Below are 72,089 nucleotides of genomic sequence, written 5' to 3' on the forward strand. Positions count from 1 at the left end.
TAGAAATGTAAATTCAGATTAGGTTTCTAAATTATGATCAGTCCCAAGGTATAGATCTGTGATCCCAGGGAGAGTTAGCCTTAAAGAGCTCTTATACAGAGCCCAGTTCTGCATCTTTGTGGATGATTCCTGTCTTTTTCTTCCATTCACTAGCCTTGATTAGACAGTGACGTTTCTTAGCCAGCAACGTCGTTTCCTACTTTTCCAAAAGGAGAACATACGATATTCCTGTCTAGTGGTAACTTTTCTTGTTTTTACTTGTTATTTTATTATAGGGTTCCGAAAATGATAACTGTGAAAATAGCCCAAGATGTTACCAATGAAGAATTTTTGTTTCTGATTTAAAAATTGGAATAGGAAATGATGAGATGTTAAGGAAAAGGTAAACATTTCCCCTCTTCTCCTCAGCAAACCAAATGCCCAGTTATCAAAGAACACAAGAAAATATTGCCTATATGAGCAGAACTGTTGCTAAAAATGTCTGGCATGTAAATGCTGCATCAGTTCCTAATTAAGCATTCTGTAAATAAAGCTTTGCTCTTCATCTCTTGTTTTCATCGGAAACTTCCATCAGAGATAATGAATGGTGTGAAACAGTGGAGACACCCAGTGGCTAATGTGGTTAACCGCAGCAACAGTGCATCTCATGCTGCATTTTGTCTGTTTCCTGTTTTACATGTGTTTATTTCCTCTTGAAAATATGACACTAAGTACCTCTAAATAGAAATATAATAATGTAATAGTAACTATGAAATTCATGGCTTGAATATTACTCGCAAATTAGACCTTAATCTAAAATATGGAAGGATTTGTGAATAACATTTTAAAATGTAATAGAAGAAAAATATTATTCAATCTTGCCTATTTTTTAAAAAAATTATAGCTTTTTTTTTTTTAAACATGAAGGTAGGTCCCTTTCTTAAGTACAAATTTTGAGTTAGGAAAGGATTTTATATGGAAATTAACACTTAAAACTTAAAATTTGAAAATGTCTCTCTGATTCTACCCAAATTTTTTTTGTCAACAAATAAAATACATTAACATTTCAAAATGTAAGGGCTGTTAAGAGAATTGGCTGCTATTGTGAAATGTATATTTTATTGTTTTTTAAAAAGTCTCAAACTGAGAAATGATGCCAAGACTTGCTGCTGAGTGAAGCATTAAATGACCTTAAAATTTTTTTAAATAGCTTTTTCCTTATCAAAATAGTAAAACAAGTTCATATAGAAAAATTACAAAATGTAAACAAAAAGAATTAAAATTCCCACCACAATTTCCCTCTTCATACTTTGGTTTATATATTTCCAGAAATTTTTCTTTATATATAGGTTATATAATTTTTTTAAGTAAAAGGGGATTTTACCGAATATAGTTTTTGCAATTTGTTTTTGCCCTGTGTATGAACAACCTCTATCTCAGTATATATTTATCTGTACATAATTTTTAAAAAGATGTACAGTATTCCATTTTATGGATATGCTATAATTTAACCAAACCCCCACTATTAGATTTTTTGTTTTCAAATTTTGCTATCATAATCAATGCTCTAAAATCATTGCTTACATCCTTTTTAAATGTAGGAAGAACTGTTTAAAGTGAATAGTAGCATGTACTTTTAAAAATAATTTTCTTTTTTGAGACAGAATTTTGCTTTGTCGCCCAGACTAGAGTGCTGTGACATCAGCCTAGCTCACAGCAATCTCAAACTCCTGGGCTCAAGTGATCCTCCTGCCTCAGCCTCCCCAGTAGCTGGGACTAACACAACCACAACTGACTAATTTTTTTCTCTTTTTAGTAGAGATAGGGTCTCACTCTTGCTTAGGCTGGTCTCCAACTCCTGACCTCAAGTGATCCTCCTGCCTTGGCCTCCCAGAGTGCTAGGATTACAGGTGTGAGCCACTGTGCCAGGCCTAAAAATAATTTTTAAATTATGAAATATAACATAACAGAGAAAAGAACATAAAACTTGCATATACAATTTAACAGTTATAAAGTAAACAACAGTGTATCCATCACCCAGGTCAAGAAATAGAACATTATTGGTCCCCCAGAATACACCCCATCCCTTCTTGATTACAGTCCTCTTTTAAGAGTTTGATATGCATTGTCAAATTGCCCTCCAGAAACATGGTATTCCTTTACGTTCCTACAAGCACTACATCTGTTGTCCATCTTAGAGAATGATCGTAAAGTAACTGTAATCCATGGCAACCAATAGTGAAAACCCAGATTGAGTTATATTGAATGTCACATTGACAATGCTAAAATTGTACCTTTACTCCTAAACAGTATTTGAAAATATAATTTAGTTTTGAATTTCAGTTCACTGTGCCTGTGATATTTAGCACAGTATTAGGCATTTATGGCCTATACTGATCAATAAGGGAAGCTCCACTCACCCAAGTTAAGAGTCTAACACAAATGGGTCAAGCCTAATAACAACATTTGGGTCTCATTAGTAAATGAATGCGATATTATATAGTTCCCAAAGTGTTTTCCTAGTTGCTTGTCCTTTTCCTTGGGTTGGTCACCTCTCAGTGTCAGATTGATGCAACACTGAACTTTGATGTGGGTTTAAGAGGAAAGATGCCCAAGAGTCAAAGAGCAGAAATTTTATTGGTATGAGAAATGGATCTCCAAACTATATGTATGTCTATAGATATTAATATGATGTATAAGTATGTACATGTATATATATGATGTATATACATATATGTCTTATGAACTTGATCATTTCCTTTCATCAACTCATATATATATATAAATTAAAAGGGAAGTTAGTCATTGCCTATAGAAAAAAACAGTTTGATTTCTCTGATTAGCTTGATAAGCAAGGATAATCAGAATCCTTAAATGAGATCTGATATATGGAAGCCATAAGTCTTAAAAATGTAGGCTTACAGTCACCAGTGGCCATTTTTCCTACTATGGAGAAACCTGCCAAGGAATGGTATCAATATATCGTAGAAGAAGATAAGGAAACAGAACTCTTGGATCCAGCCATACTTTTTTGATAGCTTACTATTACTTACAATGAAATGAACTAAATGGCATATTTTCAGCAAATTTCAAACTTTTTTTTTTTTTTTTTTTTTTTTTGAGACAGCTCTGTAGCCCAGGGCTAGAGTGCAGTGGTGTCATCATAGCTCACTGTAACCTCAAACTCCTGGGCTCAAGCAATCCTCCTGCGTTGGCCTCCCAAAGTGCTAGGGAAACTGTGAATATATGTATCTAATATCTCAGAAATGATTAAATATAATTATGGCATATTGATGTAATATTATATTTTGAAACACTAGCACTAATAAATATTACTATATAGAAATATAAAAAATCAAGTAGAAATAAAAAGAATTTACAAAAACACTTTTAAGTGAAAAAGGAATTTCTAAAATTGTGTATGCCTACTATTATAACTTTATAAAACTTTATACATATATACATGAATTCATTATAGATATATGTACATATATAATAAAAATTGGAAAACATTATGAATAAATAAGCATAGTTGCTGCCTTAGGGTTGTGAGATTATACAAATTAGACCAAAATTTTTAATAAATTTAAAAAAGGTTTTTAAACAAAAGAAAATCCTATGAAATAGCAATCTAAAAATGGTTTCTATTAAAAATAATAATAATGATAAGTCAAAATAAGACCATGTATCCAAAATGGAAGTTTCTAAAGGAATTTTTTAATTTTTAAAATTTAATTTTTATTATTTTTCTCCCCCTCTCTCTCCCTTCTCTAAAGGAATTTTGAAAAAACCAGAGAACTAATATATAAATGGTGGGGACCCAAGAATATCATCTTTCACATGAATCTGAGAAAAAGTATCAATTTAAGCTGAGATTTCTTGTCTTTCTTTAGCTTAGTTACTGCCACAGATTCCTTGGTATCATCACAAATGTAGGAGGTTTATAAGGAGGATGCCCCAAATTTTCCCTTCCTAAAGTATTTCGCTATAAGCTGCAATTTTGGGTGAGAGTAAATAAAAGATGATTATGTTAATCAAAGAATGACTTTCATAGACACAAGAGAAAAGCTACAAACATATAATAATTGTGGGAGAGTCCAGTAATATGTGCAATAACAATTCATAGATTAAAATGCTGAGTTTGGCAGAGAAGGAGTTAGCAGGAGAATGGCCTGTGGTATAGCCAATCATTAAATGAGAGACGAAAGTGTTTAAGAGATAAGACTTGGGTACAATGCTGAAATTCCTGTGGTCGCTTTTCTCTGTTTTGCTGAGTAGATAACAAGCAAGTTTATAGTTAATGAGGGATGCTGCTTTCAGCTGCATGAGATTCCGAGCAGATGTCTGAAGAATGATGTCCTCCCATTGCTTCTGAACTTTGTCCCTATGATGCTTCTGTGGTCTTTTTGCTTAAAACCTTTTTTTGGTAAATCTCCATATGGCCCAGATTCTCCCAGACACTCTACTGTCTACTGTCACACACAAGATAGAGAACATGAAATGGTTGCACAAAAATCCTACAAAACTGCAGCTAGAAATGATGTTAAAGAGAAACACCTTGAAGAAAATTCCAGGGCTCTTGTAGCAACAACTCTGTCAATTACTAACTGCGTGACCTCAGCCAAATTACTTCTCTACAGCTCATTTCCCTCCTTGTAAAATAACTATTATCATTTAGTCCATAATATTTATTATAACTATGCAAAAAGGATTGTGCTGGACAGCAATGATATAAAAATGGTTAAGGCATAATATCTAGCCTCAGGGAGCTCACAGTGTAGTGAGGAAGACAGACTTAGAAGTAATTATTATGTAGTAAATGCTATATTACATTTCACATGGAAGCATAGGAAGCAGCTAGGGATACGGCAGGATAAGTTTGAAAGTGGGGGCTCAGGGTTTATCTTGAAGGGATTCAAAGAGATCATTATATAACAACACCTAGCACTCTCCACAGTTGTAACAGGTACTCCACTAATGTTAAGTTTCTTCGTCTTCATTCTGGAGTGATTTTATTTACACATTCTTGCAACAGAACTGAGCATTTTTGCAGTGGGCAATATCAAAGCTGTGAAACATAAATCCCTTCGGGAAGATAAACTCCTGCATGCTTTAAAAATGAATGTTATAAAGACTATACTCAAGAAGCTGTCCTGTTACTCTCTAAGGCTTGAAATTTAGCAAGTTTTCTTAGTCAAAAACTAGCTTGCTTTTTCAAAGACTCAACCTAGTTTCAAAGACTCAACCCTAGGGAGTCACAAAGGGAAATACACAAAGAAATTAAGATGGGAAAAAGAATGTGACCTCAGCCAAGATTTTTCTCAAGAACTTTGGCCTTTTCTCTTGATCAGTTATATAACTATTTAAAAATTGTTATGCATGTTTTTGGAAATCTTTTCAAGACAAGACAAGAACTATAAAAATCTGTAACTTTGGAGTGCTAACTCCTTAGAATGAATGACTGAAATGGGTTTCTGGCATGGAGCATTTGAACCACTTGACTTAGCTGTCATTCCCCCACTCCTCACACCCTTGTCAGTCAAACTAATCAGTTATTCTGCTCATCCTAAATCTGGCCTTGGAATTTTAACACAATTAATTAGGAAGCCTCCACCGATATAAATTGTTGTAGATACTGACAGTCACATGGGAGGAGATGGTGGAGAGTGTGCAGAAAAAGATGAAGTTGTCCTCAAGAACGGCACAGTGGGGAAGCGGGCATTAATAAAGGTGAAGTAGACATGTATGCCTAGTCGTGCAGGTCCATCTTATTTCCTGTAGCACAGCTGGGTGTCTTTCCCTAGTGGCCAAACTGAAGAATCTCAGCTAGGCCTGAGGAAAAGCAATGGATGGAATTTTAATGAAGGTACAATCTGGGGGAAACGTGAGGAAAAATTGGAAAAGACTGAGGAAAGGAAGAATCATGTAACATTTCTGTTTGCATTTTGCAAATGGCCCTGGCCCACTTTGATATAGTAGATCACATCCTTCCCTTACTTTGTTCTGCTTTTGGCTGAGACATACGGTGGTTGAGGGTACCGAAGGGCCTAGGGCACCTCCCTCACTTTGTTTTTTATAGTGACTTGTGTGCTTGCCTTATTTTCTCCTACTAGATTGCAAACTCCTCGTAGGCAAGTATATCTTACTGTTCTTTGTGTCCTCTATAATAGTGACTGCCACAAATATTAATGGAAATGGTGGCTATTAAATATCCTTGAAGTTGAGCTTAGAATCCACATACCTCTCTGCATATAATGGTCTTCAATTCAAAGCATATACTTCATCCCATAAAATATATCCACATTCTTCCAGGGTGCTGTCTCCCAAGTGGCACCATAAGTAGGAAGTTCTTCTCAATGGCAGCAACCCCTGAAGATACACCTGGTCTACAATGAAGAGCCACCACAGAGCTTTACAAGGATGCAGGTGCTCCCCTCACGAATGTACCTCTCAATGCTTTAGTGAAGAGAGTGTTTTAAGGACCTTTTCATGGAACATAGAGGGGGTGGGCATGCTGGTAACACATGATACAGTTTAACATTCCTATCTCCCTACACCCTTGGATTGATTTTTCCATATCATACCAGAAAAGCTCTGGCATTTCAGCTGTATTAAAATGTAGGTTGCCACTGAGTCCAAGTTTCAGTCAACAAACCAATAAATTTTAAGAGCTACCTTCAGCTGCATGAGCTAACGTGAAATCTGGAATCTCTAACAAGTATATAAATTAATTGGCCCTATATTTTACTCTCTTTGGTCTAACACCCTTAGGATACACTCCCATACATATTCCCCAGACTTCTACTGATACGTTATGTATTAGCAAAGACTTGAAATTCTTTTAATGTGTAAGCTAGCCCTTCCTGGGTCACAGTATGTTCCCCTGTCCCTTTGGAGCACACTGAGATTTAACCATAGTTATAGGTCCAGTGGCAGGCAATAGGGGGTGGTTATGATGGCTCTTGAGGAGAAGGAAGAACTCCTTTTAAGGAATCTGCCCCAGGTGAGGTTATCATAAAGTTTTCAAACAAAGGAAGGCTAGTCTCCAGAGGGATTGCTACTTTCACCAACAGGCAAAACTTAGAGTAACTTGGAGTTTCAAGATTGTCAGCATTATCTGGGTTCCAGCAGAAGTGCCCGTTGCAATTTTTAGGATCCCATTTTTCAGCAATCAATGCTCTTTAACATAAAAAATGGGATGTCACCGTGAATTCAACTATTACTATAATTCGGCAACCCTTACAATGAATTTAGTGCTTGATTTTCAACAATATCATCCCTATGTCTGCAAGAATGAAAAGGTTCTTTTACAGTTGTCATGGAAGCATTCTGGTCATAGACTGTGACTTCAGCTGAGAGTTGAAAGACATGACCTTGTCATTTCCTTTCTATAAATGCTTAAAGACATTCAGAAGAATCTATCCCATATCACTGTCTTTATAGTCATCTTCACTGCCATAATTGGCAAATGCATCAACCACTGGGTCAGCCACTTGCTTCAGTTGGCATGTCATCACAACTAACCACAGAAGATAGTTTGATCACTTGTTATGCCCTGGTATGCCATGGATTTCTAGCATTTCATTTCCCACTGGGGAAGAGCTCAGCCAAAGGGTATAACCAAAACCAATTATCAGATTTTATCTTTGTGTGTCCATCTCATGGGACCACTCCTGCTACCAATTCTGTATCAGTCAGGGTCCAATCAAGAGACAGAAACCACACAATATTTTTAACATGGAAGGTTAAATATAAAGAATTATTACTTATAACAGGGAATTAAAGTAATAACGGGATGTCTAGTAAAGTGCAAAGAGAATTCTAAAGAATATACGAATAGCAGATAGATATAGGGATCAGCCACTGTCGTTAGGGCTGAGACAGACTCTCATTGAAGACGTCCCATGACTGGTTCATTGGATGTCAGAGAAATGTGCTGAGGGTGCAAACCTATCCAAAGGGTGTGGAGGGAAGCCATTCATGGAGGGTGTTGTACTGGTGGTACTCCACTGCAAAGCCACTTGAGGAGTTCCAGGGAAAGCTCTTCATTGGAGTTGCCTGCAAAGTTACCTCAGAGGGTTCCTGGAGAAGATGTTCATGGGAGGTGCTTCACACTGCTGGCCATTAGGCACTGCTGGGACTGAGTGCTACAGAAGCCACAAACATTGTAAGAACCAGCCTAAAGGAGCACACTATATAGATAGAGAAATTTCTCCTTTCTCCAGTGTTCCTCCAATGCCCTCTGTGGACAAAGCTTAATTTCATGCCAGCGGGAAAAGGAGACATATTTACAGGATTTATCTCTATTATCACAAAGCAGGCAATGAAAGGTATATTTGGAGCCCTGAGACAATAATTGGCTCAGTAGTACATTTCCTTTAACTGGAAAAGCTTCACAGTGAGGATCGAATTTCACTGGGGCTCTGAAAGGCATTACAAAATATGCCTCTTTGAGGAGCTGATAAAAGTCATGGACTCTCCCTTCAGACAAATGCCCATGTGTACAAATGCACACAGTCCTATAGACAATTCACGGGTATATGCATCTCAGATGTCTAGCCCTGAACCTAAATTAAGAACATCTGGGTTAGGCCAATGACTCTTCTCCAGCTTTGTTTCAACTTAGTGACATATTCTTAACTTTATTTGAATGTAGAGTAGCAAATGTAATTTCCCCCTACTAAACTATATTTGCTTTTTAGTGACAAAGACAAATGTTTGCAAAATAGAGCCAATGGTGTTAGATAGTTCTAAATTTGGGAAGGGGGTGGGGGAGGAAATTGGCAAAAGACCTTTGGGAAGAGAGAGGCTGATTGCCAGCAGAGGGAAAAGCAATTGTAAAATAACTGCAATACTGGTATTGGGATTTGGACTTGGACAGTAGCATGCAGAAGGAAAGGGGTATCTATCATGACCTGCTATGCTCTGGTAAGGTACATTATGGTGGCTGGCCTCCAATATGAGACCAGTGGTCCTTACCTTCTGGTATTCATACCTGTATTTCCTCTCCACTCACATTGACTCAGTGCAGCTCTACGTAACCAAGAAGCAATGATGTAGGTGACAGTATGTGATTTCTAAGATTAAGTCTTAAAAAGCACTGCAGCTTCTTGGATCTCTCATTCTGGGGAATCCAGCTGCCATGTTGTCAGGACACTCAAGCAGTTCTGTAGAGAGGCACACATGGCGAGGTACTGAGATTTCCCACCAGTAACCAGCACCAACTTGCCAGCCTTATAAGTGAGCCAACTGGAAAGTAGATCCTCCAGTCCCAATCAAGTCTTCAGATGACTGAATGCCAGCTGAAATCTGAACTGCAATGTCATGAGAGTCTCAAACCAGAACCGCCAGCTAAGCTGCTTCCAAATTTCTGACCCACAGTTTTGAAGGTAATGTGTTTTGCAGCAATAGACAACTAATACATACATTCAAAATTCTCAAAGGGTGAACAATATAAGGGATCCTCCTCCCCAGCCCCCCCCCCCCCACCTGCCCAGGTCACCTAGAGGAGCATCAGTGAGATGCTACGTAGCTATAATATTTTCCAAGCATTATCCTAAATAAGTCATTAGATTGAATCATCAGAAAAATTAGAGGTTTCTGTTTTAGCCAAATGGTCATTCTAAATACTTACTGGACACATGGCTCCTGAAAAGCAGGCAATTCAACTGCTAAACCAGTTTAGGTGGATTTCTATTAATATAGAAACTAATAAATACAGATTTGTCTTTATGAAGACTATTCTAAGAAAATCACATGTCTGAACTACTGTGCTTGTGGTGTTCACCATTAATTTATGAGGGCTATTACAAACTAGCCCAAAAGTGAGCCACTGTTCTGAGAGATCTGGAAACTATTCCTAAGGATGGTTGAAAAATCTAAGGCTGTTTAGTCTGGAGAAAACATAAAGAGCATTTTCTAGTTGTCTATTTGAAGGCCTGGCATGTGGAATAAGAGTGAACACATCCTGGACTAATCAAGAGGGGAAGAGTAGGCCTAATGACAAATTATAGGAATGTAAATTTCACTTCACTTATAACAACCATGGCTGTTTAACAACAGGATATGCTGTAGTGAAAACTATGGCATTCCCTCTCCTTGGAAAGGTTTAAGCCAAGTTGGCTGATCTCACTTCAGAGATGTGGTAAGAATGATTCATTCTGGCAGTACTTGGAAGACTGATCTATAATAGATGACCTCTAAGATGTTGTTCCTGAAAGCCTTTTCCTCCTGAAAGTTTCTTGTTACCAATGGTTATCTCTAAATAAGACATATCAATATAGTGGAAACAGTGTGCATTCTAGTGGAATCAGAACTTTATTTGGAACTTACTAGCTGTGTGTCTTTGGGCAAGACATTTACCCTCTCTGAGCTTCAGTGTCCTCACTACCTCTCAGGGCTGTTATGAGAATTCATTAGATGACACAATAGTCAAAACACCCATTTGATGACATTTAATGCATGTGTGGTTTTCTTTGTTCCATTTTCTATAAGATGATTTATGATCAAACATCTGGGACCAATTAAGATTTTTAAAGTACAGTACTGAAATGAGCTAATTTTCCTAGGCTTCCAGTGTAGGTTTTCATTTTTTTTAAAAACAATAAACTTGATTAAGATTTGATTACATACTTTGTGACACAGCATCTTTAAAAAACTGACTAAGATGGTGAAAGTGGAAATGGAAGGAATCAGAAGCCAGATGGCCAGTATCATCTTTGAAGTCTGCAACTGCAAGATCATCACTAATGTCTTTCCTTCCAAGAGAGCTATCAAACAAACAAACAAACAAACTATACTATTCAACATGATAAAAATATTTTAGCTGCCTGGAAGATATTCCAAATTTCTCTATGAAAAACTCAGTGACAAGCACTTTATTTTCTTTGAATTTTTAAAAGAAACTGGAATCTCACTGAATGAATCAATACCTATTTCCTAGCTGACCTTTTTACCTCCAAGATTAAAAGAAGTGGAAGTAAATAAACATCCCACAAATACTGGAAATCAATTTTTATTTACAAATAATTTTCTTTAAATTTCTATTTTCTTTGTTAACAAAAACAGCTACCCCACCGGCAGAAATCATCCTGAATTACTAAACTACCTTACATGTGCTGAAGAGTTAATATTGTTAAAGTAAGGAAGTATTTATTATTAACAATCACAAATCTTTTATTATCTATTACCATTGCATTCTTAAGATTCTCAGCCGGGCCCGGTTGGCTCACGCCTGTAATCCTAGCACTCTGGGAGGCCTAGGTGGGTGGATCGTTTGAGCTCATGAGTTCGAGACCAGCCTGACCAAGAGCAAGACCCCATCTCTACTAAAAATAGAGAGAAATTAGCTGGACAACTAAAAATATACAGAAAAAATTAGCTGGGCATGGTTGTGCATACCTGTAGTCCCAGCTACTCAGGAGGCTGAGGCAGAAGGATTGCCTAAGCCCAGGAGTTTGAGGTTGCTGTGAGCTAGGCTGATGCCACAGCACTTACTCTAGCCTGGGCAACAGAGTGAGACTCTGTCTCAGACACAAACAAAAACAAACAAACAAACAAACAAAAAAACGGAGTTCTCATTAGGGGCCGTCTTTAGTAACAAATGGTAACTGAGATGTGCAATTATTCTTTCACGTTTCCAATTCTTATCTGCAACATGTACAGTTGCAGATGTACAGTGATTTAAATAGGCAGCTCAATGCTCATGGCCACCTCTTACCAACTGCTGTGATCTTGTATCCCCTCAATGGTAATTATTTTGCCTACCACAAATTCCAAGTCAAACACTATCAATATTATGGGGACCACCCTTTCATACATTGTTCTATACACATACCTGTTTATACATATTTTAACAAAAATAGGATATTTACATACTGTTGTAATTCTGGCCAAGTTCAACATCATCAAAAGCATTTTTGGGTACTTATTTAATTCAAGTGGCTATAAGGTTTTAAGAAAAACCACCATTTTTGTCTGGCACTGTATCATCTTTATGCCTATGTATTTTGATTTGTTTAATGTTCATTGTAATTTTAAATGTTTTTGTTCATGCCAGTGAACCTTTGATGGACTGTTTTAAATAGTGCTTATCACTGTGAAATGCACAATCTATTTTAATATTGATAATTATTAAGGTACACTTCATTAATAATATACCTTTCAGAGTGCCACACGAGATGGCCACGTCACCTCTAAAGGATTCCTGGAAGTCTGAGTCACAAACATAAGTGACAAGAGCTGCAGGGTCATGTGGTAGTTAAGACTTCCTAGCTTAAACAGGAATTTGACAAAAAACAAGAAGTCTTAGGGCAGACAGCCTAGGCTCTCTATAGTGGCACAATGATGCCATGAAAGTCCCCAGCCTCTTTCAATTTTTCTGCTCTGCCCTCCTTGGTATGTAGGCCTTTGTTCTCCTGTTTGTTGTTTCATGAGCGAACTGTGGGTGCTGTTCTCCAGGAAGGAAGACAGGTGTAGGGCAAGGATGAGCTCTAGTTGGCAGAGCTGGACCATTTCTAAATGCTTTCTTAGTAGCCCTGGTAGCAACTTTCATCTCATTGGCTAGAACTGTGTCAAATGGCTGCCCCTAACTGCAAGGGAGTCTGGAACAGTATTTTTAGCTAGAATTAAGGTTCCATTAGAGTGACTGGGTAGCACAGCCAACCTACATCATAGCAAGTTGTCGTCATTCCACGACTGGAAATAAAGGGACTTCACTCATTTCAGATGCGCAGTTAACTGAGTACAGCTAAGACATGGCAGGTGTTCTACCATAAAGAGCAAGGGGAGTGAGGGGAAGGTGTAAGGGATCCTACTTCATTAGCTGTTGAGGGGAAAAATTTCCCGTTGGTTACTAGTCCAGTGGTAGGTAGCTCGGAGTCCTTTCTGATGCCAAGAAGGAAAGAGACCGGCTCCCAAAGCTCCCTGTATTATCTGTACGCCGAAGTCTGGAGCTGTGAAAACGAACTTCTAACAACATGTAACTTAACTATACTGACAGCTAAACCAGTGCAGAAAATGAAGAGTAAGGCAACTTTGGGCAGTAGACTTAACCTTACGTTCCAACGTCTAAGCTGTGAAACAGAAAAATAATACTGCTATCCCAGTTCATCACACGCAGCAGGTGCTCAGTGAACACTTGTCAACTTCTGCAAAGATTAAGAGGAACAAGACGTAATCATTTACTCATCAGCGGGCAGTCACGTAGGCATTTACAGAAGTAAACGCAGGCCCAGAAAGGTTAGCCAGGGTCCCACAAGAAGTAGAGGTGGACTTCAGGTTAACTTAAAGCCTGTAATCCTTACATAGTGCACCCTACGACCTCTTCTCCGCCAAAGGTCCTGGCACCGTGCTTTGCAGACAGACGACTTAAAATTTTCCAAGTGTGATTCAGCATCAGGCAGGACGCTAAATTTTGCAGACAACTTTTGGGACGGTGAAACGCTTCCTAAATCTTCAGGGTGTGGTCAAGACAGGGTAAGCTAGCGCCAGCTAAGCTAGTGGCTAGGCCTCCGTGTGGCTGGGGGCCCAGGCCGAGCGAACCAGCCGGCCCGGGAAGCTCCAAACAGCCCGACCAGCTTCTGGCTAACGCGGAACTCGGCAGCCGCTAACTGGGCCACAGAGGCCAGCAGGCCACGCCCAGGGGCGGGCCGCGCGTGACGCACTTCCGCCCTGCGCCTTCCGGCTTAAAGGGGACCCAGACCTTCCTTACAACAACAACAAAACCACCGCGCTTGCGGCCGGCGCTGCTGCTCCTGTCCCCGCCCTTCTGCCACCTGCCGACGCTTCGGCCGCGCCCGGCTGGTGCCTGCTGTGCGCTACCCAGCCAGTGGGGTCAGGCGGAGAGCCCGGCCGCGCCCTTCGGCCAACTTCTCTCACTGCCACCGGCGCCGCCTCGCGAGACCCGGGGCTGGGCCGTGCTCGTGGCCGCCGCGCAGCAGGAAGGGAGCGGCTGCCGGGGAGAACGCCCGGCCGGACTGTGCGGCCGGCGGCCCTGCCTGGGCGCGGAGGGCGGCGGTGGCGGGCCCAACTGCCTTCTTTCAGGTACCCGCCCCCGGCTGTCAGTCCTGAGCCACACAACTCTTTCCGTGGCCCGCGCCGCGGGGCGGTCGCGTAGGGGCCTTGTTGCGTTTCAGCTTGGGGGTCGCGGCGGGGGCGGGGCGGTGACCGCGGCGGTCGTGTCCTTACCCTTCCCACTTTCCCTTCTTATCGCTTACTCTCTCCCGCCCCCCACCTCCTTCTACAGTCCGGAGCCCGGCGGAGCCCGGACCTGGCGGGGAGAGCTGCATCCTCGGCCCGGCACCCAGACCCCGCCGCCACCGCCGCCGCCGTCGCTGCCACCACCTCTGTCCATCTTGGTACTGGCAATGGCCTTCATATCGCCCGATGCTCTTGTGATTGATTTGGACACGGAATACTAAGAACTCACTGCCGTCCTCATCCCATTCGCGCCGGCGGTAACCACCTCGATTCATTTGGGCTTAACTGCTGCTCCTCTTGACTCCGTCCAACTTTGGGGGCACCATGGACCAAAGTGGGATGGAGATTCCTGTGACCCTCATCATTAAAGCACCGAATCAGAAATACAGTGACCAGACTATTAGCTGCTTCTTGAACTGGACCGTGGGGAAACTAAAAATGCATCTGTCTAACGTATACCCTAGCAAACCCGTAAGTGTGTAAAAAAGCTGGGTGCAACTGCTCTGACGAGCTTTTCGTGCCATAATACCTTACTTCTCCCTGTTTCTCCCCTCCCCTCTTGAATCAAATAGGTCTCTCTTGGTAGACTATGAAGTAATTTGAGTTCTGAGGTTGTGGGTGTCTCCTGAGTGTCCAAACCATCATTAATATCTTCCTGATGAGGTTAAGTTAATTAGGAAGAGTATGCAGAAATATCAAGAGACATAAGAATTGGCAGGCACGGAAAGGACACCATTTTCCTTGGACTTAAAGTCATCAACTTAATATGGGAATGACAGATGCGTCCCTTTAAAAAAAAAAAAAGATAAGCACTACAACCCATATTAGAGCTTTTATTGCATAATAGACTAAAATCCCATTTTACTTTCAACAGTTGGTGCAGAAGTTTGAATAGAAATTGAAAATAAATTTTTTTTCTTGTAAATTTAAGTATGTGACCCCTATAAAAATTATACTTTCAAGACTACTATATAGGCCATGCGCGGAGGCTCATGCCTGTAATCCTAGCACTCTGGGAGGCAGAGGCGGGAGGATTGCTTGAAGTCAAAAGTTCGAGACCAGCCTGAGCAAGAGCGAGACCCTGTCTCTACTAAAAATAGAAAGAATTTAAAAATACATATATATATATATATCTCCCCCCACCAACTACTATATATGTTTCCAGAAGCAAAGAGTTAAAGATGTGGGTTCACTTTCTTCTGACATTACTCCTTTCACATTTTTCACCTGTAGAGGATACATGGACATTTCTTTAGAAGAGAACAGTCCTTCCATTCCCCACCATTTGGTACATCTTTTTATTCCTTTTATATGGCCATATATAGATCATTGTGTCAGTGTTTTCCATTCTGAATCATATCTGGATATTGCAAAGAAAATAAATAAAATACAGACGGACAGTGCAGCTCCATTTGTCCCCAAAGTCATATTTGAAAGGACATGGGTGGTAATTAAGAAGTCTTGGAATAGTTTAGAAGAGAAGAGTAATGTCTTATAAAGTACTGTGTACAAAAGTGAGGCTTTCACATTCTCCATTGCATACATTTTTTATTCTTTTTTTCTTTTTTTGAGACAGTATCTCTCTCTCTTGCCCAGGCTGGAGTGCAGTGGCATCATTATAACTCACTGCAACCTCAAACTCCTAGGCTCAAGCAGTCCTCCTGCTTCAGCCTCCCAAGTATTATAGTTGGGGCTACAGGTGCATGCCACCACACCTGGCTAATTTTTCTATTTTTTATGGAGCAGTAGGGTCTCGCTATGTTGCTCAGGCTGGTCTTGGACTGTTGGCCTCAAGTCTCCTAAAGTGCTAGCCACCACACCTGGCTAAATTTTTCTTCTTGAATAAGTATTATTCAATTAGTAAACCTTTTGTTTAAATAATGAAGAGACTTGGATTTTAGGGTGATAAATATTTTTGGCATCAGGCAAACTTAACCATGGATCCTTTGGAAGGCAACTGTGCTTTTTAGGCTTAACACTTGTTTTATGCACCTAAGTAAGGAAGACATTTGATCTGTATCGAGATATTTGTGAATTAGGACTGTTTTAGTGTTGCAATATTAAGTTTAGTTAGGTTTTTAGTCTTCTAGAATAACTACAGAAATAGGGCAGTTATTGCAAAAATGGGAGGTTTAGAAAAACAACTTAGGTGACATTAGCTGTGTTTGTCTGTACTTTGTGATAAATATTTTTAGTCGGGGGAAAAAAAAGCCCTGAGTATTTAAGTACTTGGAACAAACTAGTTGGAGCTCTCATTTATTGAGACATTTTGTTTGAAAGTTAAAATTTATGGAGAGAGTAACAATTTGAAAATTTCTCCTTTACAAAGGATTTCCTGTTGCATATGATTAGTTTTACACATTTTTGAAGTGGAAAATAGCTTTTCAAAGTGGTCAAAATTGAAAGTCATAAACTTCCATGATATCACCCAAATACCATTTGTAACTACTTTTTTGAGCATATATACTTATATGAGATCTTTGTTTATATTATTAAACCATAAGGGACCTGGGGTCTGCAGTATGTAGACCAAGAGTCACCACTTTTCTAAAACTTTTTTTTTTTTTTTTAAGTTGCCTTATCTGCCCCAGGAGAAGCCTGCTTTTGGCAGGAGTTCTGCCTATGCAGTGCTAATCACTAGTGGAAGACTGTCAGTGCCCTTGTGTATTAGTGAGCTACTTGAGGACAAGATCAGTTGCAGAACTTCTCTCCTCCTTGCCAGCCACGCCTATCTCTTGTAGACACACTGCAGACACTTTTGGAGACTATACCAAATACTATACAGTCTATTAATGACCTAACCTTGTGGCAAACTTTTTCTCTCCTCTGGCAAGTTTTCTTCAAGTGAATTGTAAGGTCTGAAGTTCTTTTCTAGGTTAAAGAGAGTGGGTGGAGCCTAGGCCTGGGGAGTTCATGTATTTATTGTCATAGAATTTTGCTGAAAACTTTGTATAGTTATGAGATTTTTCATGTTTACATTCTGATTTATTTATCCCATAAGAATTGATTTGAAGCATCACAGTTGCTGAGCAGCTGTTTAACGGTACCCCACAGCCATAGGTAGTCCACAACATAGGAATTTGAGTCCTAAAAGTTTACTTTGTGAGGTTGTTATTTAAAATTCAGAGCAGTTTGCTTTTAGCAATATTACAAAGGAAGAAGTTTAGGTTCTTATGATCACCCGTATTGATTACTTAACGTTGATACTGTGTGTGTGTTTCAAGTGCTATTTGGTGTTTAATGGGGATCATTTCTTGTGCCGCTTTCTTGCACATCTGCCTGATGAAGGTGGGTGGGCTTGGAAGCAGAGGAGGGCCCCAGTGCCTTGTAGGAGCAGGAGTCCCCCAGTATGAAGTAGAAAAGCTGATGGCTCTGGTCAACACTGCTCTAATTGAATCTGATAGGTCAGGGGTAGGTGGAGGGCCTTGGTCCCTGTGGGCAGTGGCTCCTAGGAAAATAAATGGGAGCTTCTGGAGGAGGGAAAATGGAGATTTGAGGTTGTCCTTTTAGGATCCTTGCAAGGGTAGGTCACATGTCTACATGCTGTTAATGGAGTTTTAGCTAAACTCTGCAGTCTTAAAATCTTAAGATCCTAGCTTTATGGTCAGATATGGATTTGACTTAATCACAGATAGTTGCCCTGTGGATATTTAAAATTCAACTTTCCCTCCCCCAATAAACTCACAACAGATGTACCCCTCCCCACCTAAAGCACACTTTCTTGGGCTTCATTTATTTATTTAACTAGGATTTTATTGACCTGACATTTGAATATCTCTGGTTAGCATGAAGATGATGTTAAGAGTCCTTTGCTCTTATGAAGCTCAGATCTAGTGGGGGATGCGGACATGTAAGGAAATAGCTATAATATTATGTCACTAGTGTTATACAGGAGGGATGTACTGTGTGCTGTAGGAGCACAGGGAATGGTTAACTCTGGAGTAGGGGTTAAGGGAATGTGCAGCCGTTTCAAGAAAAGATTCATAGGGACATTTACATTTTTGTAAAGAGTTGGTAACGGTTTTAAGCAGACAAGATGAGCCAGAATCATCATCAGGTAGCTTTTTTTCCCCTTTACTATTCTTTTAGAATTAATGTTTGCACTGAGTAATAGAGTACTAAGTAAAAAGGTTATAGATCCTTAGTGGGTTATGAAGGGAAAAGTATTTTCTAGTTCGGAGTTTAGACAGTTGCCATATTTATGAAACCGTTCACAAAGTGGTCATTAAAAACCTCAGATATGAAGTTGAGCACTTTTGGAATATAGTTAACTTTGAATACTATTGATAATTGGTTTAGGACTTGATTTAGGGACTGGGAAGTGCTCCAGTTCATGTTGATAACTGGATAGTTATGAATCTTACACTAACGTGACATTTGGCATCACTTCATGACTTTAGTTTTTCAGATCGTGAGATTGGCTTGTAGTGTGAAATAATTCTGAAATTTTGGTAATTGTTATTAGGTGGTAAAGATACCTTACAAGAAGACCACTTTTACTTGCTTTTCAGATGTTGATCTGAGTTTAGACTTAGTTATCAGAGATGTAAATATCAAAGTGGTTGAACTTGTTATCTAGTAGATTGGATTATCCTAGGGAAAACTTCAAAAGTATGTATCTAACTCCAGTTTGGCACCTTTTCTCATTATCTCCTCTTACTGTCTGTTCTCACATACAAACAGTAACTGAAATGGATCTGACTCACCCTGAATTCAATTTTGAAGGCAAATCTTTCTGGCCCTTGGCTTCTCATTTTTCAGTCTTGGGGTCAAAATTCCTCTTGCTTGTGTCCCTCAGTTCTGGGTAGATTTCCTCTGTCCCTAAAGTAGTCACTTTCATTACTTTGGTCTTCCTGATCAGCTAGGCAGGTTTGTGCTGCTTTTTCAAATTATTCCTTTATTCTGAGATTCTGTTAGAATTAAAGAAGCGAGAATAGAACCAGTTACATAGGTTCTATTCTGAGAATATAACATTCCTTATCCAAATTGCTAGAAGGAAGTCTTACTTTCATAATCAGTGGAAATAGCTTGTAATAAGTCATTTGAAATTTCTCTCTCTTTCATTTTTGTAATTCTCTCTTACCTTACTTAGGCGCGTCATTTTTAAAACCTGATAGTTTAAAAAACTTGGAACTGTTGATTTAAAGGGGCTACAATCCATACAGATAAATTTTAATTTTTGTTTTATAAGACTATTATCTTATAAAATTTTAATGAATTTAAGACGGTTTCATATCATCTAACAGTATAGTTCAAATTTTTAAAACCTTTTTTGAGCAAAGCATACTCTTAAATTAAATGTGGAGGTTGATAAAAAACAGACTAAAAGTTTGAGTGACTACTGACTAAAATTTGTTTTATTAATGTTCTTTGTAGTCTTCTAATGTCTTCATGGAAAACAACAGTACTATGAAGGTAATGCTTTGTTTAATTATGCATCATTGCTTTTTAAAATAGGATTTTTTTTAGAACTTTGTTTCTCTTCTTAATATAAATACTGATTTGATTGTCTAGAATGCTTTTATTCAACTGCTGATTTTATACTAACATTTACTAAGTGGTAGCCTTGTGTACCAGGCAGTTTACTAATCACTTGATAAACTTTATCACATTTGTTACTTGTATACACCTTATGATGTGAGGTTTATTATTAGGTCTTTTTTACAGATGAGGAAACTGAGGCTTGATGACTTTTTTTGCCTAAGGTCATAGAACTCTTAAGTAGTTGAATTGGAATTTGAACCCAGGTTGGTCTGACTTGGAAGCTTAGCCATCATATACAATGTGCATAGTAATGGTTATGGATAATGTGATAAAGAAAGGCATTTAAGGACATGGCCATTTCAGTCATATACTTGTAAACTAAAAAGGAACCAATTGAACTATAAAAGAGGTGTATATGTTTAGATGATTTGTTATCTAAAAGCTAACAATAAATGGATGAATGGATAACATAGCCTTATTACTGTGCTAACACCTATCAGCTTAGTGTGTGGTTATTTCTGTTTATTATGATAAATTATAGGGAAGATATGGGAACATAACATCCTAAGACTGCAAAGCACATTGCTTTGCTCCATCTTTTCACAGTCTACTAGTTTTTATGAAATATAGCAGTTGTATACTTTGGCATTCTCCATTGCATATCAGGTATATATCTGGTATGTGAATGACCTGTGGACACAGCTAAGTGGGGAATGCCTCTTTGGAATTCCAGAGACTGTTACTCTTTAAGCTTCCATAAGCCAGTTTTGCTTATTGTTGGCTGCAAGGAGATAAAGGGTAGAGGCAGTTTGGATATCTGCTTCCATTTACAGTGTTTCTCAGTTTTGTGGAGCTTTAGATTGGCTGAATTTAATGGGAGATGGGAAGGAGATGTGTACCAGTACAAATCCACAGAATTCATTTCCCACAGAAATAATATTTCGTGTACCTCCTGCGATTCAGATCAACTATTTAATACTTGTTGAACACTGGATAAGTACTGAAATGTTAATAGCTACTACTTTCAGAGGACTTGGGTTGCAATTCTTTGAACTAACCTGTTAGATGAAGATTGTTTTACTGAGCTATTAATATGCTAGATATATTAAACGTAAAAATCAATGTTTTAAAGTTAGCATATGGAATTTGATTATGCTGAATTTGGATACACTGGGAATATGATTTTTTAAGCCATAATTACGAGAGACCTATTTAGTTCTTGACATAAAAAAATTAACGTTTTGATACTAATGAGGTGACTTTCTTAAAATATAAAAGTGCTGTTGGCTTTGTAAACTCATCTGTCAGACTCTTGTGAATACTTTAAATGTATTAGTGATGTATAGTATTTTGTCTGTTTTTCATATCTGGTTAAACATTAAAGGGTCAAACACTTCAGATAATGATATTTATGTAAACCTTTTAGAAAGAAAAAAAATCTCTTCAGATTTGGATTTATTTTTGCATATACCAGTCAGTGAGCTTTCTTCGTCTTGGTTTTTAGCAATGTCTGTTAAGTGAGTAGCAAAGCTTTTCTTGGCCAGCTGGTTAAGCAGTTGTTTATTTGGATCGTTCTGTCTTTGGGCTACTGACAGTACTATCAGGATGTTTCCAACTCGTCCTTCATTTTAATATTTAGCTGACTGTGTTCTGCCATATATGACCAGGCTTTGTCTAGGATGGCACAGTGGAGGTGGCGGTAGGAGTGTACATGCTAAGATTCGCTGACTGTTGGATGTAGGAGTGAGCACCAGGAAGAACAGTAGAGGTGGTAACAGAGATGGTCAATTATATCTTACCAGTAAACCTTTTAATTGATAATTTAATTAGTACTTTTAGATTTGCCAATCCTGAATCTTCTGAATTCTTACATTTAAAGGGTATCATGTAATTTTTTAAAATTGAGAGACAAATCAATTTTTATTGTGTTAAGCTACTGAGATCTTGGGGTTTGTTATAGTGGCTATTGTTACTTACCGTAACTAATAAAGAAATAGATTTTTCAATCAAGGTAAAAGATACTGTTAGCAGGTCTGGATAAATGAGAGAGTATATCAGTTTTACAAGTTAAATTTAATTTGAATTACGATCTCAAAATCTGTACTTTTCTTAATGCTGTAGCTTACCAATGCCAAAATAACTACTTGAAAATTCTGGATAAATGAAAGCATATCAGTTTTATAAGTTAAATTGAATTTGAATTGTGATTTCAAAATCTGTACTTAATGCTGTATGTCACTTAAAATACCAAAGTAATTAGTTGAAAATTCAGTTGATTATTGTCATTTGTTATCACGTCTAACATATAGTTTGCCTGATATTTAAATTCACTGATGTTTGAAGAGGCAGTTTTTTTTAAGAACATAAAAATTTTTCAAGTCTCACTTATTACCTAATTTAGGCACCTGAGAAATTTATTTTTCTCTGTTTTTAATCACAGTATAATTAAATAATTCCCTTTCATTTTAAAACTTCAGATTATCTGAAGGCATTTGAATATTCAGTTGAAAATAACATTATTTTTCTTATTGAGATATAATTCACATACTATAGAATTTGCACTTTTAAAGTGTACAACTCATTGGTTTGTAGTATTTCAGAGTTGTGCAGTCCATTATTGTTATCTAATAATTCTAGAATATTTTCATCACCCCAGAAAGAAACCTTGTACCTATTAGCAGTCACTTATCATTCTTTGTTTCCCCAGCTCATGGTAATCACTAATCTACTGTCTGTCTCTAATGACTTGCCTATTCTGGACATTCATATAAATGGAATCATAGTTATATGGCCTTTTGTGTCTGGTGTCTTTCACTTAGCATAATGTTTAAAAGGTTCACCTGTGTTATAGCATGTGTCAGTACTTCATTCCTTTTTAAAGGCCAAATTATATTCCATTGCATTTATGTATCATATTTTGTTTTTTCATTTATCAGTTGCTAGACATTTGTGTTATTTCCACTTTTTGACTATTATAATAATGCTGTTAACATTCTTGTGTAAGTTTTTGTATGACATATATTTTCAGTTCTCTTTCGTTTATATCTAGGAATGGAATTGAATATATAGTGTATCACAGGGTAACTCTATGTTTAACTCTCTGAGGAACTGCGAAACTATTTTCCACAGTGGCTGCACCATTTTACATTCCTACCAGCATTGTATGAGGGTTCCAATTTTTATGCATCCTTGTCTACACTTGTTTTTGCTTTATGTATTTTGGGAGATATCATATAATTGTGTTTTATTTTTGTGTTCTGCTTTTCTGAGGATTTATATTTCCTTGCTGTGAAAAGATAAAACAACTTATTTGAAGTTGACCACTAATTTTGAGGAAAATACTAAAATACTAACACATGATTGCTCCTTCATCATAACCTTATGTCAGTACCACTCATAGAAATGAATCAGATGAATTTAACACTAGCAAGTGTTTTAAATTACTGTTCTGATTCATAGACTAGATATTTTATATGCATTCTTAATGATTACATGTAAAATAACATAAAACAAACTTCAGATGAGTTGGCGCTTCCAAATCTGTGTAAACTGTTTTGGACTTATTAATACTTTACTTAACAAAGTTGCATTTAGCATCTACTTTGTCAGGCCCAGTGCTGGGCTTTGGGAACACAGTAATGAACAAGATGGACATGGACTCTGTTCTTGGCACTCACATTCTACTTTGGGGGGAAAAAGACGTGAAGATAATTACAGATTGTGGTTTGTGTTATGAAGTAAGTAAACAGAGTGTGTGAAAGGGAATACTGTACTGTAATTTTGTTAGTCCGGGGAAGACCTGGCTGAGGAGGTCATTTTAAAGCTAAAATCTAAAAGATAATTAAGAGCCAGCTATGCAAGAGCTGGGAGAGAATACCGCAGGCAGGGAGTGTCTCGAGTTGGGAAAGAGCTTTGGGATCTAAGTGAATGCTAGCTTGGCTAGTGAGTGAGGAAGAAAGAGTATTATCAGAGGAGATTGGAGTGAGACAGAAGCCTGGTCTGGCCATGGTAAGGAATTAGAATTAAATCCAGTGTAGTGGGAATCTATCAGAGAGTGGATTTGAATTTTTAAAAGATCACTCTAGCTGCTAACTATAGAACAAAAGCAAGAAAACCAGGTAAGCGGCTCTTGTAGAAGCCCAGGCTGGAAATGATGGTTTAGAATAGGGTAATGGCAGTGCAGATAGAAAGAAGTAGACTGATCTGAGAGGGATTTTTGGAAATAGAGTATCTGGATTTGCTGATGGTTAGATGTAGGAGGCAAGATGAGAGAAAGAAAGTCAAGGATAATGCCCAGGTTTTTTGGTTTAAATAACTGGGGACAAGTTATTAGGGGATAGGGAAGAAGTAAGAGGAAAGATTTAGGGAATTGGGAATTGAGATCCATTGTAGATATTTTAACTTTGAGTTGTCTGATAAGACATCTGAAGGTGTCAGATGTCATAGCATTTGAATACATGGATCTGGGTCTAAGAGGGAGAGAGAGGCCTTGGATAGAGAGACAAATTTGCAACTCATCTGAAGAACTCCGGATTTTAGAATTGGGTAGAAACTTTAGCAAAGGACCTGGAGGGGCAGAGACCAGTGATATAAATGAAATGTGTACATGCCTCCTAATAGTTTTTCTAAGCCTTTAGCCCTCTTTCAGAGGTGCCAATGGTGAAGGCTGTGGTGTCTTTCTTTTTTGCAAATGTCGGAACCTTTTGCTGAGTGCTATTGGATATTTTCCTCATCCTGCTGAGGGACTTGCTTAACCCAGCCTTTCTGTTCAGTAGGTATGGGCTTTAAAAAGAAGCACTTGAGGTTAAGAGTCTCTCTCTGGGCTACCAGTATTGCTACTTTAGTCAGCTATATTTTGGGTTAAATACAATATGTACAAACTTTTAAATTTAATAATTGTATGTTTTTCTTAAATTGGGACCCCTAGTTTTAGGACTAGGAGTTCTTAAAATCTTTTATTTTGAGTTTTTGTCTTAAGAATTACCATTATTGATAGTCTGAATGATCACTTTCTAGCTGACTGTCATGAAATTTCAGTACCTGTGTTTTTAACTAAATGATCTTCCTAAATATGTTTAACTTGTGTTACAAAGTTTTTCAAGCTTGTTCTGGAGACTGTGGAGTCTCTGTTTGACTGACAATGATTATTATTTCTGTGAAAAATTTGTTTTAAAGCTGCCTATTAGCGAATTATGGGAGTAAACTTTTTAAGTTGGATTGCCAGTGTACTCAGTTTATGTATGTTAGTCCCAAATACTGAGTTTTCTAGCATATTTTTTTCTCTATTTTGTTTGGAAGTGATACTTCTATCTGATTAATTACGTTACTATTACAGCTTAATAGGAAAATGGGGATTACCTATGTATACAGCAGATATTTATATAGATATATGTAGAAGTAGTTGGCAAACACTACATCCTTTCACTAAAACTCTGAAGTTAAATAACTTATGTTTTGGACGTGGATTTCTTTTTACCAACATCAAAATATTTTTCTCTCTGTAGAGAAGGTAAAATAGTTAAAAGATTTCCTTTTATTATTTCTAAATGTTATTTTTAAACTGAGACTTGAAAGTTGTTCTCGTGTGGATGGGGACTTTCTTTTCCAGTCATTAAAAGTGATAGCCATTGCACCTTTAAGCAAACCTATTTTAGCAGCCTCCTAATCATGGTCTTGTACATAATGAACACACACAATCTGCTGTTAGTCATATAACTTTTCAATATTTGCACATAATCTCATTAGATCTTTATGAAATTACATGATGGTAGGAGTAGTAGTTACTAGAAATTAGCACCTAATGTTCATTGAATTCTCATTGGACATAGTGCTCTGTTCTAAGAGGTTTATGTGCATTTCCATTGTTATGAAAATTCAACCCTGTGAGATAGACAGTATTATTGCCCTCATTTTACAGATGAGAAAATTGAGGCACAGAGTGGTGGGATCTTGTGCAAGTTTCTTAACATCTCTTCACCTATATGTGCCATATTCTTGTTTAAGTACAACTCTTCCACACACAACCCCATCCTTATTAGCTACTTAAGGACATTGCTCTTGAAATTGTTTTTTTCTCCTGCATCATCAGTTTTTTCCTTTCCACTGGATTATTCTTATTGGCATATAAATGGTATTTCTCTCTTCTTAAAAAAAAAAAACCCACACACAAAAAACCAAACCTTCTCTTAATCTCACTTTCCTTCTAGCTGTTTTCCTATTTCTTTCCTTCCCTTTAGTGCAAAACTCCTCATCAGTTGTATATTTTAACTTTGTCTAACTATATTCTTCCTTTTCTCTTGAATCCATTCCAGTTAGGTTTTTACCCTGCCATTCCACCAAGATTGCTTTTATCAACATCACTAGTGATCTCCTTATTGTAGGATGTTGTGGGGAAATACAGAGATAAATAGAATAATATGAAGGAAGGACACTATGCTTAATAACAAAAGCCTGGAAACATTGAAATATCCATTAATAAACTGTAGTACTTCCATATAATGGAACATTATGCATTTGTCGAAAAGAATGGAGAAGATATCTTTATATTGCTAGGATATATTAAGTGTGCAAACAAGGTGCAGGAGATATAGTGTACTACATTTCATGTAAGAAAAGAAGGAAAATAGGAGTGTGTTATATTGTTAAAAAGAAATGAAAGGGTAATCCAACATTATAGGGAAAGGGGACAGAGACAGAAACTTCGCTGAATTTACCTTGTTCTGTAGTTTTTAGTTTATTGCCATGTATGTTATATATAATTTAAAAAAAACCCAAAATTAAATAGAGAAAAAAAATCTCCAAATGGAAACACAAGAATTTAACAATGTCAGGTTGGTGAAGTAGCTACAGGAATTATTTCAAGTAACTGAAACACAGTATTTTGACTGTGTATCCCTAGTGGCATGTATGCTAAGGACAGAAAAAAGCCACAAGAAATCTTAAACTTCATTCAATATTGTTAGGAACAATCTTGTTTTTTTGAGATTACATGTAGTAGGATAAAACAAGTCTGTTTGCTAATGGCATATGTTTATTAATGTCATCGGCAAGTAAGATTTTCAGGGTGAGAGAAGATACAAATAAAATGAGTGAAAACTATACAATTTAATGGGAAATGTCAATATGAATTTAGGGTATGTTTCTCTTTCTAAAAAATATATATTTTCTAGCATCTGCTCATTGAAGAATCCTAGAAGTAATAAGCAAAGCACTCGCAGCTCCCAGATTTTGGTGTTCAGATACCATTTCCCATTAAAAAGAAAAAAAATCAAGGCTCCTGGAGCAATAGCTATTCCAGGTATGGGGCAGGATATGTGGGAAATGAACCTGGGGCATTTTGAGCCTGAAAGCAAGGAAGCTATTAGAGATTGACAAGTCAGATAAAAAAGACATAGGAACCGAGTGAAGGAACTCCTACTGCTCAAAGATGGCGCAATTTGAGGATTTAAAAAAATGATGGCAGTACATTGAAAAACAAAATTCCACAAGCTCATAATGACACTTAAAACCCAAAACTCGTTGTCACTTCTGGAGGTTGCTTGGGCAGTCACTCTGAAAATTCATAAAGGGAAACACTGTGCATCTTTGCTACGTTTCTTATGTAGACTAACCAAACAGTTGATGAGGAAAAGTTCTTTTAGAAGAATCATAGCTAATAAATACAAAAGGAATTATAGAATTAGAAAAATAATAGTTTTCTACTTCTTATGAAATCCTGGATTTAGACAATTGAACCTTAGGCAATTATTAATAATAAGGTTGATGGGAACTTTATAAGGAATAGATCAGGCTGACAACATCTGAACTTAGTCATCAGTCTGAACATCACTAAAAGTAGATCAGCCAATCCACATGTAGTACTCTTGTCAAACAAAAAGGAATCTGAATCTAATTGACCCTCTAGAATCTTACTACATTGTACAGGAAGTACAAGAATATGCTATATAATACCAGGAGGATACAGTCAGCCAAAACAGACTGGGAAATTCTACAACAAATAACGTGATTTCTTCAACAAATAAATAGCGTCGGAAAAAATTAAAAGGAAGTGGAAACTGTTAAAAGATTAAAAGAGATACAATAACCCAATCTTGTGTGTGAACCTTGTTTGGCTTCTGATTCAAACCATCTCTGCAAAACACTTTTGAGCAAGTGGGAAAAGTTGAGCTGCACCGGATATTACATAATAAGGAATTATTTATTATGTTGAATGTGGTAACATGGTTATTTAAAAAAACCTTACAGATAATACTAAATTTTTAATAGGTGAAAAGAAATGTGTGATTATTTTCTTTAAAATATAGTACTTTCTTCTAAAAAAAGGAAAGAAATAGATGTAAAAAGAATAGCAGAATGTTGGTAATTATTGAAGCTGGGTACTTGGAGTTTTTGAAGATGGGGATTCATTTTATTCATTCCACTTTGTGTATGCCTGAGAGTTTTTATAAAGTAAAAAAAAAAAATTCATAGAAAGAGACTAATGTCCTTTATGTAGAGTGATGACGTGATATAGAAGCATCTATTAATTAAATATTTGGTCTGGTGAAAAGTGATATTAATAGCTTATGATGGCTGTAATACTTATTAAACTTCTTTAGGTTCCAGTTGAAGTAATAAGTACATTATAGAAATTTATAGAGCATTAGATAATTCATTTTGGCCAGGGGTTAAATCATTCACTATCTACTTAGCATTCATCTTATGTTTATGTAATTTGCCATTCAGTGCCTGTAAGAATATAGGAAAAAACAATTTCTCCTATTATAATCTCACAATACTCAATACCAAATACTTCTGTGACCTTTGTTCACCAAAATACATGGGGATTTTTCCTCCATCAAGCAGGCAATTCTGCAGATACTTCTCTAGAGTACACCATCTGGGTGTCCTCTAATTCAGTTCATTTCTGACACTGTCTACCTGGAGATAGCATCAGATCCTACAGGTTGAGGGCTCAGTCCCACAAGACTGCCCCCCAGTTTAGATACCAGTTACAAGCATAGGTTGTGGTCTGTGCTTTTGACCAGCTGGTTATAAATCAGGGTTTCCATGACCCCTTCCTTGGGTTCAATTAATTTGCTAGTGCAGCTCACAGAACTCAGGGAAACACTTTACTTACATTTACCTATTTATTATAAAGGATATTACAAAGGACACAGATGAACAGCCGGATGGAAGAGATCCATAGGAGGAAAGTATGGCAGAAGGGGTGTTGAGCTTCCATGCCCTCTTTGGGAGCACCACTCCCTGGGAACCTGCACCTGTCCACTATCCTGGAGCTCTCAGAACTCAGTTCTTTCAGGTTTTTATGGAAGCTTCCGTAGGTAGGCATGATTGATTAAATCATTTGCCTTTGGTTTATCAGCTCAACCTTCCAGGCCCTTCTCCCTCCCTGGAGGTTGGGCAGTGGGACTGAAAGTTCCAATTCTCCCTTGGTTTCCCTGGCAACCACCCCCCATCCTGAGGCAATCTAGCCCCTATATCCACCAGTTATCTTACTGTACAAAAGATAGTCATCAATCCAGAGAATCCAGGGCTTTTAGGAGGCTTATGTCAGGAAACGTAATGAAGACCAAACATATATTGCAAAATATCATAGTGCTTCCTTGTTTATATGTATTTATTGAAGTTTCATGACTTGTGATATGTATTTTTTAAAAGCTCCTATATTATGTTTGGTTATTTATATATATGAATTTGCACATGTACATCTTAAGTATAGCACACACCAAAATGCTTCCAGGAGAAACTAAGATTATGCCTAATAGTTAAGTATTTTGGAAGGATAGCTATATCATTCCCTTGGTTGGTTTTTGGTGCGTTAAGAACTCCTGAACCACAGATTTTACTTAGTATGACAATTTCTATTTTGGCTTTTTTTCATATAAGACCCTTTTGTAGTAGCCATGTTGAATATATATTCTGCTTAAAAATTGTTATAGTTGTGGCTTGGATTTGGCATATTTAACAGTTCTTGATATAGTTAATATTTGTTTTAATAGAATTCAAGGACCAGTTATCTATTTCTCAGTTATGAAATAGGCCTTATGGGCACTATACAAAATGCTTTAATTTTAAATAATGTTAGGAGTGTGAATATTTAGCAGACTTACTATAAGTACAAAATATGACAGAGATAACCGAAACATATTTCGTATTCTGGGTTTCATATAGAGATGACAACTGAATCTCTGTGCACTTACGTTGATTTCTCTTTATGTTTTTAAAAAATGTACAAAGGTATTTCTGAGAGTGACAGGAATAATAAAAACTAGAATAGTTATGTAAAGTAACTAAATCCAAATGGCTCTTGAATTAAAACCAATAAATTGTTATGCATGATGTTAGTGAAGTAGAAAATAAATCTTAATTATACATTTTTGATTAAAATACTAAGAAAATAATGCGAAATAACTCTGGTGACCTTGAAATTTTATCCTAGTGTTGACTATTCATATAAAGCCAATCACTTTCTCATTTTTATAGTCTTGAAGGTTTTTAATGATAGTCAAAAGTGCATTGCATTATAACTGAAAAGACAAACTTCTGATTTACCTTATTTCCTCAAGATGTTTTTTAATATAGTAATTATCTGTATTTTATTATAGCTATAGTAGATATGCTACCATTTGCTGAGATCTTAAATTTCTTAAGTGAAATTAGGAAAAACAAAAATTCTTAAATTACGTCAATTTCTGCTTATTTGTGCCTAATGGGAATTTTATTTTGCCTATATTTAGGCATGCTATTCCCAACCTTCAATTTGTCTAGTTGGAAAAGTTGAATTCTTTTCTTTGTCCCATTTTTTAGTTGACGAAGGATCAGAGATTGGTGTATTCGGGCAGACTGCTTCCCGATCATCTGCAGCTGAAAGACATTCTCAGAAAAGTAAGCTTTTCTACCACTATTTGACACCAGATACATTCAGAGTGTGAGAGAAGATATGCTCTGAAGTTTTATCCAACCAGTTCAGTTTTTAGATACTTAAAATCAACTCCTTAGGGTAGCATAACAGGTAAAGATAAATTAGAAAGCAAAGACTATGATATATTCTGATTAGTTTAGGTAACAGTGTTATATGTATCCATCTGACAGCTAAATCTGAAGTAGTATTATATATTTGTGTTCAGGTATTTGTCATCTTTTATAAGAAAACTCTATTGACTTATCAGTAGTGCAGGAGTGGAATGTTCAGTAGTGGGGAAGGATTTTCATTGATAATCTTTCCTCTGGATCCCTTTTTAACTAAACTGTATGACATTTTAGTACAAACTGCTTGGGTTGGAAGTTTAATTTCAGGACAGGAAATAGAGTGAAGCCCACTTGGTCCTTCACTTAGCCAATTTGAATGCTGATGCTCAGAGCTAAAATATACTTGCATGTAGTATTTTGACAAAATCAGCTTGAATGCTGGTTATTTTCATGGCAGCTTTTAGCTTATGTTCATTTGTGGAATTTGTACTTTTACAGCTTTTTAGTGTTTGAAATGCTGCTTTTTGTTTGTGAATATAGCAGAATTGAATAACTTTTATGTTTTGTCCTAGATCTTTGACTGAATGCTTAATGTTGTCCTAGTTATTCCTGATCTGATTTAGAACATCTATGTCCTCTCCTGTATGTTTATGATCACCTGTGGGAAACTTAAAAAAAAATCTTAGTATATTCCTTCTGGTTAGCTAGTTGACATTTTAGCTTTGCCAGTGTGACTTCTTGCTGTCATTTCATTTTAATTATGTAGTTTCAAATTGCTAAAATGGCTTAATACCTACCCCCTCTAAAATAGTGGACCTCATGGCAGATTTTTTTTCTTTTTCTCTCAGTAGGCTTTATTTTTTAGAGCTGTTTCAGGTTTATAGCAAAATTGAGCAAGAAAGTACAGGGAGTTCTCATGTATTCACTGCCCTCACACACACAGCTTGCCACACTGTCACCATCTCTTACTAGAATGGTACATTCATTACAATCAATGAACCTACATTGACATATCATTATCACCCAAAGGTTCTAGTTTATGTTAGGGTTCACTCTTAGTGTTGCACACACTATGGGTTTGGACAAATGTTTTATGACATATCTTCACTATTATAGTATCATATGTAACAGCCCTAAAAACTTCTGTGTTATGCCTATTCATTTTTTCCCTGTTTTTATGCTTAAACACCTTTCTGCTATCTGCTTTTCGAAATACAGGTATATTTATTATTTTAACCCAAGGATAGCTTGAATCTGCAGATGAATACTTTTAAAAAGGCTTTTGCTGCCAAAAATGGTTTCAGACCAGATGACTTAAAATAATAACTGCTCCAAAGGACTGTTGTGTCCCTTATATAAAACATCTTGAATAATATGTTTACATTTTTAATAGATCTTTGAACAATTTTTGTTAAAGTCAGTGTACCCCTTTACATTTTTCAGTTAATTGCTACATTAGCTTTCCTTGTTTAGTCATATTAATAAAATGTTTTACAGAAACATTCCCCAAAGGGGAATAGATACTGTGAGTTGTGATTCATATGACCTTTTGAAAATAGGTTTCTAAGGATAAACACCTTATACTTGGATGCTTTCATATATTCCATATTCAGAAACTGAGGGGACATTGTAAATCACGAGTGTCTTCACTAGGCATACATCGTGTAAAGCTCTCTCTGCCGCCTTTCCTTAGCATTCTAACCCCTGTAAACTTCTTTCTCTAAACTTCTAAAGCAGTTTGTGCTTCTCAGTTTCATGCAAAAGACTGTTTTATATGTTTCTTTATTGTGCTCTGATGCGCTAGTCTGATCTCTTAACAATATCATGAGCCGCTTTAAGGAAGGGACTGACTCTTATCCTTTCTTGGATTCACCTTAATCCTAATTGTGGATTAAGCACAATTCAAGGTTCATGGTAGGCAGTTGATAAATTTGTAGTTTCTAGTAGCTTTGTTTCCCTTTCTCACCACTGGACATCTTTCTTTTCTTCCTTCCCCCTTTTCTTTAGCATCCTATTTTTTTCTTTTCTCTTTTTAAATTGCTGACTCATCATTCTTTTCTGTCGTCCTCTATTTTCTCTTTCCTTTTTCCATCATTTACGAGCTTAATGTCTAAATATAAACATCCTCATGATCTCACTAAGCTAAAATGCCAACTATAATCATTATTTAGAATATTTTCCTTCAGTCATAGTTATACATTTGTGGAAATACATGAAATATTTACAGAATATAGTTCAAATATATGCTTTATATCTGTGTATAAATGTTATAGGTAAAAACAGTTTTTGACTTACAAAACAGTAAAAAACTATATATCACCTTGCTAAAATTAAGGCAAATGAGATTATGATGAAGTTATTTGAGTTTCTTTTATAGTTGCTAAGTCTCAAGTAATAGAAATATTTTCATCATTCAAAGTTTGTGGGCCTAAACTTCAAGGTAACTCTTAGGGTTCTGATATTAAGGTGCTAACTAGATGTTTTTATATTAAAATAATTGTGTTGACACAACTTTACAGCATTGATTGCTTCAAGGCTACTTGGTATGCAAATAATAATTTTTTAATATAGCAATTGCTGAGTATTTAGACCATTTTCTAAGCATGGAAAAAATATTGAATTCAGAAGGGCCCCAAATATTAAAATGGAAAACATGTCTTCATATGATAACATTTTATTACTTATACAATCTCTAGGCTGTAAAGGAACTTAAGTTTTGAGTTAAGTGTTTCAGCTTAGCTACTGGCTTTTTGAACTGTACATTTCCCAGTACTACCCTTTAAATGTAATCTTCTTCAATTTTAGCAAGATGAGTATCATATGGTTCATCTAGTATGTACTTCTCGGACTCCTCCTGGTTCTCCAAAATCCAGCACCAATAGAGAAAGTCGTGAAGCGTTGGCATCTAGCAGCAATTCTGTGAGTTGTTTTGGGAGGAGTAAATACTGAAGTTTTCTGATCATCCTTTTTTGCCTCTAAAAACTAAATGAAAAACAGAAGAATTAGAACTTACGGATTTTTAGATTGGGTTTTGAAAAACTGGAGTTTAGGCATTTAAAATTTGTTTTTAGAAAACCTAACACACGGTTATCCCTTGAAACCTATTTACTATAAGTTATAGTTTGCAATATGGCAAGTCAGTAATAAATTCAATCTTCAGGAGTTTAATTACCGGAATACTTAGAAAACCGAATTATGGTAGGATTATATAACATAAATGCTCAGGCCAGTGAAGTTTCAGAAATATTTAAGGTGTCTAATATAGAATATTTTATTCAAGGTAGATTAAATTATTTACATTTTAGGTACCCTACATCTTCTTGATGTAGATTACTTGGTCAAAGATTTTATTTTTAACAGCGAGTAGATTTGTGCATACATTCCAATTGCAGGGGGAAGAATTACTTAATGTACTCATCTCTTTCAGACTTGGGTATTCATCTCTCCCTTCTTATTTTTCCATTTGCCTAAAAGTATTTTGGAAATATTTTATAATAGTTGAACTTCTCAACTTAGACATTTCTATAAATTTTAAAGACATTATCACCCATCCTTCTATATTAAATTACTTTTGATTTCCCATAAAAATTTTCTATGATACCTTTGGGGGTAAGAGGATTGGGATGAGTAGAAACTTGCTTTAAACTTCTTGAGCAGGCAGGGAACTTTTATATTGCTAAGTATGCTTTCCTTCTCATCAGGAATCTAGGCTGGGCGCTGTGGCTCACACCTGTAATCCCAGCATTTTGGGAGGTCAAGGCAGGAGGATCGCTTGAGGCCAGGCGTTCTAGACCAGTGGGGGCAACACAGTGAGACCCCATCTCTACAAAAAATTAAAAAAAAAATTAACTGGTTGTGGTGGCATGGACTTATGGTCCTAGCTACTTGGGAGGCTGACACAGGAGGATCTCCTTTGGGCCCAGGAGTTTGAGATTCAGTGAGCTATGATAATGCCATTGCAGTCTGGGTGACAGAGTGAGGTCCTGTCTCTAAAAAAAGAAAAAAAAAAAAGAATTTAGTCAAAACTTAAAGAGACGGGACAAGTGGTGAGTGGCCAGGGTGATAACTGTTGAAAGATCTTCCAATAGATACTAGCTAACTGCTTCTTTAAGAAACTACATCCTCCAATTGTTATATTTAATTAGTATGGTCTCAGTGGTAAGTATTTTCTGGTAACAGCCATGGAAATTTAGCTTACATTAAACTGAAATTTTCTTTGTCAGAACACCCAAGAATCTTTGTGTGGTTCCTGTATTGGCATGAGAAGGGAAAACGCTGGATTGGCACAGAGTTTTGTTTGGAATCTTTGGACATAGTTTCGTTGCTCCAGTTTTTGTTGGGAAATAACCCTCTGATTTAATTGACTTGGGTTGCTCAGACATGATTTTATGTCATTAGTGTACATACTTGGTTTTTTCAGTATATTACAAATATCCTATTGACAGGATTATTTATGAAAATCTAAAAAGTATCAAAGGAAAGTTAAATTGAACTCTTAATTTTTCATGGCTCAGAAATTTCAGAGGGATTTGAAAAATATCTTAAAAATCTAATCATGAAAAATTATCTAATAAGGTCAGAAATCATTAGTTCTAGAGACTTTAAATTGTGCTGCCAAATAACTAGTTAAGGCCTTTCTTCTATTAATCATATAAATGAATACCATATTATGATGGCCCATTTAATGAGAAATCTTGCCAAAAAAGAAGCCATTTCTAGTTTATATCCCTAAGAATCAAACTCCTTAGTAGGATATTTCTTATCTAGTTTGTGTGAAGTAACATCTTAAAGAAAGTTTTTGCTAGTTTTGCAAAAGACTGGTGTGCTTGGGGCCTTGCACACGACAGGACGTAGGATGGTAGACATGCGAAAAGACATCCCGTCAATAGGAAGGCAGGACAAGTAAAATACAAGTGTAGCAAACTTGGAGGGATGTTAAAATAATATCATACTCAGCTTTTTAAAGTGGAAGAACTATTAATTTATATGACATAATTGTGTATTAAATTTAGATAAAAACACTTGACAAACTATTAATATTTTCAAAAAGCAACAAATTGGGATGGTCTTCAAGGAGTTACATTGTTTAAAGTTATTAAATCTGTTAGTTACTGACATCATTTGATCATGAGAATATAAAAATCCTGATTGGTATCTTGTTCATTTTGTAGAAAAACAGTATTTGTTGATGGCATCTATAAATCAGTTGAATTTTAGAGTTGAATGGAATCTTGAAAATCTAGTCTAATTTTGTTTTACTCCTTGTTAATGTCAGAGGTAACAATAGATTCTAGATCTTTTGTTACCCGGCCTGTTCCTCATTATTTTAAACCAGTGTGTTACTGATAGCATGTTATACAGTATTTGGCACATAGCAACTACTTAAATAATTCAGTAGTTAGTACCATTTATTGAGTACTTTCTGTGTGTTAGGCATAATGAAAGGAGCTTTGCATGCATTAACTTAATTGTATAAAAGGAGCTTTTATCCATTAATTTAATCCTCACAATTTAATATGCTATTTTGTATAGTATTCCTCTGCTTCTCAGCCTTTTCTAGTTGAGAAATGGAATACTGTTGATTAATTAAGCAGTTTTGACTTTCTGAACTCTTTAGTCTTAGTAAAGTTAAAATATCTACCTACTATACTGGACATAAGATTTAAATCAATAAATTTCTAAAATTCAGTTATTTTGCAAAGGAATTTCATGAGTACATTTTTAGTAATATGTCTATAATTTCACAATTATAATTAAATCTCCTTAAAAATTATTACATTTTTGTTTGTAGAGTTCAGATCATTCAGGATCAACAACTCCATCGTCCAGTCAAGAAACCTTGTCTTTAGCTGCTAGTTCTTCCTCGGAAGGATTGAGGCAGCGAACCCCTTCACAAGCACAAACCAACCCCGCACAGAGTCATCAGTTTCCATATGTAATGCAAGGGTAAGTGAAACTGTGGTAGCTGTGGATCATAATTGGGGCCACCAAAAAATAAATTTCTTTTGATTTTCACTGGAGCCCCTTTGTAGTAATTGAAGTACATTTGAAGTTGATTCATATACCTGATTTTATATTTTGGAAACTAGAAGGTTAAGGAGAGCAGTGCTTTTGGAAGCTCGTTGTACATCAGAATCATGTAGGGCAGTGCTTTTGAATCTTTGATGTTTCTACTAATCACCTGGGGACCCTGCTAAGATGCAGGTTCTGATTCAGTAGGTCTGATGGGGCCTGAAATTCTGCATTTCTAACAAGCTCCCAGGTGATACTGACGCTTCTGATGCTTGGACCACACTTTGGATAGCAAGGATCTAGGTAACTAAATTTTTTTTTTTTAACTGAGCTTCACTATAAATCTACTCAGTTTAGTCTTCAGGGAAGTGGGTGGTACTTAGAAAAATATAGGGCCCAGCAATCTGTTTTTAAAAAGTTTCACAGGTGTTTCTGATCAGCCAGGCTTGGTAACAACTGAGGTTGAGTAAAACCACCGTGTATTACAAGGATATGCTAACCATTGCATGTTATCCAGAATCCTTGTTGTATTAAGAGTTTTGTGTAGGAGTTTTCTCAAGAAGCTTGCTATGGCCACTCTATATAGCAATTACAGCAGCCTCCTTAGGCTATGTAATTCCAAAGGAAATGCAGCGAACAGCTATAGGTAAAGCACATCTTTCAGACAGCTCAGAGAAGGATCTTGGAGAATCCCAGGGTTTGGACCTGGATTGTGTTTGAAAGCAGAGTATTTTACTGGGATACTATTATTTGTTAGTTTTGAAGGAAAGGAAACTTGCATAACAGGTATTGATAATTTTTCTGTGCTGTATATCAAGTCTTGGGGCTCCAGTGTGTGGAACTAGTCTGGATCAACCATGATGGAACTGGCAATAAGAAAATGGTTAGGACTCCATTATTGTACTGTAGGTGATGTAACCACGTAGTAGCCATTGACTGCTGTGCTAAACAGGATAACATAAACATTCAGGTACTTTTTACTTAGAGCTTTTAACTTAATTAAGTTCTTAATATAGAAAAACAAAGTTGAATATATAGCAAAATATAAGAAAACTCACTTGTCTCATATTTCTTGAACATGATATCTTTTCTTTCAAAATAAGTGTTTAGATGAAGTTTGTTGTAGACTTTTATAAGTACTTATAAAGTACCTGTGAAACTGTTTTTGTTTTCAGAAAATGATTACTGTAAACCAAAACTTATTTATAAAAAGCAATGTTCTCAGGGTTTACATTATGGAATAGTAGCTCAAAATATTTTCTATCTTATGACAGTGATTCATTTCCTTTCCTTTTTGCAGAGTAAGACATTTCAGTTCTTCCCAGTTTATACAGAGTGATCTTACTTATTTGGTGATAGTGGTGGAAGGTGGGAGTATTATAAATAAGCCTGAGAGAATATGTAATGACTAACAGTGATTATCTCTGGATGATAAGATTTTTAACTCCTTCTCATACTTATAGTAAATATATTTTGTAATAAACTAAACGAAGCATGTAAGATTGCAGGTCTTCAGAATAAAACCATAGATATTTTGGGAAAAGATTAATAATTTCTCTAAACTAGGCTGTTGAGAAAATCAATAAACATGAAAGACAAAGGCATCCAGCTCTTAGATGTATATTAAATTGATTAGAAAATCTGAAATAGTGTTTATCTTGCCAGAAGTGAGTGTTAAAGTGGTGAGCAAGAAAATTTTTCAAAGATATTTGAGCTTCACTTAGGGAATCTATTACTGGATTAAAAATACTTGATTTTAAATCAGGAGGGCAGTGTATTTTAGTGATTGCACAGATTCTGGTGCCGGCCTGCCTGGGTTTGAACCCTGGCTCAAGTCTATTCACTGCCTAGCTTGGGCAGGTCTCTTCCCTCCTGTGTTTCAGTTTGCTCATTATCTGGGGGGTAATAATATTTATCTTACACGATTTCTATGTAGATGAAAAGAGTGTATGTAAAGTGGTTAAAACAGTAACTGGCATGTGGTGATGTATTAGTAATTAACTTATAAATACATCTGTCCTTATGGGTGAATGTTGTACATTCATTTAGCAAACAAATTTACAGGCATCTATGTGTCTCATACACTGAAACATTCAAATAAATGAATGCCAGTGTTAGGAAAATAAGTCTTTATATTTGGAGAAAGTACTTATGTGAAATTCAATAAATAGGTTTTTACTTCAGCAGTGAACATGATTTAACTTAATCTTATAGTTGTCATTTTTTACTAATGAAAACTTCATCTTTAAGTAAGCTTTATTTAACATAGTCTTATCCTTAGATGTGTTAAGAGCAATAATTTAGTGATCTTGAAGAACTCACCATCAAAATAAAAAAAAGCTCTGCTCTCATTTGTCAAACTTTAGAACAGTTTATATTTAACTAGTCTGTATGTGTTTTCTACCATGCAGACTAGTTAGTATTTTCAGTTTTTAGTGAGCTTGTTAAAACTGCTCATTTCTGGTCCCACTCCCTAAGGTTTTGAATCACCAGTATTGGAGTGGTGCTCAGGAATCTGCCAACCTAACAATACTTGGGAAGCTCACATTGAGAAATTCAAATGCAAGTGATTATTTGCCTACCTAGGTCTTGAGAACACATGAGAGGAACAGACCAATACATGTGTTTCACCACATTGGCTGTCCATTTACAAAGTCACATTTGTAAGTCCTGACTGTTTTTGGACTCAGTTGTGCTGTCACATTTATTTACTTTAACTCCAAAAATTGGTTGCTTTATGGAATACCCAGTTCTGTACCATCAGTTTTTCCCTCTGAAATATCAACACCCTTATTTTATAACAAAACTGAAAACCTACTCATTGTACCCTTCTATATGGTCTGATTTTTTTTAAGTAAAAATTACTTGTAGCCTACTACTCAGAAATAATCACTAACATTTTTATAAATATCCTTCCAAACACTTTTCTATGTGTACTTTTAAAATAAAAATATCATACTATTCTATTTTTTTAAACCTTTTTGTAAAACATAGCTTGGATATATTTCCAGAGCAAATGTATATCTTTGACATTTAAAGTCTTTGTGAGTTTTCATTATGTAGATACACTAATTTGTTCATACTTCTGTTGATGGAGAATGTATTAGTTGGTTTTGCTTCATAATAACCTCAAAATCTCAGTGGTTTACAATAGCACACTTTATTTTTCTTGCTCACAGGTTTGTTAGTTACCTGGGACAGCACTGCTTCAGGCTGTAGGTTGGGTTCAGGTCTGTTTCATGTTTCTCATTCTCTGTGGATCAGTAATTCCCTAGCATCTGTTCTTCTGGCAAATGACAGGAACACAAGAGGGCAGGCTAACCACTGAGCACATTTAAAGCCTTGTACATGTCACATTTACTAATATTGCATTGGTCAAAGCAGGCCACATGGCTACTCTGAACAACATAGGGGTAGGGAGGTATTGCAAAGTTACAACTAGTGCTGTATTGGTAAATTCTTAACAGCTGACATTTCTGGGGGAAAAAAAAATAAAACCCTGGATTTGTAGCATTTCCTGATTTCTGTGGTGTAAGTACTCCCACCGTGGCTCAGCAATCTGCTCTGGTAAGGAGCAGGAACCAGTTGGCCACTGTGTGGCAGAGAGTGTGTATGTATCTTGTTACAGAACAGTGAAGAATTAGAGCAATCTTCTACCATAACTTTTGGGTTAATTCTTTTCACCACTAAACATCACCACAATCAATATTCTTAAATGTGCTTATGTATTAGCAGTTATTATTTTAGGATAAATTGTGAAAAGGGGAATTTCTAAGTCAAAGTGTTCTTAAGACTTTTTGAGGCTCTCAAGGACTATTGCAAAATTGCAGTAAAGAAAAGTTGTACTAGATTACTGTCTCAGAGTTTTTAAAAAGCCTGATTTCCCATAACTGTACATATATGAACTTGCCAGTGTGATAAATTGGAATGTTCTTGCTTTAATTTGAGACATGATTAAGAGGCATTCTTTTTGTTTTTTGAGTTGCTTATTTGTTGTTGTGTTGGTATCTTTAAAAATTCATTTGTGATAGTTCTTTATCTAAAAGGATATTGATAATATTTATTAAGCATTAACACAAGCTAGGCATTGTATAAAGCACTTATACATGTCTTATTTCATTAAATTTTACACGAACTCTGATCTAGATACTATTTTCTCTTATTTTATGGATGAAGAGAATGAGGCTTAAAGGTTATGTAGCTTGCTGAAGTTTGCCGAAGTGGTCAGTAGCAAGACTAAAATTCAAATCCTTATCTAACTTGGAAGTCTGTATTCTTAACAGCATTGCTGAATTGACTCTATTTTTGTCTATCATTTGTTTGTTTCTTTTTTTTTTTTTTGAGACAAGAGTCTCACTCTGTTGTCCTGGCTAGAGTACAGTGGCATCATCATAGCTCACAGCAACCTGAAACTCCTGGACTCAGGTGATCCTCCTGCCTCAGTCTCCTGGGTAGCTGGGACCACAGGCATGCACCACCATGCCTGGCTAATTTTTTTTCTATTTTTAGTAGAGATGGAGTCTTGCTCTTGCTCAGGCTGGTCTCAAACTCCTTACTTCAAGCTGTCCCCCTGCTTCCACCTCCCAGAGTGTTAGGATTACAGGCGTGAGCCATCACTCCGAGCCAAACACTTTTACACTCATTTATTCTCAGAGCCCAATATGATCCAATTGGAACCCAGAGAGGGAAAGAAACTGGTCTAAGATCACAGAGCTGGGATGTGGCCGAGCCAGGATTAGGACCTGGGCCTGGGGACTCCTGGGCCTAGGGGCTTCTGGGCCTGGCTGCTTAGCCGCCAAGCCACAGTGTCAATCCCTCATTTGTTTCAGTATTTTTTCGTAGGTTATCAGTTGTATTTTGACTTCATTTATAATGGTGGTCCCCACCCCTCAACCCCCATTCAAAACTTTTTGTGCTGTTAGCCTTACATGTTTTCATTTAATGTTGAAAAAATGAAATGAAATTTACAAGTTATTAGATTAGTTGCTTATAATTAGTACTTTATTTTCAGAGTTTTCTTGATGTTCATATGAAGTTGTTCAACATATACTTACTTGCTAGATGCTAGAGATATAATAATGGATAAAGCCCATTCCCTGTTTTTAGGAGCACAGAATCTGGTCAGAGAGCCAGGAGAGTAGGCAGGTGATTTCTTTTTTTAGTTATTTTCTAAGAGGTAATACATGTGCATGATACCATTTTCAAAATGAACAAATACTCATACAAGAATTTCAGTCTTGTGTTTTCTAGCTACCCAGTTGCCTTCCTCCAAAGCAACTATTATCTGTTTACCCTGTGTTATTCCAGAGGTAAACTGTTGCTTCCACAAGTGTGTGTGTCCATTTGTGTTTACATGTGTGTCTATTTTAACACAAATAATAGCATACTTTCTGTACACACTAGTCTGTATCTTGTTTTTTTGTACTAACTGTATTAACAGTTGTCCCATGTTAGTATACGAGTACTGTCCCATTCTTTATTAATTGCACACTGTTCCATTATATAGATTACTGCAGTTTAAAGAACCAGTCCCTGTTCATGTATATTTAGGTTATACAGTCAATATATTTTTTTTTTAATATATTTTTTTTTTTGAGACAGAGTCTTGCTCTGTTGCCCAGGCTAGAGTGAGTGCCGTGGCATCATCCTAGCTCACAGCAACCTCAAACTCCTGGACTCAGGCGATCCTCCTGCCTCAGCCTCCCGAGTAGCTGGGACTACAGGCATGTGCCATCATGCCCGGCTAATTTTTTCTATATATATTTTTAGCTGTCCATATAATTTCTTTCTATTTTTAGTAGAGACAGGGTCTCGCTCTTGCTCAGGCTGGTCTCGAACTCCTGAGCTCAAACAATCTGCCCGCCTCGGCCTCCCAGAGTGCTAGGATTACAGGCGTGAGCCACCGCGCCCGGCCTACAGTCAATATTTTTATTCATTGCTTTTTTAATTTTTAAAAACTTTATTATACTTTTTAAACATTCACAAAGTACAGAAAATCTTATTGTGACACCCAGTGTACCTGACACCCAGCTTCAACAACTATTAACAGACTACCATTTTTCATTTAGCTCTCCTTACTTCTTTTTTTTTTTTTTTCCTTGGGCTGTAGTTTAAAGCAAAATCTAGACATACCATTTTATCCATAAATACTTTACTGTGTATCTGTAACAGATATGACAGATACGGACTTGAAAAAATCTCAATCACAATACCATTAGAAAACTCAACAAAATTAAAAAATTTTTAATATTATCTAATGCCCAGTTTGTGTTCAGTTTTCACGATTGTCTTCAATGTCTTTTTATAGTTGTTTTGATTGAATCAGTTTTCAAAGAAATTGACATATCGCATTTGGCCAACGTTTCTTAAGGTTCTTCTAATTCCCCTCTTCTCCCTTCTCTTTTTACTTCATACCTTTTCTGTTGTTGTTAATATTCTGTGTTTTTTCCCACAGTGGTCTAGATTTGGCTGATTATGTCCTTGTGGTGTTGTTTAGCATTTTCCTCTATCCCCATATTGCCTATAAACTGGTAGATCTAGGGCTTGATTAAATTCAGTGAAGGTTTGACTTCTTTTTTTAAGGAATTCTCCATATTTGGTGCTATATCCCTGTATCATATCAGTAGGCACATAAAGTTTGACTGTTTCACCTCTAGTCATGCTAAGATTGCTCAGTGGGTTCAGGTGTTACTAGCCTGATCCATTCATCATAAAGTTCTCCGTCAGCCTTTTAGTAGACATTGATATCACTGACTAGACCTGTTATTTCATTTGTTGTTGCAAAATGATGATTTACTAACTATCATTCCTCCTCCATTTGTTAACTGTGCTTCTTGTATAAAGAATCTTTTCTCATCATTTTATTATCCTGAAATACAGTCCACTCAAAAAAGGCCTGATAAATACTGGATTTTTTACCTTCATCAATTTTCAGAGTAAAAAGTTGGTGCCCTGGTAATCCCAAAGGTGATGACTGAGGTTTTTTTTTTTTTTTTTTTAGGGTATTGGTGTAAACTTATGGTTTCTAATATATTTGTGTTTCTTTCTATGGAATGTCTAGTGAATGAATGTAGTCATTCTTCCTGATATTCATATTGTTTTATCTTTCGCCTGTGGAAGCCATTCAGTTTGTCTATGGTGTCCTTTTGACATGATTTTAGTAATTTTTGATAATGTCCTAGACTTAACACACGACAAATTGACCGTATCCCCGGAGAACCCTGATGCGAAATAGTATTTAGAGACCACAATCGGGGTGCCAAGAGTACTCCTTGCTTCTCAGTTGTCATGCTTCTAAGAAGTCTTTTCAGTTGTCAGATATAAGAAATATGTGTCTTTTAGAAAAAGTGAAAAAATCATGAGTTCATACTGATATTTCAAACTTAGTTTAAAGGTTAAAGGGGTTTTATAGATCTTCTTTGATTTGTGTATTTATATATCTTGTATATCTTTTATGCTGAAAATCTTGGTTTTTAGTAAATTAGCATAATTACTTATTTGCTTTATATGTGGTATGTATTTTTTTTCAAATAGTTTTAAAATGGCAATACTATTTCCATTTTTATAAGATCACTGAATGTGGTTTAAAATTTTTGTGTTTTTTTTGTGTTTTGAAGTCAGTAGAATAATTCTTTGTGTGCTTGGTTATGCTATCAAACTTGGTACACAAGTTTATTTGTTTCAGGTTTTTTTTATTTGTTTGTTTGTTTTGAGACAAGGTCTCGTTCTGGAGTGCAGTGGCATAATCATAGCTCATTGTAGACTCAAACTTCTGGCTCAAGTGATCCTTCTGCTTCATCTTCCCGAGTATCTGGGACTATAGGTACATACCACCACAACTGGCTAATTTTTAAATTTTTTTTTGTAGAAATGGGGTCTGCTGTTTTGCCCAGGCTGGTTTCAAACTCCTGGTCTCAAGGGATCCTCCTTCCTTGACCTCCCAAAATGCTGGGATTACAGGAGAGAGCCACTGTGCCTGGCCCATGTTTTCAATAATCATCTTATGTTCTCTTTATGTTCTGGGCTGCCTGCAGTAATGAAAAGTTATAGAAATTTTTTTAAAGTGATTATTACTGGCTTTTTCTTCCCTTACCATTTAAAAATAGTGACAAGATTCAGCCTTCCCATTTTATAGTTGAAGTAACAGACTTGTTTGAGGTTATATTTCTTATTAATGATGAGATTGGTGGAGCTTTACTTTTAGAGGAATGGGTTTTTTCCCTGACTGGGAATACTAATAAAATTTAAAATATACACCTAGGAATAGCCTCATTTTACTGGCAATACTCGATTCAGGTAATTTTCAGATTGGCCCAGAGATGCATCAGCCCCCTGGTGCAGTTACTGGGAGAAACTCTAATGGACTCTCTGCTTTTTCTTCTTAATTGAATTATGAGGGAAAACTTGAGAATCATGGGGGAGGGCTGGTATTCAGAAGGACAAAAGATCTATTGAGGATGGGAGCCACCATATGGCTCCCATTACTCCTCCAAGGATAAGGAAAGTTCAGGTAATATGTAGGGGAGTGAATGCCTTTACTTAGCACCACATTTCCTCAGGTACAGTCTATTGATAAGCTTTAGCTGCCCCCCCAAGCTCTTCTAATTAGGTTTCTATAATCAATTATTACCAATTGTATGTGTGAACGGTCTTCATAATATAAAATTATAGTTAACGAATTTATTAATTATTCTTGTTTCACTCTAGATAGACAAACTAATACCAGCTAAATATAAAATTCAAGTAATAAGAAAAGGAGAGTTAGGAAATTTATAAATAATTCTGCATTTACTTATATGTTTATCTCTGTAGTTGTCTTGATTTCTACTAATTTCTACAAATCTCATGTTACACACTTTGGAATCATGTTCAGAATTGGGGTAGCAGAGAGTAAAAATAAAACTAGCTAACATCTACTGAATACAGAATAACAATCCTATAAGGAAGGTTCTATTATTAGCTCCATTTTAGAAATGAGGAAACTGAGGAATAGAGAAGTTAAATGTGACCTTCCACAGGTTTCATTGAATAGAATTATAACCTACTTTAAGAATGTATGCATGTTCTGCTACTCTTGGCTCATTAAAGAATATTTTACAGTATTTTTTGTAAATATTTTTATAATGTTTATTTTGTATTTTACAGCTAATAGCTGCTATATATATATGTGTGTGTATATATATATATGTGTGTGTATGTATATATATATATATATATATATGTATATACACACACACATGCACACACACACATTTTTTTTTTTGAGAAGGGGGCCTCTCACTATGTTGCCCAGGCTGGTCTCAAACTCCTTGGCTTGAGGGATCTTCCTGCCTTAGTCTCCCGAATAGCTGGGACTACAGGCATGCACCACCATGCCTAAATTTTTTAAAATAATATTTTATTACTAATGTAAAATATCATTTGGCTAGTTCCCCATTTCTCAAAATATTTTATCATGAAGTTTATTTTAGAGCTTTGGTTCTTAAGGAGAATGTCCTTAAAATGAAAGTATTTTTGGTCTTATGTGTTGAAATGAGAAGATAAATGTTCAGGCTTGCTACACATTTTGTGGATTACTTGCTTTGTTTTGCCATTAAACTGGGCTTAAATATTAGTTATTTTTATGTATTTGGGCCCACTGTCAGCTTATATAAGACATACTGTTTTACTTGAAGAATGTTGAAAATAAGTATTTTTCTTTTCAGTAGGATTTAAATACATTCTGTCAATGGTTGACTTGTAGTTCAGAAATGAAAATTAAGAGAAATGCTTTTAACTTTCTAAAGCATTAAAAGACTTCATTTCTTTGTTGCAGAAATGTGGACAACCAGTTTCCTGAGCAAGCGATTCCACCTGAATTTCCCGCGTACCCTGCCTTTAGCCCCCTGCAGATGCTGTGGTGGCAACAGATGTACGCTCATCAGTATTACATGCAATAGTAAGTTCATCTAAGTGCATTCCTTGTAGTTTCTAACTGTGTTATTTGCTTTATTTTTTTATCCTAAGTTGATTTGCTATTTCATTTGATGATACATTTAATTGATTATTTGAAATTATTATGAGAAGGAATTCACAAACATCTCTTTATTTTAAATTATTTGCCCAAAGGAAAAAGGGTTCACCTCCAGTTCCATCAACTGAATATGCTCTTGGCTCCTCCCTCTCTCCCCTGATTATGTTTAGCAGTATTCAGAGGCTTTCTTTAACATATCATTTTATAAATTCAAGAGGGTAAAACTTAGGAAAGTTTCACTGGAAGGCAGCAAATCTACACAGAGAGATAGGAAGTCAGTTGAAAAAGGGAATAGACAGAACCATGTCAGGGAGGCCCAATCTTAGTAGAGCTCAGATGTGGCTAAATATGCTTACTGGACTTTCAGGATTCTAGTAAGTCTTGATTCTGGTCAGTGTGGAACAGTCTTAGCACTGAGTACAGTTTCTCAGCTTTCACTCTTCTGAACTTCCTATGCATTCATTTAATATTGGCCAGTTCTCTTTACTGTTCTCTCCGTGTTTCTGTGATTCTTTTGTCTTCTGCATCTTTTTTGTCTTTCTGATCATTCTTTTTGTGCCTTTTGCCTTCTTCTAAATAGTATTATAACATTACTTGCTCAGTTCAACGTATATTCGTGTACTTACCATGTGCCTTTTGGCACTCCTAGTTGATAAAGAAGATAGGATTCAGTCCTGGGACAGTTCCTTTGGATTTCTTTCTTCCATGGCCTTAGTTGTTAGCTCTTTGTGGATGACTTCCAATTCTTAATCTTCTGTGCTTTATCCTGCATCTCTGTTTAACTGTTGGAAGGTTTTCATAGGGAAATTAGCTTTTACTCCAAATTTAGTACATCTAAAATTTGACTCCTCCATTCTCTTAAGTACCTTTACCTTCCAAACTTCTTTGTCAGTGATACTTTCTTCTTAATTACCCTCCAAGCTCTTAACCTTAACCAGCTTTGATTCTGACTTCTGTTATCCCCAAACCCAGTAACTTATGAAGATGAGTTAATAAAGCTGTCCTTCCCCCATATGCTACTTCCAATATTTTTCCCAGCTCTGTTCTCATTTTAAACCCACTTTACTTCAATAGCTCTTTCTCCTTTTAGGCTCTTTACTACATTTCCTCATATTCTGCCAGGTTAAATTTCTTAACACATAATTGAGTCATTCATTCCCCATCACCTAGAATATTTGCTGGCTCTCTTGCCTGTAGTGTGTGATCTATGTCTTTATCCTTCCTTCAGATATTTCCCCATAAATCTAACCTGCTTTATGAACCTCATATCCTAATACTCTCTTCCATCAGCCCTTGGCTCCAGGCAGGCCGTTTGTATATGTTGCCATGGTAATGGTTATCATTTGCTGACTTCCTTGTGCTCAGTACTCTGCTGGATGCTATATACTCCTTGTCTCATTTGTAAACCTCATGAGAACCATGTAAGATAAGTGGAGCTTTACCGTAGCTTGCTACTAAATCATACATCTTATGTACATCATCTAACTTCTGAGCCTCAAATTCTCACCTTTAAAATAAAATGACTCACCTGTGTATCAGAATATCCGTAAGGTAGAAAGTATTTTGTAAACTAAAAAGCCCTATATAGATACAAGGTATTAGTTTACTGGCTTAAAGAGCATTTTGTAGCCTGGGAAACATTTATTTAATTTTTCTTTGCTGTCCTGTTTCACTTTTTATTGTAGAAAAATTTAAACATATAATGAAATAGAATAGTAAAATGAATTCCTGTGTACCAACCATGCAGCTTCAACATTTATTAATTCATGTCAATCTTATTCTATAACTTTTTCCTTCCACTGGATAATTTAAAGCAAATCCAAGACATATTATCATTTTACTTGGAACTTTATTCTGACTTTTAAGCAATCACATTATAAACAAACTTCAGGGCCACAATTCTTTAAGTTGACAAGGACCAGTGGTCCCCAGTTGGAATTCCCAAAAGTCAGGATTGGGATTGAGGGGTTGTTATCTGAGATGTATTAATACAAATAATTTATCACTGACAATAGATACAAAGGGTAATATATATTTTTACATAAATTTTTCAAAATGTGGATCTGAGGGAGAGGTGGTGGGCTTGGGAGTATTCATCCCATGTAGAATAACAAAAGAGGCCTTTAGTGAAAAGGTTTGGACATACTCGTCCTTAGCTTATAAAGTAATTTAGTGAAAGAGAGAAAAGAGTGATTAGCGTCACTGCTCTCGTCCATTCCACCTCTCTCCTCCCATCTTAGACCCCCAGGCTGAGAGAGCATCCTTTCCGGAACCACTTCTGCCATCAGTCTTGGGCTGCTTTTCTAATGGAATTTGTGCTTATCTAAGAAATATGGTACAGGAATTGTGATATTCCATACCAGGTTTATGAAAAATACATTGGGCTCCCCAGGAAGTATTAACAAATACAGTATGATAAATTTTTTTCTTTTTAATATTTATTTTGGTGAATATTTCAGTCAAGCTGCAGTTTCAGCTCAGGCCACATCAAATGCCAACTCAGCCCAGCCTACTGCTTCGCAGCCTCTAAATTTGGCACATGTTCCTGGAGAAGAACCCCCACCAGCTCCAAACCTAGTGGCCCAAGAAAATCGACCCATGAATGAAAATGTTCAAATGAATGCACAGGGAGGCCCAGTGCTAAATGACGAAGACTTCAATCGAGACTGGCTAGACTGGATGTACACGTTCTCGCGAGCTGCGATTCTGCTTAGCATTGTGTACTTCTATTCTTCTTTTAGTCGGTTTATCATGGTAATGGGAGCCATGCTACTGGTTTATTTGTGAGTGATGTTCATTAACTTTTTGTGGTTTCTTTTAACTACTTTATGAAACTGTTAGCACAGAATGTGGCGTAGGGTAGTTTGTCGTGAATGTTGAGTGAAGGAATATGAGTGCTAGGCTTCTAGGCTTCAGATATCTGGCATGTTTCTGGTACCAAAAGCAGGGCGGGTTATGTTGAGTAAGAATACTTACCAGAATTGTTTAGAAGCAGATTTTTTTGTTTACTATATTTTATAAAAATTGTTAATTCAATGAGACATGCTCTATCAATTATTTAGAACTTGAAGAAACATGCGATGCACTCCTGCAAAGGGACATTCCTTTAAATTACAATTACCGGTAGTATTTCCTATAGGTACAGGTCAGATTCTTTCATAAGTAGACTAATTTTCTCTTGCTCCCTTCTCCCCAAGGGCAAATATCTTGTATTTTACTTTCGAAAAATACCCAAAAATATTTTAGGACTCCTGTTACGTGTTAATATCTAGCATAGAGGGAGTCAAGCCTGTGATAGACTTACAGATTTGAATGGGTTTTTGTTTTGCTGTCATTGCTTTTTTTTTTTTCTTTTAAGAGACAAGATCTCACTCTGTCACCCAGGCTGGAGTAGAGTGGTGTGATCACAGCTCACTGCAGCCTCCAACTCCTCCTGGGCTCTATCATGGCTTTGAAAAAGGGTAGTTTCCTGGCCTGAAGTGAGAATTTGTTGTTGTTTTTTTTTTTAATTATAGCTGTAATCATTTTTCTCTTGTAGGACACTGATGGTTTTATAGTGTTATAAATAAAAACAATTGTGACTTGTTTTCTTTACTCTTTATTTCACTGAACAGGCACCAAGCTGGATGGTTTCCTTTTAGGCAAGAAGGAGGTCAGCAACAGGCTCCCAACAATAATGCCAGAGTTAACAATGATGGGCAGAATGCACACAATCTAGAACTTGAAGAAATGGTATGTTATTGAGGCTTTTGTATACTTTAAATATATTAATAGATATTTCCTCAGCACCATAGGGGACCAACATGATAAAAGAATCTTGGATATTCCATAAATATTTGTGAAATGGCACATGAAGAAAAGCTAACATATGAACTGTGGTGGTTTCATCTGGTAGAATTTAGAATATAATACTGAATCAGTCATATATTAGAATTAAGTGGGAAGAATTAACATTTTTCCTGAAAATAGCCTCGAAAGAAAATTATGCACATGGTGAGAGTCTTGTATTACATTGGCAGTTGTCCCCTTTAAACTTGAACACCAAGGAATTTATCAACTTTGGACTTAAAGATTTCTAATGACCACATATGTACCACTTCCTTATTACATGCTTATATTCCTTTGTTCTAGAGTGAAGAACTTAACCGTCTTCTTTGCTATTCTGAGTTAATACTAGTAGTTGAAATCACTCAGGAGTGTGTTTCTTGTTTTGTTTCAAGGAGCATCTTATGGATGATGGGCTTGAAGATGAGAGCGGAGAAGATGCAAGTGAAGATGCTGGTGCAATTCAAAGGCCTGGATTGATGGCTTCAGCTTGGTCTTTCATCACCACCTTCTTCACTTCACTGATACCAGAGGGGCCTCCCCAGGTTGCCAATTAGACCTGAGAAACTGTGCCGCCTATAAAGAAGGGCCTGACTTTAGGAAAGTGGTTTGAAATAACAGTGCAATTTCAAAAAAATTTATAACTTTCTTTTGATCATCATGTACAGAGGCGTTTTTTTCTTTAAGCTTCTCATGCATATGAATATTTTAAGCACAAATGGACTACTAAATGTGTGATTTTTTTTTTTTTTTAAGATCCTAACAGAACATAGCGTAACAATATTGGTCTTCCAGGTGTTATTCATTTCAATTATGTATAGTAAACCAAGAGTGACCTATTTGTGCATATTATTTCTTTAAAGAGCTGCTTCATATATAAAATGTCTATAGTTAGTAGCCTAGCCCTTCAATGTGTAATTTGAATAAATATATCTATTTTCTGTGAATTATCCTGAAAGTTTTAAACAGAATGAACTCATAGTTTTTAATAAAGAATATTATTTACCTAAAATGTGCTAGTAGCATCTTGCCCAGCCATAAAGCAATAAACTTCTCAGTAATCTTAATTTTGACATTTGAAAAAATAATGGAAACTTTCTATTTTAAGGGCATGTATCCCATCAATTGGAATTAGTACCTTAAAGAAAAAAGGCAGCTCTTCAATGGAATTAATAGTGTTATAAAATGTTTGATACAGGCAGTACTTTTATAAAATAAGATATGCCGGAAATTGCTCCCTGTAATTTTTTAAATAAAAATTCAATTATGATAAACAGTCTTATGGGATATTTATTCAAACTCGTCAGTAATGTACCCGTTACATACAAAAATCTGTGTAGATTTCAATAGTTATTTGGAAGGGTTGCTGAAATCTTAAAGGTCATTTTTGCCTCTTGGCATTCCAAATGGATATCTCCTAGTTATTAAATAGTCTGAAACCTCAGTAATTTATTTAAAAATCCTTGGAAAGCCAATTTAATATTGTATAAGAATGGAGTAGGTTTCTTACAGGGTAGCTAACTAAAATCAAACAAATGTGGATGGGAGAATTTATCTCACATGAAATGAATTATAAAATTATGAGTGTGGTACTGGCACAGAAATATATGATTAGATAACAGACTAGAATAGCCATGAGTTATTCTCTACCTTGTTTACTTACAATGATAAAGGCGACAGTTCCAGTGATAACTGGTTAACTCTTTGAAAAGTAAAGTCGGGTTTTTATTTATAGGTGTCAGTTAAGACACTGAATGTGAGCAATCAAACCAGGGAAATACTAAGAGAAAATATAGGTGAATACTTCTATAATATTGGTGTGAGAAAAATACCTTTATGGCAAAATCTCTAAAAGAAAAGATTGCTATATATATATTGTCTTGAGATACATAATTTAAAGGCAAACAATTAGGAAAAAATAAAAAGTATAAATGAAGCCTTAGGTTCAGTCCAGTGGAAAAAAAAAAAAAAAGGAATAAGTACTCCAATAGGAAATGGGCAATAAATATGGGGAAAAAAGTAGTATGTAGTAGTTAAAACTTTCAGATTGGTAAGATGATGCTTACAGTGTTGGTGAAGCTGTAGGGGAATGTGAAATGGTTTATAGCCTTTCCAGCAAGTATCAAAATTTTTAAAGGTGCACAGAATCATTCGGTGTCATCCTGTTGTTCTAGAATAAAGATCAAACTAATTGAACATGGCTTACAAAGTCCTCAAAGGTCGGGCATAGGCCTCCTGTGGGTCTGAGGTCCCCCTTAATACCTCTGTTTTAGTTAGGCTGCTCTTTTTTTTTTTTTTCAATTTAATTTTACAGAATCAAAGAGTCTAACAGTATATCTTGTTAGATACAGTATGTCCTCATAATGTATACATTATTTCTTGTACAATGATATGAAATAATATGGGAAATATTCATGATAAATTATTAAGTGAACAGTGCAAGTTAAAAACAACAGTTTCATATTTTTTTTTCCCCACCCCCCCTTTCCTGAGTCAGCACCTTCAAGTGTTACCATTCCCCAAACGGTGCGCAATGCACTCATTGTGTAGGCATACCCCCATCCCCTCCCCCACTCCCCACCTCAGTCTGATGTCCAATTGGTGTCGTTCCCAGATTTGTATTTAGGTGATGATCAGGGAAACCAATTTTCTGGTGAGTACATGTGATGCTTGTTTTTCCATTCTTGGGATACTTCACTTAATATAATGGGTTCCAACTCTCTCCAGGAGAACCATAGAGATGTATCTTCATCATTCCTTATAGCTGAGTAATATTCCATGGTATACATATACCACAGTTTACTAATCTAATCATGTATTGATGGGCATTTGGGTTGTTTCCACATCTTTGCTATTGTGAATTGTAGGCTGCTCTTTTAATTCCCGCACTCTCTTCCATCCTTAGGACTTTTTAAATTGCCGTTCTTTTTGTTAGGAACACCTACAGTTCTTTTCTTCTTTGCCTCATCAACACTAATCATTCATATCTCAGCATAATTGCCAGTTCCTTAGGGGAGCTTTTTCCTGGAAGCAGAATTTACTTTGCTTTTTATACTGCTGCAGTGTATATTTATTTACCTATTGTCTCACCCACAATATATAAGAGCTATGAGGATGGAGAATGCCTGATATTTAGTTCAGTTCTGAGTGAGCACATACCTTTTCAACCAGCAAAAGTTTGAATAGATACCATGCATGTGTGGGATTTAGCTTTCAACATGTTCATTGCATTGTTTATAATAGGAAAAAAAATAAGAACTGGCAGATGTTCAACAGAGTGAGCTATGGTACATCTGAACACTGTTTGGGGCCATGATTAGGGATGGCTGGTTTTAGGGATGGTGCAAGCATTGCATCCAGATGGAGGGTCTGGATTTTAACCTGGGAGCTAAATAAACTGTCAAAGTGGGCGGAATTGTTTCATGGGCCAGGGCCTAAAGCAGGGGAAGGGTGGGGAGAGAAGAATGCAGAGATGATTGTGAGATTGGTCAGTCTTAGCCTTATTGCTGTCGAGGGGGTGGAGAGAGGAAAATTGGAGCTGTAGAATTCGTAGAGGGGCAGCATTGTGGGGGACAACCCTCTGGAGGAAATGAGCAGGTCTCTGCTTCTTAGCTGTAGGCTGAGGCTAAGGAGAAAGATTCCTACTATACTTGGTGGTTAAACCCTGGAGGCTCTAGTCTAGGGTACCAGTTTCATGAGTCTCCTTGCCAAAGCTTACTTCCTTGATCCTACTGCTAAATTCTCAATCTCTTTCTCCATTTGATCTGCTTTCCAAAGTGAGCACACCAAGACCTGCACAAACTATTTCATATGGTGCAGTAAGCGGTTTCACCCAGTATTCCAAAGCCATACGATGAGCCAGTGGGAAAAATTAAGACCTGTGTAGAGTCTTTACCAGTTACCACCCCTCCCAGGATGCTTAGGAGTAAAGCTGTTGTTGCGCCTTTCTTTCCAATTACATAATGATACAAAATTATTATGCTTTAGAAATTATTACTAATGTTTGAACATTTGCTGTATTCCTGGCACTGTACTAAATGCAATAGTTGCATATTAAAGACTCCTTAAAACAACTCAAGGTAAGTACCACTTGTTACTTGTTTTCCAGTTGAGGACACCAAGAATTAAAGAGGTTAAATAGCTGGCGTAAAGTCACACAGTAACAAAATCGAGATTTGGACCCAAGTCTATTGTAACCTAGATCTTGAACTCTTTAAAATTAATTATACAAATAAGGCATGTGGGGAGTTCAGCCTTGAACAAAGGGTGATGAGCTTGTTTTGCACATCTGCTGAGGAAACTAGAAAAGCCAAAATATACGTATATATTAAGGCATCAGAAAGTTATCCAAAAAGCAAGGGCTAACATTCCAGAGAGGTGAAACCTGCATTTGGTACCATTTTTTCTCCCTCAAGGGATGTGCTAATTCAAGAGCAGTGGCTGAGAAGATAGGCAGAATTTTTAGAAGATTCATTGGGAACAAAAATTAGAGTTCAAGATCCAAGTAGAAGTGGCCCTGGGAAGCACCCCAGGCTTTCCACTGGGACCCAAAAGGGCTACTCTTTGAGTAAAAGAGAACTAGATATGAGCCTGCTCGTACAAGGACTGAAGCCCAGCCTCAATTGTAGTAGATTGCCAGGAGCAAAAACAAATCCTCTCTGAAGGAGGAGAACATCATCCAATTTCTCAAATTTTCTCTATGGTATTTTTCAAAATCTGTTAAAAAAAAAAACTGGGAATGCAAAAAATCCCACAAAATTTGACTAAAAATGAGAAAATAAGAAAAAAACTTCCAGGAAATTCAAATATTTAGCATTATCTGACAGGGACCTGACAGTAACTATAAATTAAAGTGTTCAAGGAATAAATGACCAGATGAAGAAATTTCAGCAGAGAACTGGTAACTATAAAAAAGGAAATTTTAGAATTGAAAAATAATATGACTGAATTTAAGAATATATGGCTTTGATAGACACGACTTAGAGTTAGTGAACTGAAAGATCAGAGAATATCCAGACTGCTGCTGGGGGTGAATAGGGCAGACATAATATTTGAACAGTTAATGGCTAAGGATTTTCCCAAATTGATTAAAGACATCGGTCACATATATAAGAAGTGCTATTGACCTCTAAACAGGATAAATTACAAAGAAAATCACACCTAGTATGCTATTACTTCATAGTAAACCTGCTGAAAAGCAAAGACAAATTTTTAAAGTAGCCAGAGGAAAATACAGATTACTTTGAAAGGAGGAACAGTGAGCCTGGTAGGGGATTTCTTAGCAAAAGTAATGACAGAAGTCAATGAATGGGCCGGCCGTGGTGGCTCACACCTGTAATCCTAGCACTCTAGGAGAACAGGCAGGAGGATCACTCAAGGTCAGGAGTTCCAGACCAGCCTGAGCAAGAGCGAGACCCTGTCTCTATAAAAAATAGAAAGAAATTATCTGGACAACTAAAAATATATAGAAAAAAAAATTAGCCGGGCATGGTGGCGCATGCCAGTAGTCTCAGCTACTTGGGAGGCTGAGGCAGGAGGATTGCTTGATCCAGGAGTTTGAGGTTGCTGTGAGCTAGGCTGACGCCTTGGCACCCTAGCCCGGGCAACAGAGCGAGACTCTGTCTCCAAAAAAAAAAAAAAAGGAAGTCAATAGTTGATATTTTCAAAGAGCTTAAAGAAAACAATAGCTAATCTGAAGACTATATGAGGCAAAAATATCCCTCAAAAGACACTTTCATATAATTGAAAACAGAATTTGCCACTACCAAAAAATGCTAAAGGAAAGTACTAAAGGATGTTCTTAAGTAGAAGGAAAATGATCATCAATCACAGCTTAGAGGTGTAGAAAGGAGTGTATAAAACTAAATGAATCTGGACTGTATAAAACAATTTTATACTTTATGGTGTCTTAAATATATAAAGAACTGAAATACATGACAAAAAAGTATATAAGTCTGGAGAGAGGCAAATGGAATTAAAATATTCTGAAGTTGTTGAATTGTCTTGGAAGTTGAAATGATGATTTACATTTACTGATTTACATGAAAAATTAATAAAGCACCAATATATGTTTCAATTTCTATGGTATTTTCTAAAACAATCAAGAACTATTAAGATAATAAAAGGGGAATATGAAATAATGAAATAGTCCAAAAGAAGGCAAGAAAGGAGAAAAAGCATAGAACCATTGAGAACAAACAAAAAAACCAAATGCATCAATATCTACATCAAGCATACATGGGCTAAATATTCCAATTTAAAGACAATATTGTCAACCTGAATAAAGAACAAAACCTAATTCTCTAAGACTTAAAAACAACACACCTTAAATATAAGGATACAGAAAGGTTGAAAGTTGAAAAAGATGGAAAAGACCTATCATGCAAGTAATTAACCAAAAAGAAGCTTGTGTATTTAGCACACAAAACAGACTTTCAGCTAAGAAGCATTACCAGAGTAAGAGAGATATTTCATAATGATAAAAGTTTACTTTACCAGGAATGTGCAGCTTGCTGAAGTGTTTGAGCTGTCTATGAATCTCACACAGGTTGCCCATGGCCCTACCCCCCCCTTGGTGGTGGCCCAGGAAGCTAACTCAGGTCGAAGAGAAGTCTATGAAGATGCATATGATCTATAGGAAGATTGTGTGTGTGTGTGTGTAAAACATGAGGGGTGGAATGTATGTACTATTCAAAAGGACAAGAAATGTAACATTTTCTTTTATAAATCAAATAAAAGCTGGCTGTGAGCCTCCCCTCCATCTGTTATTTTTGGGTGAAGATCACTAAGAAATGTTATTAATGATAGCTCATGCTTGTCAAACGCATACTGTTTGTTCTAAGTGCTTTGCAGGTATTAACTTATTTAATCCTCATAATAGCCCTAGGAGGTAGGTATCGTTATCACCATTTCTATTTTATAGATTAAAAAAGGCAACAACTGTCAGAGATGCTTTTCAAAATAGGACAATCTGCTGCCAGAGCCCCTGCTCCTAACCACAGAGCCAGCTCTGGATGTTAAGGTTTATCCAACTTTTTAGATAAACATAATACCTGTCATGAACTGTCCCTTCAATTTTTTTTTTTTTTTGATAGACAAGGTCTTGCTCTGTTGCCCAGGCTGGAATGTAGTTATATCATCATAGCTCACAGCAACCTCAAACTCCTGGGCTCAAGCGATCCTCCCACCTCATCCTCCCAGGTAGCTGGTACTACAGGCATGTGCCACCACGTTGGTCTAATTTTTGAAATTTTTTGTAGAGATGGGGTCTCACCGCCCAGGCTGGTTTCAAACTCCTAGCTTCAAGTTATCCTCCCACCTCAGATTATAGGCGTAAGCCACTGCTCCAGCCTGTCCCTTCAATTTTAATTGCTCCAGGTTGTCGTGGAAATTCTGCGTATACAAAAGCAAGGTAGAGAGAAGGACGAGAAACAATACATGTTTACTGGGACCCAGTATGAACCCAGTACTGATCTAGGTACATTATAACAACCTTACATTTAGATATTGCTAACCCCATTTTAAATATGAGGAAGATAGGATAGGTTTCAGGGACTGTCAGAGACTCAACAAAGCACATTGGTAAGAGCAGAGCAGGGATTCATCTGACTCCAATGTCTCTTCCCAATAAATCACACTGGCTTGTCACATCATGAAATGAGGGTGAACTTATTACATCTTGGCATATTGCTTCTTCAAGGTGTCAGCCTCCTCTAAGTGATTAGTTACACCCCCCGTCGCCATGGCTAGAGAGGCAGGGACAGTATGGCTGTACTTTACTACTTTTAGCACTAGATGGCGCGGCAACACCACATATCTCTCCTGCCGCGGCCCTGGAGGAAGGATGCGTCAGCGCTTGGGAGCACTGGAGGGAGATGCTGCCTTACCAGAGCATGGAAAAAGCGCGGAAGAGAGGAAATTTTGGCCCTGATATTCCGGTCCCTGATGCCAAACTTTGGGAGGGCTGGAGGCCGTAGCCTCCAGGCGGCTCCAGGACGCGCGGTGCTGGCAGCCCGGGCTTTGCACAGACAACTGTGGCTTGAGCGCCTGCTTCCACCAAGCCCTGGCGAGTGGACTTGGCACGCTCGCCTGCCTCGGAGGCTCCCGGCGCCTAGGAGCTTGGCACCGTGGCAGATGCTCAAGAGACTAGGCTTAAAAACTCTCTTTGCATGTCATCCCAGAGGGTACAGCCAGTCCTGTCCTGGATGGGCCGCTCTCCCACTTGCCTCCTGAGGCTCTGGGCGCTCGAGGTGGCAGAGTTTTCTGGAAGGAGGACCCATGTCAATAGTGCTCCCTGACTGCCTGGCAGCGAACTGCAGAGCTGCCTTTGATAAAACTGTTTTGAGGAGATTGTCATAAACTCCATGGGTTCAAAACTTTGACTCTTCAAGAATGTCAAGGTCATGAATGACAAAGACTGCCCCAGATTGGAGGGGACAAGGAGACATGGCGACTAAATGCACTGTGGGATTCAGGTCCAGAAAAATGAGCTTAGTGGGACAATCGGTGACATTTGAATAGGGTCTGTAGATCAGTTAGTAGTATTGCTTCAATGTTAATTTCTTGGTTTTGATACTTATACTATGGCTACGAAAAAGGATAACATTTGGGAAGGTGGGTGAAGGGTGTTTGGGAATTCTTTGTACTATTTTTGCAACTTTTTTGTCAAGTCTGAAATTTGCAACAATTTTGACAAGTTTCAAAACTGAAAGTTAAATAAGAAAAAATTTACAAAAATGTCACCTTAACATTATTATGGAATATTCTAAACGTGCAGAAACATATAGGGAATAAGGCCGACCACTGGTACAGATGACTTGAGGGTGCTGTTGGGGGCCAAAGAAATGAAGGGGCTCCTGCAGGAGTTAAGCATTAAGCACTGCTGTTGTCACACTATCTTCCCAGGTGCAGAGCTGGCTCCCGGTGGTTCAAACATAGCATTAGTTTTCAGGCAAGGGCCATTTAAATTTTTGACAGCCTCCTCTTTAGAACAAATTAGCAGAAAATCTACCCCTAAGGCCACAGTATTTGCTTAATGAGATAGCACCTTATGGCCTGTGCCCTACTTAGCATTTCTCTTGGGAGATTTTTTTTTTCTTCAGTTCTCACAGTTCTCATCTTTATTAAAGAGATTTAACCATTACTGTCTAAAATGAAAACATGTATATATATATATATATATATACATAAAGATGGCTCCAATTGATTAGTGTTTCTTTTGACATTTTTCTTTAACTTTAAAAAATGAACTTCTAATTTTAGAACAGTTTTAGAGCTTCAGAAATTGCAAAGGTAGAACAAAGTTCCCATATACTCGGAACCCAGCTTCCCCTATTATTGTCAGTTTACATTAGTGTGCTCCATTTGTTGCAATTAATGAACAATAGTGATACATTATTATTAATTGAAGTCCATACTTCATTCAGATTTCCCTAGTCTTTATCTGATGTCCCTGTTGTGTTCTAGAATCCCCTCCAAGATACCACATTAAATTTAATTGTCAAGTCTGCTTAGGCTATTCTAGGCTGTGACAGTTTCTCAGACCTTTGTTTTTGATGACCTTGGCAGTTTTAAGGAGTATTGGTCGGGTAATTCCTGTCTCTCCATTTGGAATTTGTCTGATTTGTTTCTCCTGATTCACCTGAGGTCATGTGTTTTTAGGAGGAAGACAACAGGTTAAAGTGCCATTTTCATCACATCCTATCAAGAGCATGCACTATTGACATGACTTACAACGCGATGTTGACCTCAATCACCTGGCTGAAGTCGTGTTTGTCAGGTTTCTCCACTGCAAAGGTATTTCCGCCTTGCCTTCCACACTGTGTGCACACTCTTTGGAAGGAAGTCACTATGTTTAGCCCACATTCAAGGAGGAGGAAGTTATGCTCCACCGCTTTGAGGACAGAGTATCTACATACATTTGAAATGCCTCTTCATGGGAGATGTGTCTCTTGTCTCCCATTTATTTATTTATTCAATCATTTGTGTGTGTTAGTATGGACTCATGGATATTTATTTTATACTTTAGGCTTTAGTCCAATACTATTTTATTTTTCTGCTTACATTGTTCCATCTTTGGCCATTGTGAACTCTTTCAATTAACTCCTGTGTCCTTTTTTAAAAATTGCTATATAATATTTGTACATATTTATGGGGTTCATGTGATATTTTGATACATGCATATAATATGTAATGATCAAATCAGGGTAACTGAGATATCTGTCACTTCAAACATTTATCTTTTCTTTGTGTTGGGCACATTCCAAACTTATCTTGTTGCTAGTTTGAAACATACAATAAATTCTTAACTACAGTCACCTTACTGTACTATTATTGAACACTGGAACTTATTCCTTTTATCTAACTATATTTTTCTTTTTTTACCCATTAACCGATCTTTCTTCATACCCTCCTCTCCCCTACCCTTCCCAGATTGGTAACCACCAATCTACACTCTGTCTTCATGAGATCCATTTCTCAGGTCTCACATAAGAGTGAGAACATGTAATATTTGTCCTTTTATTCCTGGCTTATTACTTAACATAATGGCCTCTGGTTCCATCCATGTTGCTGCAAATGACAGAATTTCATTCTTTTTTATGGCTGAATAGTATTCTCTCTCTCTCTCTCTCTCTCTCTATATATATATACACACACACATATATATAACATATATACCACATTTTCTTTATGCATTCATCAGTTAATGAACATTTAGGTTGATTCCATAGCTTGGCTATTGTGAATAGTGCTGCAGTAAACATGGGAGTGCAGATACTTCTTTGAAATACTGATTTCCTTTCTTGTGGATAAACACCCACGGTAGGATTGCAGGATCATACACATGGTAGTTCTATTTTTAGTGTTTTGAGGAACCTCCATACTGTTTGTCACAGTTGCTGTACAAATCTACATTCCCACCAACAGTACTTGAGCTTTCCCTTTCTGTGCATCCTCACTGGCAACTGTTATTCTCTGTCTTTTTGATAACAGCCTTTCTAACTGTGGGAGATGATATCTCCTTATGGTTTTGATTTGCATTTCCCTGATGATTAGTGATGTCACGTCCCTTTGACATGCCCCCATCATTGTGATTATTTCTGAGCACTTCCTTACTTCCTGGCATAACAAGGTGTTCCAGGCTCATCTTGTATATTTTCTGCTTTGGTGCTAGAATCAGCCATTTCTCACATAAGCTTTTGGGAGATATTTGCTTCCTTGATTACAGTTAAGATTTTCTGACAAGGGAAGTTTGTTGATATACTGATAGCAAAGGGGCAAGACTATGTGATGTCGTGAAAATGACCTGCATCTTTCCTTCTAGATTTTGCATATAGAAGGCAGTAATTTGAAAAACCATGAAAGAAGGAATATATCTGAGAACTCAATAAATAGACCTTATCTAGCATGAATATGATTTTTGCTTGTGCAAAGATATCCTCTTCAGTTTTACTTTGAAAAGTTTCATTTTATGTAGGAAAGGATAAAATAAGAGAGGAAGGGCGGGCCATTGGTGACTCATGCCTGAGAATAGCCGGACCCTTGTCCTCCCTCATGGCCTAGGGCTTCTGGAATAGCATCACTTTTCTCTGTGAGTCTGTTCCCTCATCTTCTCACTACAGACTTTCTTAGCCTTTCCCTCTCCTTGGTTGTTTTTTCTCTACTCATAGTTTCCTAGTAACCTCTGCCTGCTGCAAACCGCACCATCCGTGTCTGTGTCATGGCTTGGCTCTATGCATCTGTTTAGTTTCCGCCCCGTTGTTGTCTGCTGAATTCTTCTTCTGTTTCCCAGTTCAGATTCTCCAAAGAAGGAACCTGTTTAGCGCAACATAAATTTTCTTGCCAGACAATACCACATGTCAAAAGCCAGTGTATAAATTGACTGCCTTGGGTTAGTGCCAACCAGGTTCCACCGCCCGCTGCCTGAGAGTGAGGGGGAGTCAGGCAAAGGGCTCACTTAGTCCTGTGCTTTGGCAGAGACTCCAACATCAGTCGTCCTTAGAAGGGGCTGCAGGAACCAAAGCCTTCTTCCTTCTGCTTTGTGGCGCGACGTGGAGAATCAGGAGAGCCAGAGCCAGAGCAGTGAGAGATATCTGAGCAAGGTCAGGACTGCCCAGTACCTTGGAACAATGAAACCAATATTTCCACGGTGCTCTACAGTTTGCTAAGCTCTGTATAATCATGATCTCATTCTGTGCACAGCCCGGAAGCACTTATTATACTATATTGCAATTGTCTTCTTTCTTGTGTTTTTCACAGGCAGCCCACAGGCACCAGAAGGCAGGGGCCATGTCCCATTATTGTGATATCCCTAGTGCCGACCTGGCCCCGATTCTTCTCAGCACTTGCCTTGTCTTGACTATGTACTGTGAAATCTCCTGCTGCCCCTTTGATGCTTGGATTAGCTTTGAACTACTCCCGAAAGCTGACAAATCATTGCAAATCTAGAAGAAGAAAATACAGAGCAGTCTCTTCCCTCTAAAGCTATTTCTAGTGGACACCCAGTAGGCGATCCAAATTATGGCTCTGTCAGATGCCCCAACAGTACTGACGCCTACGATTTCCAGGCCTCACTCGTGACTTTTCCCCCTGGCATTGTCAGAAAGGGCAAATTCTCAGGGAAGTTGAAGCCAGACTGTCGCTCAGACACTTTGGCATCTTATCTTCTTTCAGGAGCCTTTGTATAATAGTGTCAATATTATCCTTCTCTCATACAGATCTGTGCTTCCGAGTCAATTTTTTTAAACTACAAAGAAAAGCAAGGGAGTGGTTAACACAGAAGGCAGGAATGGGTTACCTCTTGGAGAAAAGGGCACTGTGGCACAGGCCACGTGTGATGGGCTGTGCTGTTTGGGTATAAAGGAGGTTTGCCAACCTCCTTTCTGGTTAAGCTGAGGCCGTGTGGCAGGTCTTACCAAAGAAGGCAGAGATGTGTCACTTCTTGAGAAAGGCAATTAAAAGCAGATGCGGGTTCTCTGTGCCCTCTCTTATTTGTTTTACTTAACTAGAAGCAAAAAACTCCACGGTGCTGAAGCTGTAAGGTGGCTGCAACCCAGAGTCTTAAATTACTGTTGGAGGTGACCAGGAGAGCGCCTCGGCCCGCATGGACTGCAGTGTGAGATAGCAGTGCTCGTGTGTGTGTCTATGTGTGTGTTTTAAACTAATGAGATTTTGAGATCTGTCTGTAACTGCTCCAATATACTAACACAGGGGGCTTCTAAGGTACCCATAATATTCTATTTCTTGAGCTGGGTGATGGGTACATGGATGTTCATTTTATTGTTATTCTTTAAACTACATATATTTTGTATACTTTTCTGTATATGCTATCCATTTCACAAGAAACATTTAAAGTCACTCTCTCATGTACATTATGACCACCTAAAATAATTGACCTTTTCCACCTTGGTTTAGCTCACAGGCTATGTGGGAGCATAAATTGGAACAGTGTTTTGGGAGAGCTATTTTACGATATACCTCAAGAACCTAAGTATTATCCTTTGATCTAGTAATTCCACTTCAAAGAGCTGAACCTAAGGAAATTATCCTAAATATTAGAAAAGTTCTATGCAGAAAGGTGCTCATTGCAGCATTATTAATAATAGTGAACAATGGAAAGAAAAGAGCTTGCTTTGTTAGAGTGCATCCACTCAATCGAATGCCAGGCAGCTTTTCTAAACGATGGTTGTGGGGATGATGCTGTGATCTCAAAACTGCATATGACAGAGTGGATGAAAAAGAGCAAGACCTGTCTCTTGGGTGATTATAGCTGTGTACCAAATTTATGAAACAAAAAGCTCTATGCCTGACATCTGCCAAGTCCATCCTATGCCTAATGTTCTTCAGACCATTGCTTTGAAAACATAACAATAATTTAGGCATAATTTAATGTAGAGACTTTATGTTTAGGAGGAAAAATTCAAGCATGTGTTTCAAGTTATACATGAGATCCTTCTCTTCTTATAGGAGTTTTTAAATTTTTAAGTTTTTAAATTTCAGTTTTTAAATTTTAATCACAGATTTAATAAATATGGTTTCTTTCAGCAATACAGTTGGAAGAATTGAACACATTCATGTGTGAGGATAGAGGAAGAATTAAAAGGAGGGATTGAGAAGGGCATAGGGACAAGGTTCTTTATGATCCAGTGGCTAGAACTGTGACAGATGGCAGTGTCCAGCAATTTGTCCAGTGAGAAGGAAATGACCTTTAAAGTTTTTTCATTGCATCTATGACTCTGCATTTCATCATCTGAAAAGAACTCACAAAGTGTTCTGTTGTCATGACGTTCTTTTCTTCCCAGGGCTTTCTGGTCACCACAGCTTTCTTAGGAATACAGAAGAAAGTGGATGAAGTCAGTTTCTAAGAAGATAGCGAGGCCGATCTTCCCTGGAGGCTCTTCCTTCCCACTGAAACACCAAACCACCCTCCCTTACCATGGCAGGTTCAAGCCTTCCCTGTCCACGGTTATTTTCTTCAGTTAAGCTGCCATATTTTATAGCAGAAAAATGTCTTACCAAGTTCTCGAAGGTCTTTAACTGTCTTACAACTATTTCTCTTTGGAAGGCCGCCAGGATGATGGAATCTCAGATCACAGACACAGGTAAGATGGACAAAGAAAGAAAGCTACAAGAAGGATGTAAAAATGTCCATAATGAGCTCACGTATCTTGAGGAAGCCTCTAATCTAATGAGAATGGATTTTGTTGAGAAGATTGTACACCAACAATTAATTATTCATGGAAGAGACATCATTAAGATTTCATTTTGTTTAAAGGCCTGTAAGTGACTTGGGAAATTGGGTTAAGCTGGAGAAGACTTTCAAGAAAGAGACAAGGGAAAGCTTTTCGTTATATTGACTTTTTCTAATATTTTCAAGATAGATATTATGACTTCACATAAATTATACACCAACTAAAAACCTCCAGTGATTTTCCTGGGTGAGAGTCTCCACGTGGGCAGACTGTAGACCAGTGTGGTCAGATGGAAGCAGATTGACCGGTTTAGGAGGTTTATTTCAGAATTCTGTAATAATTCAGTTTGGCCTCTTGGTTAGGAGTATGAGGAATCTCCTTAAAATAACAGGATTTGTGCAACCCATGCATTTTGTACTCAATGATCCTTTTCCCAAGCGCCCTATGGGACGTGAGCAGCTGTTCGCTTATAGTAAGCATAAGGTTAGATGCTCTCGATAAAAAATCTAGAAACCTGGAGTTTTATAGGTCCTGTTGCCTGCTTGTCTTAAAGGCAAACATCAGAAATTGAAGTCAGGTTGAGATTTCAGTATGGGATTGATTTAAAACATAGAGATCTAAAGTGAATTTATAGAGGGCCATTGCATACAGGATCAATTTCCACGGGCAATTAAGGTTTGGTTTGTGTTTATATCCCAAGCACTCAGGACAGTGCCTGGTACACAGTAATTGCTCAGTAAGTATTAGTTGTTGAGAAATTTTCAGGTTAAAATAGTAAATCAGGGTTTGTCTGCATGGAGAATATCACACCAATCAGGACAGTAGGAGAGGAGGGTTGGAAAAGGGAGAATCTCTTCCCTGTTTGGGGACTAAATAGTCCTGTAACACCTAGGTTAATGAAGTATTCGGATTGGCACCCAAGGCCTGTAGGGCTGGAGTGGGAGAGAAGAAAGTGGCAAATGTGGAGTCAGGAAGACCTGGGGTTGAGTGTTTAGCTGCGTCCTGGGCTGACAAGCTTGTAGCAGCGACATTCACCATACGCAATGGTCTGTACATTGTGGTAGGTGGGAAAGAGTCAATAAACAATAAATGCAACAAATAAGTAAATTATCTATTATGGTAGAAGGTGATAATTGTCAGAAAAAATAGAGGTATGCCCAGTATGATTTTATTTATAAAAATCTGCTGTAACAGTTTTCAGAAAACTGTCTCATGGAAAAACAAGAGTCTCTCATCTTTATACGTTTCCAGGGACAACATTTTAGAACCACTGCTTCACTGATGGTGATTTACCCGGCTTTTCTACATGGTAGCTCTGATTTTCAGCAGCAGAGACATTCTCCCAGTGGTTTCCTTATTTTCCTGTCATAGCTAACAACATATTTATGTGTTTGTGTATCTCAGCCTCTCTGTGCCTCTGTGTTCCACAGGGACGAGATGACATGTTGTTTTCTTAGTTTGACACATACCACAGCCAGAATTCTAGGATACAGTTTACACATTTTACAGCTAAATGTTTAGTCCGCAAGAACAGGAATCAAATACTTTTCTTTCAACACCGCTTCCTTCATGTGGGGTGAGGAGAAGTCCCGCCTCTGTGGCTGATTCCAGAGCCCTGGCCCCGGCGAAACACAGGCTCTGGGACAAAGCAGCAGCCGGACAGAAGGAAACGTTTCTTCTGTTAGCTTAGCTTGTTGTCAAATAGGCAGAGTTTGTTTTCATGCCAGACAGGCGGTTCTCTGGCGTGGGAAAGGAGACTGGTGTTTGTGACTGAGTCTCAGGATGGCTCCATCCCTACCTGGTTTCTCTCAGCTAATTAGTAAATCGTGTCTTCTTGCCTCTTAAGTCCTAAGAATTTTAGGGTTCTGGCACCCAGTAATGGTTTACAATGAAGATTTGGACTTTTGTTTTTTGTTCTTTCCTTGGAAATGACAGGACTTGCCGAGATCCCTTTCTTCCTACAACTCCAGCCCTTCTCGCCTCCCTCACCCCTGCTCAGATGGGGTCTTGTTTCTGCTGGCCACACAGCTGGGGACTGTGACTGGTCCCCAGGGCTGCACGGAGGGTCTCAGCAATCCCTTGATGGAGTTCCCTGAATCTACCAGTCAAGAATTGCTCTGGAATATTCAGGATGCAAGAAAGGTTCCAATTCTTTATTAAAGAATTAACAAATGGTGGAGATTACATCAGTTGTGAAACTCCAAAAACCCTGAAGTCAATCTTGAATCCTGCTTTTGTCTCTCACCCCTCTTAATACCTGTTGAAATACATGCCGCTTTAACCTCAGGATATTAATATATCCAGAATCTGCCCCCTTCTTAGCAACTCTGCTGCCAGCACCCTGGGCTAAGTCCCTGTTCTCTCTTCCCCTGGGCTACTCCAGCAACTTCCTACCTGATGGTCTTGTGTCTACTAAACCACTAGTGCTTTTCCTCATCCTATCGTATCGTCGTCCATTTAAAATGCAGTTCAGATCTGGCCCGTCCTCTGCTCCACACCTGGCAGTGGCTCCCATTCCGCTCAGGGTAAAGGCCAAAGGCCCCCCAGCACCTCTCTGACATCCTCCCTGGTACCCTTCCCCTCGCCCTCCTCTCCAGCTGCCCTGGTCCTCGTGCTGTTTCCCGAACACCTCTGGCAGCTCCCACCTCAGGTTGGGACCTACCCTGATCTCATGAGCTTCCCTCCCCACATGCTCCACCCCTACATTTCTCTCTTTCCCCCCAGGGCCCCTTCTCCATTTAGCAGACTATGTATTTTACTTATCGATTACCTTTAGTGCTTAACTGTGGCTCCTGCTGCCAGTATGTAGCAGGGATCATTGTTTTATTTGCAGAAGTATCTCCAGTGTTTAGGACAGTGGCTGGTACACAGTAGATGCTCAATGAATACTTGCTGAATGAATGAATGATTTTCTTGTGGCTTCATTGGATTAATACAGGACCTGGGATCTTGTGAGCTCAAGAAAGTGGCAGGGAGAGGCCTGCGGTCATTAGACTTTTCTGGGCACCATCTCCACTACAGCCCCTCAGGGTGGAGCCCAGGTACTGGGCCCATGTTTTGGCACCATTGCCTGAGGAAGCTCTCCGCAGGCTAATTGTAGGGACATTCCCTGCCGGCTGCTGGCCTGGCTGCAGGACTCCTGGTTGCTGCTCTCAGGGGGAGGGGGTTGGCTTCCAGTCTGCTTAGGCTCCATGCAGCTGTGTCTGTCTGTGGTCTGGCTACCTCTGGGGGCTCCTGTCAGAAACCTGCAATGCGGAGGAGCCCCCTTTCCCTGGTGGTGGACACCCAGGCCTGTCCCTCGCAGCCTGGTTGCTGTGAGAATCGCTGGAGGACTTTAAAAACACCTTATCTGGGCCCCACCCCAGACCAAATGGAATAGAAATCTCTGGGGATAAAGCCTAGGTGATGGGTGTATTTTAAGACTTTCTAGATGATTCTAAATGCAGCCAGGGCTAATAGCCAGTGCTCTAGGACAAAGACCTGACAATACCCTTCTGGGGAAAAAAAGAAAAAAATGTCTTACCCCTCCTCCCAGGGTAATCTAGAGCATCTGGAAAGGACAAGCAAACAAATGGGCAAACAAGACATGAGTTTCTTCGTGTTTCAACGTCTCAGTCTATTGTCCAAAAAGTACAGAAACCAGCATTTTGCTTACTTCCTTAATTAAATCCTTAGGCTAACAGTTTATTTATTTATTTATTTATAATTTTTGTTAATTTCAATGTATTTAAGGGGTACAAGTGGTTTTTTGTTACATGGATGAATTGTAGAGTGGAGAAGTTGAATTGTAGAGTGGAGAGTTGGGGCTTTAAGTGTACCTGTCACCCAAATAGTCTACATTGTACCCAACAGCTAGGTTTTGATCCCTCACCCCCCTCCCAACCTCCTCCCTTCTGAGTCTCCCAAGTCCATTATACTCTGTGCGGCCCTGCACACCCATCTTGCTCCCACTTGTAAGTGAGAACATGTGGCATTTGTTTTTCCATTCCTGAGACACTTCACTTAGGATTATGGCTTCCACTTCCATCCAAGTTGCTGTGAAAGACATTATTTCATTCTTCTTTATGGCTGAGTAGTACTTCATGAGTATGTATATATGCACAACACATTTTCTTTATCCACTCATCAGCTGATGGGCAGTTCTGTTGATTCCATATCTTTGCAATTGTGAATTGTGTTGCAGTATATATATGAGTGTCTTTTTGATATAATGGCTTCTTTTCCTTTGAATAGATCCTGAGAAGTGAGATTCTGGATTGGCAGGTCTACTTGTGATCCTTTAAGGAATCTCCATACTGTTTTCCATAGAAGTTGTACTAATTTACATTCCCACCAACAGTCCCCTTTTCTTCACATCTGTGCCAGCATCTATTGTTTTCTGACTTTTTAACAATGGACATTCTGGAAGGGGTAAGGTGGTATCTTACTGTCATTTTAATTCGCATTTCTCTGATGATTGCTGACATTGGTATTTTTTTTTTCATATTTTCTTTGCCATTTGTACATCTTCTTTTGAAAAATGTCTGTCTTTTGCCTACATTTTAATGGGATTATTTAAAAAAAAATGTTTTACTTTAAATTATTATGAGCACATAATAGGTGTATAGGGTTATTTGTTTTTTACTTGCTGATTGATTTGAGTACTTGTAGATTTTGGGTATTAGTCCTTTGTCAGATGTATAGCTTGTGAATATTTTCTCCCATTCTGAAAGTTCTCTGTATACTTTGTTGGTTATTTTTTTTTGCTGTGCAGAAACTTCTTAGCTTAATTAAGTACCATTTATTTATTTTTGTTTTTGTTGTATTTACTTTTGGGATCTTAGTCATGAACTCTTTGCCTAGGCCAATGGCCAGGAGAGTTTTACCTAAGTTTTCTTCTAGAATTTCTATGGTGTCTGGTATTACATTTAAGTCATTCATAGCTCTTGAGTTAATTTTTTGTGTATGGAGAGAGAGAGGGATCCAGTTTCATTCTTCTGCATTTGACTCTCCAGTTTTCCCAGCACCATTTTTTGAATAGGGTGTCCATTTCCCAGTATATATTTTTGTCTGCTTTGTCAAAGATCAATTGGTTGTAGCTATATGGTTTTATTTCTGGGTTCTCTATTCTGTTCCATTGATCTATGTGTCTACTTTTATATCAGTACCAAGCTGTTTTGGTTACTACAGCCTTGTATTAATAATATAATTTGAAGTCAGGTAATTCAATACCTCCAATTTTGTTATTTTTGCTTGGATTGCTTTGGCTATTTGGGCTCTTTTTTGATTCCATATGAAATTTAGGATTGATTTTTCTAATTCTGTGAAAAATGATATTGGTATTTTTGTGGGAATTGCATTGAATCTGTAAATCATTTTGGCCAGTAGGGACATTTTAACAGTATTGATTCTTCCAATCCAGGAGCATGGGATGTTTTTCCATTTGTTTGTGTCATCTATTATTTCTTTCATCAGTATTTTGTAGTTCTCCTTATAGAGATCTTTTACCTCCTTGGTTAAGTATATTCCTAGGTATTTTATTTTGTTTGCAGCTATTATAAATGGTATTGAGTTATTGATTTGACTCTCAGCTTGACTGTTATTAGTATATATAATAGAAATGCTACTGATTTGTGTACATTCATTTTGTAAGCTGAGATTTTACTGAATTTATTTGTCAATTCTAGGAGTCTTTTGCAGGAGTCTTTAGGGTTTTCTATATATAAGATCATATCATCAGCAAACAAAGACAGTTTGACCTCCTCTGATTTGGATGCCCTTTATTTCTTTCTCTTGCCTGATTGCCCTGGCTAGGACTTCTAGTACTATGTTGAATGGAGGTGGTGACAGTGGGCACCCTTGTCTTATTCCTGATCATCGAGGAAAAGCTATCAGCTTCACTCCATTCAGTATGATGCTGACTATAGGTTTGTCATATACAGCTTTTTATTCTTCTGAGGTATGTTCCTTCTATGCCTACTTTGTTAAGGGTTTTTATCATGAAGTGGTGCTGGATTTTATCAAATGGCTTTTCTACATCTATTGAGATGATCACATGGTTTTTGTTCTTTAATTCTGTTTATGTGGTGAATCACATTTATTGATTTGCATATGTTGAACCATCCTTGTGTCCTTGGGATGAAACCTACTTGATCATGATAAATTATTTTTTTTGATGAGCTATTGGATTTAATTTGCTTGCATTTTGTTGAGGAATTTTGCATCTATGTTCATGAGGGATATTGGACTGTCGTTTTCTTTTTTGTTGTGTCCTTTCCTGGCTTTGGTATCAGGTGATACTGGCTTCGTAGAATGAATGAGGGAGGATTCCCTCTTTCTCAATGTTATGGAACAGTTTCTGTAGGAAAGTTGTCCTCTTCCCTCACTTCAAAACAGAGAGCTTTGCAGTTCAGCTGTTCTCTGCTGGGAACTCTGCTGCTCAGTGTAGAGAGGGAGAGGTACCCTGCATTTCAGTTTGTGCATGTAGGTATCCACTGTGGTCTTACTGGAAATTTGGGTTGTTTGGACCTCAGACAGGAAGGACCTCAGACCTAGAAGAGTGTTCAGGTGCCAGCAGTGGTGGACTAGGCTAGGTAATTCCAAGTTCCGAGGCCCCTGAATGACATGCATGAGTCTTGGGGGAAGCAGACTTAAACTGAGTGGGCCAACTTGCCTTCAAGCCTCCTAGGTTCAGGCTCTGGCTGTGATAATGAGGGGTGGGATGCTCTCCTGTTTTGGAAGAATGCTCAGGCAGGGGAAGGGCCCATGTGCTGTGAGCCTGCTGTAAGAGGGGTGGGCCCCTGTTGATGTCACTAGCAGAGGCAGGCAGCTGTGGGACACATAAGCCACTCACACCTCCCTCTCTCAGCAAAGACGGCAGTCTCTGTCCTTTGGGGGCACAAAAGTGCCCAGATTCCCAGTTTCCACCCTGGCCCAGC

The 72,089-nt window shown here is 37.5% G+C and overlaps 1 protein-coding gene across 4 annotated transcripts; it reads left to right on the top strand.

Annotated features, from left to right (window-relative positions):
• The first annotated feature begins 13,714 nt into the window (after window positions 1-13,714).
• Window positions 13,715-51,686, top strand: HERPUD2 (HERPUD family member 2). 4 transcript variants are annotated; one of them, XM_069461775.1, is made up of 9 exons: window positions 13,715-14,022; window positions 14,225-14,649; window positions 30,472-30,549; window positions 33,439-33,552; window positions 36,425-36,579; window positions 46,460-46,582; window positions 49,117-49,440; window positions 50,272-50,389; window positions 50,878-51,686. In XM_069461775.1, the coding sequence occupies exons 2-9, from the start codon at window positions 14,503-14,505 to the stop codon at window positions 51,037-51,039; spliced, it is 1,221 nt and encodes a 406-aa protein (XP_069317876.1). In that variant the 5' UTR covers window positions 13,715-14,022; window positions 14,225-14,502; the 3' UTR covers window positions 51,040-51,686. The 4 variants fall into 4 exon arrangements, with proteins under 4 accessions (XP_069317876.1, XP_069317879.1, XP_069317877.1 ...); XM_069461778.1 differs by lacking the exon at window positions 14,225-14,649; XM_069461779.1 differs by lacking the exons at window positions 13,715-14,022; window positions 14,225-14,649 and adding an exon at window positions 28,967-28,985.
• Window positions 51,687-72,089: the final 20,403 nt, after the last annotated feature.

The sequence above is a fragment of the Eulemur rufifrons genome, chromosome 29 (genome assembly GCF_041146395.1).
Source record: "Eulemur rufifrons isolate Redbay chromosome 29, OSU_ERuf_1, whole genome shotgun sequence".
Taxonomy (NCBI): domain Eukaryota; kingdom Metazoa; phylum Chordata; class Mammalia; order Primates; family Lemuridae; genus Eulemur; species Eulemur rufifrons.

Excerpts from the sequence above, each read along its gene's own strand:
- HERPUD2 (XM_069461775.1), top strand. The coding sequence starts at position 14,503 with ATGGACCAAAGTGGGATGGAGATTCCTGTGACCCTCATCATTAAAGCA. Across the intron at positions 30,550-33,438 it reads TGAAAGACATTCTCAGAAAA|CAAGATGAGTATCATATGGT; the intron begins GTAAGCTTTTCT and ends CTTCAATTTTAG. Across the intron at positions 46,583-49,116 it reads CATCAGTATTACATGCAATA|TCAAGCTGCAGTTTCAGCTC; the intron begins GTAAGTTCATCT and ends TGAATATTTCAG.